Below are 72089 nucleotides of genomic sequence, written 5' to 3' on the forward strand. Positions count from 1 at the left end.
GCAACCTGTCTAAGTCTTCCTGCAAACTACGACACCCTTCCTCACTGTCTACCACACCACCGACTTTGGTGTCATCAGCAAATTTGCTAATCCACCCAACTATACCCTCATCCAGATCATTAATAAATATTACAAACAGCAGTGGCCCCAAAACAGATCCCTGAGGTACACCACTTGTAACCGCACTCCATGATGAATATTTACTATCAACCACCACCCTCTGTTTCCTATCCGCTAGCCAATTCCTGATCCAATTTCCTAGATCACCCCCAATCCCATACATCTGCATTTTCTGCAGAAGCCTACCATGGTGAACCTTATCAAACGCCTTACTAAAATCCATATATACCACGTCCACTGCCTTGCCCCCATCCACCTCCTTGGTCACTTTCTCAAAAAACTCAATAAGGTTAGTAAGGCACGACCTACCTGCCACAAAACCATGCTGACTATCACCTATCAATTCATTACTCTCCAAATAACTATAAATCCTATCCCTTATAATTTTTTCCAACATCTTGCCGACAACAGAAGTGAGACTCACCGGTCTATAATTCCCGGGGAAGTCTCTGTTCCCCTTCTTAAACAATGGGACAACATTCGCTAACCTCCAATCTTCTGGTACTATACCAGAGGCCAACGACGACCTGAAGATCAGAGCCAGAGGCTCTGCAATCACTTCTCTTGCCTCCCAGAGAATCCTTGGATAAATCCCATCCGGACCAGGGGATTTATCTATTTTCAGACCCTCCAGAATATCCTGCACATCCTCCTTATCAACTGTAATACTGTCTATTCTACTCCCTTGCAACCCAGTGTCCTCCTCAGCTATATTCATGTCCCCTTGCGTGAACACCGAAGAGAAATATTGGTTCAATGCTTCACCAATCTCCTCCGGTTCCACACATAACTTCCCTCTGCCATCTATAACTGGCCCTAAACTTGCCCTAACCAACCTTCTGTTCTTGACATACCTATAGAACGCCTTAGGATTCTCTTTAACCCTATCCGCCAAAGTCTTCTCATGTCCCCTTTTAGCCCTTCTAAGCTCGCTCTTCAACTCCCTCTTAGCCAATCTAAAGCTTTCTAGTGCACTACCCGAGTGCTCACGTCTCATCCGAACATAAGCCTCCTTTTTCTTTTTAACCAACAAAGAAACTTTTTTGGTGCACCACGGTTCCCTAGCCCTACCAATTCCTCCTTGCCTGACAGGGACATACCTATCACAGACTCGCAGTAGCTGCTCCTTGAAAAAACTCCACATGTCGGACGTTCCCAGTCCCTGTAATCTCCTAGTCCAACCTATGTTTCCTAATTCTCTCCTAATAGCCTCATAATTACCCTTCCCCCAGCTAAAACCACTGGCCCGAGGTTCATGCCTATCCCTTTCCATCACTAAGGTGAACGTAACCGAATTGTGGTCACTATCACCAAAATGCACACCAACTTCCAAGTCTAGCACCTGGTCTGGCTCATTTCCCAGCACCAGATCCAATATAGCCTCACCTCTAGTTGGCCTGTCTACATACTGAGTCAAAAAACCTTCCTGCACGCTTTGAACAAAAACTGACCCCTCTAACGAGCTAGAGTTATAACAATTCCAGTCAATATTAGTCAAGTTAAAATCCCCCATAACAATTGCCCTATTACTTTCACTCCTAAGCAGGATTGACTCCGCAATCCTTTCCTCAACCTCTCTAGAACTTTTAGGAGGTCTATAAAAGACTCCCAACAGGGTGACCTCTCCTCTCCTATTTCTAATCTCCGCCCATACTACCTCAACAGATAAGTCCTCATCAAACCTCCTCTCTGACACTGTGATACAATCTCTGACCAATAATGCTACCCCTCCCCCTCTTCTACCTCCTTCCCTACTTCGACTAAAACATTTGAACCCCGGGACCTGCAGCATCCATTCCTGCCCCTGCTCTATCCATGTCTCTGAAATAGCCACAACATCGAAGTCCCAGGTACTGATCCACGCTGCAAGTTCACCCACTTTATTGCGAATACTCCTGGCATTGAAGTATACACATTTCAAACCCTGCTCCACCCCACCTCTGCAATGCCGTGCATTGCAGTCCCCATCCATGCATCCCTCACTTTCAGCCCCACTACTCAGGATCCCTCCCCCCCCCCCGAATCAGTTTAAACCTCCCTGCATGGCCTTAGCAAATTTACCCCCCAGGATATTGGTCCCCTTCTGATTAAGGTGTAGACCATCCTTCTCATAGAGGTCACACCTTCCCCAGTACGAGCCCCAATTGCTTAAGTACCTGAACCCCTCCCTCCTGCACCATCCCCTCAGCCATGAATTCAAACCTTCCCTCTCCCTATTCCTCTCTAAACTATCCCGTGGTACAGGCAAGAGTCCAGAGATAACCACTCTGTCAGTCTTGGCCTTTAGTTTCCACCCCAACTCCATAAATCCCTGCCTAATATCCCCTTCCCCTATCCTCCCTATGTCGTGTGTCCCCACATGTACAATAACTTGTGGTTTATCTCCCTCCCCCCTAAGAGTCCTGAATACCCTGTCAGACACATCCCGGACCCCAGCCCCTGGTAGGCAACACACCAACCCTGAGTCCCTACCTTTAGTTCCGACCCTCCTATCTGTCCCCTTAATTGTGGAGTCCCCAATCACAAGGCCCAGTCTTTTACAGCCCCTAACCACCTGAGCTTTCTCACTCGGCTCACCCCCAGAGATCTGCTCTCTATGCTCAGTTGATTCCTCCTCAACTGTAGCCTCCAGCACCGAAAACCTATTATGGAGGGGAACCGCCCCAGGGGATTGTCTTCCCGATTGCTTCTTACCCCTCCTCCTGGCATTGACCCAAGCCTCATTTCTAGGAGTTACTATTTCTCTATAACTCCTATCAACTTCCACCTCCGCCTCCCGAATTATGCGGAGTTCCTCTACCTCCCCCTCCAGCTCCTTTACACGCTCCTCCAGAAGCTGCAATCTAATGCACTTCTTACAACTAAAATCTCCTGAAACACTACTGGATTTCCTCACCACATACATCCCACAGGAGATGCAGCATACTGCCTGAACTGCCATCCCTGAAGCCATTACCAGCAAGAAAAAAAGAAAACAAAAAACTTCCCCACACTTATAATTAGGTTAGAGGAGGATGGAAGGGTGGGATCCTCTACCAGTGTAGAGGATCGGGTATCTCCTCTGCACCAGTTTATAGGGCTAGGGGCCCGAGAGAGAAAAAAAAACTACTACTGAGGGGGAACCACCCAGGTAACTGACTTTTAAAGTTAAAATAAAAACCCTTCCCAGACTCCTTTGCTGCCCACTTCTAGTTTTCACTTTAAACTTGAAAAACTGCTGTTAAAGTAAAGGCCAAAAAAATACACACACTAGCTGACTAATTAAATAAATAAACAATTCAATTAATCCAATTAGTCTCTTACCAGCACTGCTGCTTTTCAATCACCCCTCTCAGCTTGCTCCAGTGGATCAATGAGGGGGAACCTCCCAGGTAACTGACTTTTAAAGTTAAAATAAAAACCCTTCCCAGGCTCCTTTGCTGCCCACTTCTAGTTTTCACTTTAAACTTGAAAAACTGCTGTTAAAGTAAAGGCCAAAAAAATACACACACTAGCTGACTAATTAAATAAATAAACAATTCAATTAATCCAATTAGTCTCTTACCAGCACTGCTGCTTTTCAATCATCCCTCTCAGCTTGCTCCAGTGGATCAAAGACTCCAGGATGGTATGTTGCCTCCCTGGTGCAAGGGTCAAGGGTGTCTCGGAGCAGCTGCAGGACATTCTGGAGGGGGGAGGGTGAACAACCAGCTGTCGTGGGGCATATAGGCACCAACACTATAGGTACAAAATGGGATGAAGTCCTACAAGCTGAATTTAAGGAGTTAGGAGTTAAACTAAAATGTTGGACCTCAAAGGAAGTAATCTCGGATTACTGCCAGTGCCACGTGTTAGTCAGAGTAGGAATGTCAGGATAGCCAAGGTGAATACGTGGCTTGAGAGATGGTGCAAGATGGAGGGATTCAAATTCCTGGGACATTGGAACCGGTTCTGAAGGAGATGGGACCAGTACAAAACAGACGGTCTGTACCTGGGCAGGACTGGAACCAATGTCCTGAGGGGAGTGTTTGCGAGTGCTGTTGGAGAGGGTTTAAATTAATGTGGCAGGGGGATTGGGACCGATGCAGGAAGTCAGAGGGAAGTAAAGTGGGGACAGAAACTAAAGGCAGCAAAAGGAAAAGTGGAAGACAGAAAAACCGAAGACAAAAATCAAAAAGGGCCAGAGTACAGAGTACAGAGACTGTGGAGAACTCAGTGAATGTGTCCAGTAAAGGGCCAGAGTACAGAGTACAGAGACTGTGGAGAACTCAGTGAATGGCGCCAGTAAAGGGCCAGAGTACAGAGACTGTGGAGAACTCAGTGAATGGGTCCAGTAAAGGGCCAGAGTACAGAGTACAGAGACTGTGGAGAACTCAGTGAATGGGTCCAGTAAAGGGCCAGAGTACAGAGTACAAACACTGTGGTGAACTCAGTGAATGCCTTCAGTAAAGGGCCAGAGTACAGAGTACTGTGGTAAACCACTGTTAGCTTATTGCCTGTGTGTGTGTGACATGCCTGGGCATGCCCCTGCCGACCCTGCCTGGGACTCCTCCCCCCCGGTCCAGGTTTCAAGGTGACTGCTCCCCACCCCCTGCCTCAGTCTCTGGACCAGTTCATCAGCATGGGTGCGCTCCAAGTCTTTTGCGAATAAAAGCCTATTTGTTCTTGAAAACAAACTAGTCTTTGCTCGATTGATAGTGCATCAATTTTATTAGCAAATTTTTGGGATGGAGCCGATACTAAAACCCGACAGACTCGAATTGGATCCTCAAGCTGTAGGAGCCTCTTACAGCTTCGATCAATGGCTGCACTGTTTCGAAACTTTCCTCACCACCTCTGCCTCCGTCGTCCGGACCGAAACCGACAAGCTCCACGTGCCCCACGCCCGGGTAAGCGATCAAGTATTCTCGATGATTAGAGACGCTGAAACATACAACGATGCGAACAAACTTTCAAAAGGCCAGTACAACAAACAGTCTAATGAAATCAACGCCAGACATATTCTGGCTACTCGCAGACAACAGCCGGGAGATTCAGGCGATCAATTCCTGTGTGCGTTGCGAGCACTTCGCAGGGACTGCAACTGCAAGGCCGTAACAGCCACCCAAAACACTGAGGACTGAATCAGAGATGCCGATCTCACGGGTATCAGGTCAAACTATATCCGTCAACGACTGCTGGAACAGGGTGGGCTGGACCTACAAAGGACTGTGGCGCTTGCCCACTCGTTAGAGGTGGCCTTCCGTAATCTCGAGGCCTACACCCCCGACCACGGGGGCACATCGTGGACCCCGCGGTCGCCGCCACCTCTGTGCTCGGGAGGGCCGCAGGCCTACGCCACGCCACGTCCCACCAATGACCCGACCGCTGCGGCAGTCTCCGGAGGCCCAAAGGGCAACTTCTGCGGCCTGGGGAAGCACCCCCGACAATGCTGCCCGACGAAGGATGCGATCTACACCGAGTGTGGAAAGAAGGGCCATTACGTGAAGGTGTGCAGGGCAAAATCGATCTCCAAGCCCAGTAGCGCTGCGTGCGACCCGCGGGGGCCGCCATCTTAGACGCCATCAACCGCGTGGGGGGCCATGCGGGCCGCCATCTTGGATGCCATCAGCCGCGTGTGAGCCGTGCGTGCCACCATCTTGGGCGCCGTCAGCCGCGTCGCAAAATCAACGGTGGCTTCAGTTACGCTGGATCAATCCAGGCCTCACCAACTCGCCAGGTCCATGACGGACATCGAGGTAAATGGTTGATGCGCGATTAATCCACTCGGTAGGCTCGATCGTCCCTGGGAAAAAAGGCTTTTATTCCCAACAAGAATAGAGCATACTGCTTAACAATAACATCCCAGGCTAAGGGTCACTAGGAAGTAGCAGTGACCTTTATTCTCCTATAAGAAGGCGGAGCCAACCGGAGTGTACCACAGAACAATGCTAGCAGGTGGAACACCCCAACCCTAACCCCAACAGTCACAAGAGTAACATATGTACAAGTACCCATAGTGGTAACCATCTATGGTTCACCACAGTGGTCGCATTACAAACTGTTTATTTGACTGTGGGAGTACGGAGAGCTTTATTCACCCCAACACAGTGAGTCGCTACGCCCTTTCAGTACTGCCAGTGAAGCAAAAGATCTCCATGGCTTCAAAGTCCCACTCGGTGGATGTCCTCGGGTACTGCGTGGCGGCCCTGACTGTACTGGGCACAGTGTACAAATGTAACCCCCTGCTGACCACGATATGGGGCTGCTATTTAAATATTCAATCAACAGGATCCCGAATTCCTAGCGGTTGATGATGATTTGGCTAATTCCCTGTTTACCCATAAATGTCAGTACTGTAATCGGGATATCAAAAATAAATTTAATAACACATATAATTAACAGACATAAAACAGTGAGCTCTGATCTATAACCATTGGGGCCCATCCGTTGGTGCACATATGGGGAAACACCCTCCGTAACACATTCGTAGATACTGATCCAGTTGGAATGTGTAGTCCCCACCAGTTACTCACGACAACCACACATAGTCCAGGAGAGACACACGTATGGAAGATGATGCCGCAGGAGGCAGAGGTGCCGCGAGCTATCCGTGCAGCAATGTAGGTCGAGTGCGCTGAAGGCTGTCCTCCTCGGCAGTAATGAAAAGAACAGGCAGGGGAACGCCTGGCTGCCTCTCCCTCCAAACCGAATTCTCCCTGCCTGGAAAAAGCTCTCTGCCTCTTCAGCTCTCGGCCTCTCCAGCTCTCTGCATCTTCACTTCCTGGCACCTTTTTTTTTTCCTCCCCCCGCCCCCAGAGCAATCCCATTGGCCCAGCCCACATCACTCAACCAATAGCATCCTGTTCACAGCACCCGCCCGGCAAACAGGACACTGAAGCCCACCAGTGACAAAGAACACTGGTAACTGTCTTCCCCACAAATTTTCCTCAGTCCCTTACATTCTCCCCCCACCAAAAATACAGCATGCCCCCATGCTGAAGTACATGACATAGGACCCAGTTAACCAATTACACCATGTACCTTATAGTGTGATGACTGGTATAATAGTGGGTGAAAAGAGCGGTACCTTATTTATACATGACGACCACTGAGCAAAGGAGTTACACCACCATGTATGACAACTATTGCAGTGTTCAGGAAAATGCATAGTGGGTGGCGTAGCTGAGTGAACACTTGTATGTCCTACTACTACAGACTTTGCACACGGCTCTCCCAGCTTTGTATAATGGAAACGGTCTGCTGGCTTTCTCTCTCTCTGTGATCTCCTTATCTCTGGTTCTGGATTGGCTCTGTTAGATGTGTCTGTATTGTAAGTGCCCTCAACAGAACTGTCTGATTCTACTTCCCTTTGCTCAGTTACTACCTCTTCTATCACAACAGGTAGCCCTTCTGAATATTCTGAGCTTGCTGCGACTTCTGTCACTTCTGTAGCATTTGTGGGGGGATGGGACTCTGTAGGCATGACATCCTGTTCCGGTTGTTCACAGATTCCCTCCGGATTGCCAATGATCAAGTCCTCTGGGTAATGTCCATACTCTGACTCTGAGCCTGAAGAGTTTTGATCTCCCAGGGGCACATCAGCTGCGGAGTCATCTTTGTGAACCTCAGGAGTTTGATTCCTTTCTTTTGCTTTTCTGCGCCTGAGGGCTCTTGGAGAGGGAGTAGGCTTTGAGTCAACCTCAGTGCTCAATTGGACCTCTTGTCCCAGGGGCAAAATATGATTTCGGTGCATGACCTTAATGGGTCCCGAACCATCTGCAGGCTTTAGACGATAAACAGGAAGATCAGACATTTGACTCCCAACCACATAAGGATTTGCTCTCCACCGATCAGCAAGCTTCTGTTTCCCTTTCAGGCCAAGGTTTCGAATGAGGACTCTATCCCCAGGCTTCAAGCAATGGTAGCGCACTCTCTGGTCATATCTCTCCTTGTTACTTTGGTTCATTTTAGCGGAAGTGGCTTGGGCCAACTGATAGGCTGCTTGCAGCTCTTTCTTCATCTTAGACACATACTGCAAGTGGAAAGTTGTTGAGGTCCCATCCGCTGACACGCCAAAGCAAACGTCCACAGGAAGTCTGGCTTCCCTCCCGAACATTAAAAAGTAGGGTGAATACCCGGTAGCTTCATTTGGGGTACAGTTGTACGTGTGGACCAGATGTGCAATGTGCTGACTCCATTTGGACTTTTGACTGGCCTCAAGAGTTCCTAGCATGTTCAACAGGGTTCTATTGAACCTCTCTGGTTGAGGGTCACCTTGTGGGTGGTATGGTGAAGTTCTTGATTTCCTCACACCCAACATGGTCAACATCTCTCTCACCAACTGGCTTTCAAAATCCCGACCCTGGTCTGAATGTATGCGAGTTGGTAGGCCGTAGTGAATGAAGTATTTCTCCCATCGAGTTCTGGCAACCGTTATGGCTCTCTGATCCTTGGTTGGGAATGCTTGTGCATACCGAGTGAAGTGGTCAGTGACTAATAACACATTGCACACATTGCGGGAATCAGGTTCTATGGAGAGAAAGTCAATGCATACAAGATCCATAGGGCCTGAACTTTGGATAGGGGAAAGTGGTGCTGCTCTCTGTGGCAGAGTCTTTCTCTTAATGCAGCGTTCACATGTCTTGCAGTATGTCTCTACGTCTAGCTTCATGCGGGGCCAGATGAATCTGTCACAGACGAGTGCATAGGTCTTGTCAAATCCCAGATGTCCATTGTTGTCATGCAGTGACTTCAGAATCATACGGTGGAACTGCTTGGGGAGCACAAGCTGTCGCCGTAAGCGTAGGTCAGACTGTTTGACTGTCCTGTAAAGCAGACCCTGCTCAATTGACCACTTCCCCCACTCTCGTTTCAGAAGTGTAAGATCAGGATGGTTTGTCTGTATTTGACTTGCCGGTGCCTTCTGATTGACAGCTAGCCATATTTCTCCTATACACGGGTCGCTTTTCTGAGCAGCTTGAAGGTCTGCTGGACTGAAAGTGGGCAGCTGATCAGCTACTACTGCAACGGTATGACAGAAAGCCTTGGGAAATGCAGACACATGAGCCCCTATTTGTTAGATCTCACATGGATCGGAGTGTCCTGCTCGTCTGCTACTCGACACCGTCTGACAGAGAGCCCGCACTCCTGGAACTGGGATTTCTTGCCATTCATCATCTGGTGTCATGCTGTCATGTGGACGTCGAGACAACGAGTCTGCATCAAGGTTATGCCGGCCTGGTCTATACCTAAGGCTAAAGTTGTAGGTGGACAGTGCTGAGAGCCAGCGATGACCAGTGGCATCCAGTTTAGCTGACGTTGTGACATATGTCAGGGGATTGTTGTCCGTTCTGACTTGTACAGTCGCTCCGTAAAGATAGTCATGTAGCTTATCCACAATAGCCCACTTGAGAGCTAAAAACTCCAGTTTGTGTGCTGGATAGTTTTTCTCAGATGGCGAGAGACTTCTGCTGATGAATGCAACTGGGCATAGACCATCATCATGCTCTTGGTATCAGACACCACCTTGTCCGTCCAGGCTAGCATCCACGTGCAGAATGTAAGGCTTCTGTGGATCTGCGAACACCAATACAGGGGCTTTGGTGAGCCGGGTCTTGAGTCCTTGGAAAGCATGTTCGCATTGCTCACTCCACCGAGAGCCAAAGGGTTCAGAAGGCTTGAAGTAAGTCTTGTCAGGTGAGTTTGCAGTCTGACTCCCCTTGGAGCGGGGACGGGGAGGATATCCTTGAAGGAGTCCGTTGAGGGGACGGCAGAGTTTGGAGAAGTCCTTGACAAAGCGGCCATATTAGCCACAAAATCCAAGGAAGGATCTGAGCTCTGTCACCGTTTGGAGTCTTGGCCAGGAGACAACAGCCTCTACCTTGGATGGGTCCGTCGCTATTCCGTCCTGCAACACTACATGTCAAACGTAGGTGACAGAAGTCCTGCCAAACTGGCACTTGTCAAGCGACAGCTTCAGACCTTCTTCTTGGAGCCGGTCAAGCACTTTGAGCAACCGCTCCTCGTGTTCTTCGAGGGTTCGTCCAAACACAATGAGATCATCCAGGGACACCAACACCTCCAGAAAGTTCATGTCACCGACAGTATGTTCCATGAATCTCTGAAAAGTGGCCGGTGCTCCGGAAATTCCCTGAGGCATGCGTTCGAACTGATAAAAACCCAACGGGCAGATAAAAGCGGTCTTCTCCTTGTCAGCCTCACTCATGGGTATTTGATAGTACCCGCTCCTCAGGTCGAGGACTGTGAACCATTTACTCCCAGACAAGCAGTAAAGAGCGTCTTCTATCCTTGGGACAGTGTACTGGTCCGGTATTGTTCGAAGGTTAAGGGTTCGGTAGTCCACGCACATTCGTACCTTCCCTGACTTCTTGCGTACGACTACTATTGGCGATGCGTAGGGACTACGCGATTCAGAGATGATGCCATGGCTTTGTAGTTCCTGTAGGTGCTGGCGCACATCCTCAAAGTCAGCAGGCGACAAGCGACGTGACGTCTCTCGGAAGGGCCTTGCATCCTTCAGTCTTATTTCATGTCTGGTGCTTTTAGAACAACCTACATCCCACTCGTGCTGAGAGAAAACCTCTTTCCTCTCCATCATTCTCTCACAGAGACGCCTCCTCGCCTCTTCTGGCATAGGAGAGGCTCCAAAATCAAAAGAGGAAGGGTTCAGTACGATTGCAGCTTTATCCGCACACTGTGCCCTCGGCAGAGGAACAGGGGCTACTGGAAAAATATGGGCTACTGGAGTCCCACGTTTCAAGGAGATTTCTCTGGATGACAGGTTCTTCACAGTCACAGTGATGCATCTGCTGGAAAGATGCAAGATGAACCTCAGGCCTCACCCACAACTCTTCAGGGGAAGAAGTGTCAATTGGCTGATCTATCAGTGCTAGCTGGTCTGTGAAATCACCAGGAAACTTTGGGAGGCCAGCGACTTTAAACACTTGTCCTGGTTGCAAGGTGATTGGCTTGTGCTGGGTAAACCACACAGTACCATGCTTGTCTACCCCTTCTGTTGTTTCAGACTGGGTGAGTGTCTCATAAGCTTCTCGGAGGACGGGGTGTATGGTCAAAGTACCCAAGAAGCGTTCTCCCGCCTGTTCTTTACAGGACTCCACCAACTCTCTCACCAGCCGGGTATTTGTCCCCACCAGCACGGCAATTTTGTCATCTTTCACAGGGTCAGGACATACTAAGGCCAAAGTGTCAACTGTCTGCGGCACTCCGGTTACAGCGGCAGTGAACTCGAGTTGTATGGACAGGTAGCCATCATATGGGTATTGGTGAGAGCTTAAACCCATATTTCCAGGTCTTCAAGTGGCTGGAGAGGTAAGTGTTTCAGGTAGGTGTCGTAGAAGTTGCGATAAAAAATGGTTACTTGGGAGCCACTGTCAAGCAAAGCTCTTGCATAAACTCCTTCTATTTGCACAGGTACACCAGAGATGGGCCCCACTAATCATGCAGGTAACTGTTTTGAGCCTTGCTTCGCTGGGGGTGGACAGTGGGTGGAACGCATTTCACACGGAACCAAGCACCGTTCCTTCACATGGCTCCTGAGAAGTTTCCCTGCTGTCTGCTTGCTTTGATCAGCTTCTGATTCACTCTCCTCAGATCCTCGAGTTCTTTGCACTCTCTCCTTGTATGCCCATCTTGCCCAAACGTGGAGCAAAAGATTCCTGCCGGCAGTGGGTTGGACATTTTCACTCGGGGCGACGCGTCCCCAACAGCAGCTTCTGGCGCTTGCTGTACAGACCCAGTCCTTGCTGTCGTACTTTCAGATGTAGGGGTAACTGGAACGGCGCTCAACAATCTGGCCACCTGAGAAGTCAGTTCCCTTACCTCATTTCGTCGGCTGTTCAACTCAGACGTAACTGAGGACTGCGGTACACTGGCGGTGGCTGCGGTGGCAGTAGCTTTCACCCCTTCTCTGGCGCTAATCCAATTTTCTTCCTCTCTTACCTCCCGCATCAGCTGGAAGAAGGAAGGGCGTTTGTCCAGGGTGTGGCTCATCCTTACACGCAGAGCAACCATGTCTCGAGTGAGTGCACCCTTGACTAGCTGTTCCATCCGAGCTCGATTCATGTCTGCAGCCATAATTCCTCCCTTAAGTAGAGCACGAGGGAGAAGTTTGTCAAGGCGATACAGAAAAGCAGAGAGTTTTTCTCCTTCATCCTGGTATGTGTGTCTGAGCTTGGCCAAGATGTCGGCTCCACTCTCTGTGGTGCCATAAGCTGTGTCCAGAGCGGATAAATTATCGGTGGCCGTAGCAGTGGAAGTGCTAACTTTCAAAAATCGAACGATGTCAGCAGCAGGCCCTTTTAAACTCTCCACTATACGCTGGCTCTTGCCGGCGTCCGTGCATTGCCACTCATTGATCATCTGGGTAGCCTGCTCCATCCAGGCATCGTATTCTTCCTCACCTGGGGGCACAGGTTTCAGTCCTGTAAACAGTCTCAGCTTTCTGTAGCTAGGCCCATCGGTTGACACTTGGTTGCACTTGTCCACCAGTTTATCAATAGCAGTCACTAAATCCATGTTCACATCCACTTTGGGAGCTTGATTTTCTGATATTATGGCCTGAAAATCCTCCATTGACTTGCCTTCCTGTTGTAGTAGTAACAACAGCTTTGTATGGAAAGCATCTTCTTCAGGAACAGCATCCTGTGTGTCCAAGCTTTCTAGCGTATGCACAGCCCATGGCCCAGCTTCTCCTTCAATACCTACATCTGGAGGCACAGTGTCAGGGGTTAAATCAATGCTAGTCTCCACTAGTATGAACAACTGTGTGCCAGTAGAATCCCCACGGCAACCACAAATTTGGTGCGACCAAAGACTTTCACTGTGTTTAAGACCCTCGCAATGGTCTCCTCACTAGTATCTATTGACACATTGTTCAGTAATATGCCACGAGAAAGACTGATATTCTTTTGGCGGCTCCAGTCAGCAGCCTGAGAAAAATCCATTGTCTTAAATGAGCTACTCACACTGTAAAAGTTTTCCTGTTGTAATTACAGGGTTAACTGTTACTGACTGACGAAAAGAGGAAAGAAATAAAAATATTTGACCTGTCTGGTAAACAGGAATGATCCCAGCGGTGCCTCCAAAAATGTAACCCCCTGCTGACCACGAAATGGGGCTGCTATTTAAATATTCAATCAACAGGATCCGAATTCCGAGCGGTTGATGTTGATTTGGCTAATTCCCTGTTTACCCATAAATGTCAGGACTGTAATCGGAATATCAAAAATAAATTTAATAACAAATAGAATTAACAGACATAAAACAGTGAGCTCTGATCTATAACCGTTGGGGCCCATCCGTTGGTGCACACATGGGGAAACTCATCCTCAGTAACACATTTGTAGATACTGTTCCAGTTGGATTGTATAGTCCCCACCAGTTACTCACGACACACACACACACACAGTCCAGAAGAGACACACGTGTGGAAGATGATGCCGCAGGAGGCAGAGGTGCCGCGAGCTATCCGTGCAGCAACGTAGGTCGAGTGTGCTGAAGGCTGTCCTCCTCGGCAGTAATGAAAAGAACAGGCAGGGGAACGCCTGGCTGCCTCTCACTGCAAACCGAATTCTCATTGCCTGGGAAAAGCTCTCTCTCTGCTTTTCTCCCTCTTCAGCTCTGCCTTACTCCACAGCTGCTTCACTTCCTGGCGCCTTTTTTTTCCTCCCGCCCCCAGAGCAATCCCATTGGCCCAGCCCATATCACTAAACCAACAGCATCCTGTTCACAGCACCCGCCCGGCAAACAGGACACTGAAACCCACAAGGGACAAAGAACACTGGTAAACGTCTTCCCCACAAATTTTCCTCAGTCCCTTACATATAAAAGTTGGGGTCTGATGTTGCAGATGTATAGAACGTTGGTTCTCCCGCATTTGGAAAACTGCGCCCAGTTCTGGTCGCCACACTACCAGAAGGACGTGGAGGCTTTAGAGAGAGTGCAGAGGAGGTTTACCAGGATGTAGCTTGGTATGGAGGGGATTGGTTATGAGGAGAGATTGGGTAAACTGGGGTTGTTCTCCCTGGAAAGACGGAGGATGAGGGGAGACTTAATAGAGGTGTATAAAATTATGAAAGGCATAGATAGGGTGAACTGTGGGAAGCTTTTCCCCAGGTCGGTGGTTACGTTCACGAGGGGTCATAAGTTCAAGGTGAGGGGGGAAGATTTAGCACAGATATCAGAAGGACATATTTTACACAGAGGGTGGTGGGGGCCTGGAATGCGCTGCCAGGCAAGGTGGTGGAGGCGGACACACTGGGAACGTTTAGGACTTATGTAGACAGCCAAATGAACGGAGTGGGAATGTAGGGATACAAAAGAATGGTCTAGTTTGGACCAGGGAGCGGCACGGGCTTGGAGGGCCGAAGGACCTGTTCCTGTGCTGTATTGTTCTTTGTTCTTGTTCTACCCTTCACAAAACAGTGTTGACTATCCCTAATCAAATTATTCCTTTCTTGATGATTATAAATCCTATCTCTGATAATCCTTTCCAAAACTTTGCCCACAACAGAAGTAATGCTCACCGGTCTATAATTACCAGGGTTGTCTCTACTCCCCTTCTTGAACAAGGGGCCAACATTTGCTATCCCACCCAGCCCAGAGAAGTTATCTATTTTCACACTTTCCAGAATTGCTAACACCTCCTCCTTATGAACCTCAATTCCGTGTCGTCCAATAGCCTGCATCTCAGTAGTCCCCTCGACAACATTGTCTTTTTCCTTTGTGAATACTGATGAAAAATATTCATTTAACACCTCTCCAATCTCTTCAGGCTCCACGCACAACTTCCCACGACTGTCCTTGACTGGCCCTAATCTTACCCTAGTCATTCTTTTATTTCTGACATACCTATAGAAAGCTTTAGGGTTTTCCTTGATCCTACCTATAGAATCACCATCCTATAGATTACCTATAGATACGTCGCCGGGTCCGGATGGGATGTAACCCAGGTTACTGTGGGAGGCGAGGGAAGAGATTGCAGAACCTCTGATGATGATCTTTGCGTCGTCAATGGAGACAGGAGAGGTGCCGGAGGATTGGAGGATTGCGGATGTGGTTCCTATTTTCAAGAGGGGAATAGGGATAGCCCAGGTAATTAACGACCGGTGAGTCTAACCTCAGTGGTTGGTAACCTGATGGAGAAGATCCTGAGGGACAGGATATATGAGCATTTAGAGAGGTTTAGTATGCTCAAGAATACTCAACATGGCTTTGTCAAGGGCAGATCGTGCCTTACGAGCCTGGTGGAGTTCTTCGAAAATGTGACTAAACACATTGATGAAGGGAAGGCAGTAGATGTGGTTTATATGGATTTTAGCAAGGCGTTCAATAAGGTCCCCCATGCAAGGCTTCTAGAAAAAGTGAGAGGGCATGGGATCCAAGGGGCTGCTGCCCGGTAGATCCAGAACTGGCTTGCCCAAAGGAAGTCATGATGTGGAGATGCCGGCGTTGGACTGGGGTAAACACAGTAAGAAGTTTAACAACACCAGGTTAAAGTCCAACCCGGCTTGGAGCTCCGAAAGCTTGTATGGCTTTTGCTACCAAATAAACCTGTTGGACTTTAACCTGGTGTTCGTAAACCTCTTACTGTGTTTGCCCAAAGGATGCAGAGAGTGGGTATAGATGGGTCTTTTTCTAAATGGAGTTCGGTCACCAGTGGAGTGCCCCAGGGATCTGTTCTGGGACCCTTGCTGTTTGTCATTTTCATAAATGATCTGGATGAGGAAGTGGAGGGATGGATTGGTAAGTTTGCCGACGACACGAAGGTTGGTGGGGTTGTGGATAGTCTGGAGGGATGTCAGAAGTTACAGAGGGACATAGATAGGATGCAAGACTGGGCGGAGAAGGGGCAGATGGACTTCAACCCAAACTGCGAATACATCTTCCCTCAGAACATCTACCTCTTCCAGCCGATCAGCCTGTATCACACTCTCATCCTCAAAAACATGGCCCTTCTCCTTGGTGAACACTGAAGATAAGTATTCATCCATCGCCTCTCCTATCTCTTCTGACTCCATGCACAAGTTCCCACTACTGTCCTTGACCGGCCCTAACCTCACCCTGGTCATTCTTTTATTCCTCACATAAGAGTAAAAAACCTTGGGGTTTTCCTTGATCCAACCCGCCAAGGACTTCTCATGCCCCCTCCAAGCTCTCCTAAGCACTTTTTTTAGCTCATTCCTTGCTACCTTGTAACCCTCAAGCGACCCAACTGAACCTTGTTTTCTCATCCTTACATACGCTTCCTTATTCCTCTTGACAAGACATTCAACCTCTTTTGTGAACCATGGTTCCCTCACTCGGCCATTTCCTCCCTGCCTGACAGGGACATACCTATCAAGGACACGCAGTATTTGTTCCTTGAACAAGCTCCACTTTTCATTTGTGCCTTTCCCTGACAGTTTCTGATCCCATCTTATGCTCCCTAATTCATGCCTCATCGCATCATAATTACCCCTCCCCCAATGATCAACCTTGCCCTGCTGTACGGCCCTATCCCTCTCCATTGCAATAATGAAAGACACCGAATTGTGGTCACTATCTTCAAAGTGCTCTCCCACAAACAAATCTTACACTTGTCTCGGTTCATTTCCCAGCACCAAATCCAATGTGGTACCACCTCTTGTCGGCCTATCCACATATTGTGTCAGGAAACCCTCCTGCACACACTGTACAAAAACTGCCCCATCCGAATCATTCGACCAATAAATGTTCCAATCAATATTTGGAAAGTTAAAGTCACGCATGACAACTACCCTGTGACCTCCACACCTATCCATAATCTGCTTTGCAATTTCTTCCTCCACATCTCTATTACTATTTGGGGGTCTATAGTAAACTCCTAACAACGTGACCGCTCCTTTCCTATTTCTAACTTCAGCCCATATTACCTCAGTGTGCAGATCCCCCTCGAAGTGCCTTTCTGCAACTGTTAAATTATCCTTGATTAACAATGCTTCTCCTCCACCTCTTTTACCACCTTCCCTACTTTTACTGAAACATCTATACCCTGGACCTTCCAACAACCGTTCCTGTCCCTGTTCTAACCTTATCGTTTGATAAGGTCCCCCATGGTCGGCTTATGATGAAAGTGAGGAGGTGTGGGATAGAGGGAAAGTTGGCCGATTGGATAGGTAACTGGCTGTCTGACCGAAGACAGAGGGTGGTGGTCGATGGAAAATTTTCGGATTGGAGGCAGGTTGCTAGCGGTGTGCCGCAGGGATCAGTGCTTGGTCCTCTGCTCTTTGTGATTTTTATTAATGACTTAGAGGAGGGGGCTGAAGGGTGGATCAGTAAATTTGCTGATGACACCAAGATTGGTGGAGTAGTGGATGAGGTGGAGGGCTGTTGTAGGCTGCAAAGAGACAGAGGTAGGATGCAAAGCTGGGCTGAAAAATGGCAAATGGATTTTAACCCTGATAAATGTGAGGTGATTCATTTTGGCAGGACAAATTTAAATGTGGATTACAGGGTCAAAGGTAGGGTTCTGAAGACTGTGGAGGAACAGAGAGATCTTGGGGTCCATATCCACAGATCTCTAAAGGTTGCCAGTCAAGTGGATAGAGCTGTGAAGAAGGCCTATAGTGTGTTAGCTTTTATTAAGAGGGTGTTGGGGTTTAAGAGCCGTGGGGTTATGCTGCAACTGTACAGGACCTTGGTGAGACCACATTTGGAATATTGTGTGCAGTTCTGGTCACCTCACTATAAGAAGGATGTGGAAGCGCTGGAAAGAGTGCAGAGGAGATTTACCAGGATGCTGCCTGGTTTGGAGGGTAGGTCATATGAGGAAAGGTTGAGGGAGCTAGGGCTGTTCTCTCTGGAGCGGAGGAGGCTGAGGGGAGACTTAATAGAGGTGTATAAAATGATGAAGGGGATAGATAGAGTGAACGTTCAAAGACTATTTCCTCGGGTGGATGGAGCTATTACAAGGGGGCATAACTATAGGGTTCCTGGTGGGAGATACAGGACGGATATCAGAGGTAGGTTCTTTACGCAGAGAGTGGTTGGGGTGTGGAATGGACTGCCTGCAGTGATAGTGGAGTCAGACACTTTAGAAACATTTAAGCGGTTATTGGATAGGCACATGGAGCACACCAGGATGATAGGGAGTGGGATAGCTTGATCTTGGTTTCAGATAAAGCTCGGCACAACATCGTGGGCCGAAGGGCCTGTTCTGTGCTGTACTGTTCTATGTTCTATGTCTATGTCTCCGTAATGGCCACAACATCGTCGTCCCAAGCACCAATCCACGCTCCAAGTTCACCTATCTTATTCCGAATGCTCCTGGCATTGAAGTAGACACACTTCAACCCACCTTCCTGTCTGCCGGTACACTCCTGCGACCTTGCTACCCTCCTCAGTACCTCACTACACTCAACACTGGCTTCTGGACAACAGCTCCTTTTCCCATTCCCCCTGACAAATTAGTTTAAAACCCCCGAAGAGCCGTAGCAAATTTCCCTCCCAGGATATTGGTGTCCCTCTGGTTCAGGTGCAAACCATCCTGTTTGTCCAGGTCCCACCTTCCCCAGAATATGCTCCAATTACCCACATAACTGAAACCCTCCCTCCTACACCATCCCTGCAGCCACGATTTGGAAGAACGAAATGAAGGCACTGTTGCTAAGTTTGCAAATGATACAAAGGTATGCAGACGGAAAGGTAGTATTGAGGGAGGGGGAGGGGGCGGGGGGGGGGAATGCTGCAGATGGACTTGGACAGGTTAGGAGAGTGGGCAAAGAGGTGGCAGATGGAATACAATGAGGAAAAGTGTGAGGTTATGCACTTTGGAAGGAGGAATGGAGGCATAGACTATTTTCTAAATGGGGAAATGCTCAGAAAATCAGATGCTCAAAGGAATTTGGGAGTCCTTGTTCAAGATTCTCTAAAGCTTAACGTGCAGGTTCAGTTGGCAGTTAGGAAGGCAAATGGAATGCTGGCATTCATGTCGAGAGGGCTATAATACAAGAGCAGGGATGTACTTCTGAGGCTGTATAAGACTCTGGTCAGACCCCATTTGGAGTATTGTGAGCAGTTTTGGGCCCTGTATCGAAAGGATAGATGTGCTGGCCTTGGAAAGGGTCCAGAGGAGATTTACAACAATGATCCCTGGAATGAAGAGCTTGCCATTGAGGACTCTGGGTCTGTACTCGTTGGAGTTTAGAAAGATGAGGGGGGATCTTATTGAAACTTACAGGATGCTGTGAGGCCTGGATAGAGTGAACGTGGAGAGGATGTTTCCACGAGTAGGAAAAGCTAGAACTCGAGGGCACAACCTCAGACTAAAGGGACGATCCTTTAAAACAGGAGCAGCGCTTCGAAAGCTTATGGTATTTGCTACCAAATAAACCTGTTGGACTTTAACCTGGTGTTGTGAGACTTCTTACTGTACTCCTTTGGGCAAGCCAGTTCTGGATCCACAGGGCAGCAGCACCTTGGATCCCATGCCCTCTCACTTTTCATGCACGCTTACTTTCAGTTACTGATGCACACGGACACCAAGGTCTCGCTGAGTATCCACCTCTCTCAATGTACACCCATTCAAATAATAATCTGCCTTCCTATTATTGCTGCTAAATTGGATTACCTCACATTTACCCACATTTTACTGCAACTGCTTTGCACATGCCCACACATTGAGCCTGTTCAAATCACACTGAAGCATGTCCACATGCTTCTCATAGCTCACCCTCACACACCTTTTATCATCTGTAAATTTGGAGATGATACATTTAGTTCCATTTTCAGAATAATTAATATATAATGTGAACAGTTGGGGTCCGTGCACAGATTCCTGCGGTACCCCACTAGACACTGACTGCAGATCAGGAAAAGGCCCATTTATTGCCAACTCTTTGCTTTCTATCTGTGAACCAGCTTTCTATCCATCTCAAAACATTGCCTGCATTCCCATGTGCTTTCACTTCACTTGGTAGTCTGTTACGTGAGACCTTGTCGAAAGCCTTCTGAAAGTCTCAATAAACCACATCCACTGGTTCTCCTCAGTGAACTCTACTGATTGCATCCTCAAAATATTCCAATAGATTCTTCAAACAAGATTTCCCTTCTGTAAATCCATGCTGACTTTGTCTGATTTTCCCACTGCCTTCCAAGTGCTGAGTTATGAAATCATTGATAAATCCTCCAGCTCCAACTTCCCCTGCGCTGACGATAGGTTCACTGGGATCAGTATATCTTATCACTGATCATGTGTCTGTCAAATGCTGACATGTAGATCAGTCACAGAGAAGCAGCATCGAGCAGCTCACACACGGATTTAGACAACTACAAGGGTAATAGTCACTTACCAGGAACACCAGTAGCTCCATGGATCAGGTGGGTCATTTTCTTCACCGTGTTTTTGAGGAAGAGAAGGTGTTACAGGCTAATAGGCAGGCGGAAGTAGATGTTCGGAGGGAGGATGTCCTGGCAGTTTTGAATAAACTGAAGGTTGATAAGTCCCCTGGGCCTGATGAAATATATCCGAGGATTCTTTGGGAGGCAAGGGTTGAGATTGCAGAGCCTTTGGCTTTGATCTTTGGGTCCTCACTGTCCACGGGGATGGTGCCAGAGGACTGGAGAGTGGCGAATGTTGTTCCTCTGTTTAAGAAAGGGAACAGAAATGACCCTGGTAATTATAGGCCGGTTTGTCTTACTTCAGTGGTTGGTAAATTGATGGGATTTACGAACATTTAGAAGGATGCGGATTAATACGGGATAGTCAGCACGGATTCGTGAAGGGCAAGTCGTGCCTCACAAATTTGATAGAATTTTTTGAGGAGGTAACTAAGTGTGTTGATGAAGGTAAGGCAGTTGATGTCATATACATGGATTTTAGTAAGGCGTTTGATAAGATCCCCCACGGTCGGCTTATGATGAAAGGAAGGAGGTGTGGAATAGAGGGAATGTTGGCCGATTGGATAGGTAACTGGCTATCTGATCGAAGACAGAGGATGGTGGTGGACGGAGAATCTTTGGACTGGAGGCAGGTTGCTAGCGGAGTGCCAAAGGGATCAATGCTTGGTCCTCTGCGATTTGTGATTTTTATCAATGACTTGGAGGAGGGGGCTGAAGGGTGGATCAGTAAATTTGCTGATGACACCAAGATTGGTGGAGCAGTGGATGAGGTGGAGGGCTGTTGTAGGCTGCAAAGAGACATAGGTAGGATGCAGAGCTGGGCTGAAAAATGGCAGATGGAGTTTAACCCTGATGAATGTGAGGTGATTCATTTTGGTAGGACAAATTTAAATGTGGATTACAGGGTCAAAGGTAGGATTCTGAAGACTGTGTAGGAACAGAGAGATCTTGGGGTCCATATCCACAGATCTCTGAAGGTTGCCACTCAAGTTGATAGAGCTGTGAAAAAGGCCTATAGTGTGTTAGCTTTTATTAACAGGGGGTTGGAGTTTAAGAGCCGTGGGGTTATGCTGCAACTGTACAGGACCTTGGTGAGACCACATTTGGAATATTGTGTGCAGTTCTGGTCACCTCACTATAAGAAGGATGTGGAAGCGCTGGAAAGAGTGCAGAGGAGATTTACCAGGATGCTGCCTGGTTTGGAGGGTAGGTCTTATGAGGAAAGGTTGAGGGAACTAGTGCTGTTCTCTCTGGAGGAGAGTAGGTTGAGGGGAGACTTAATAGAGGATTATAAAATGATGAAGGGGATAGATACAGTGAACGTTCAAAGACTATTTCCTCGGGTGGATGGAGCTATTACAAGGGGACATAACTATAGGGTTCATGGTGGGAGATATAGGAAGGATGTCCGAGGTAGGTTCTTTACGCAGAGAGTGGTTGGAGTGTGGAATGGACTGCCTGCAGTGATAGTGGAGTCAGACACTTTAGGAACATTTAAGCGGATATTGGATAGGCACATGGAGCACACCAGGATGATAGGGAGTGGGATAGCTTGATCTTGGTTTCAGATAAAGCTCGGCACAACATCGTGGGCCGAAGGGCCTGTTCTGTGCTGTACAGTTCCATGTTCTATTTGAAATTCCTGATACATTTTCAGCGTGAAGTAATGTGTCCCTTCGCTCTGCAGGTAATCTCTGTGTTAACGCCGTGATGATACATTCGCAAAGACATTCATATGTACCCTGTGCTTTCGCCTCTGGGATACTGACATTGCAAAATCGCTCATCTTTGAGTTTCTTCAAATTAACAAACACATGACGACATTGATTGAGGTTGTGGAATATATTTATTTCTGAGATTGAATTGCTGCCAATCAAAGAATGGACAATGCTGATCACATTAATTAATTTGTAACATTAGAGGCTATGCTACCCACCAAAGGTATTGTCATCTAAAACACAACTCTCAAGATCCCACGTTGCCTCAGTTTTATCTTTCACCTGTCTGTCACCTTTCAATGATTCAATTCCAAATGTTAGAGTGTCTCTCCGGGCTGTTCCACTCTCTCCTGGGATATAGTTACCCTCTTTATCTCTGGAAATACACTGAATCCATTCGGGTCCTATAATTGTGACTCCAATTTCAGATTTAATCTGCAGTAAGTTCAAAAACGTGGACCACAGCAACTGAATCTATCCCCTCCAGCTCCATGTTTCCCAGCAGCCCAGATGAGATGTCCCGAACCGGAGCACCGGTCAGGCAACACAGCCTTTGAGACGCTCAATCCTGGCCACAGAGAAAAGTGTCTATTCCCCTGACGAACTATCCCTATTTATAACTGTATTTCCTTTTTCTCCTCCCTCTTGAATGAGTCCCTGATACCCCGTGCTATTGTTCAGTTGCTCAGCCTCCTTGTGGCTCCCGCCCACGTCCGCACAGGGAGCCAGTGTCACAAACCTGTTTGTTTAATCATTCGAAGGACATGGGCGTCCCTGGCTGACCAGCATTTACTGCCTGTCCCGAGTTGACCTTGGAGAGCAGTTGAGAGTTAAACACATTGCTGTGGCTCTGGAGCCACATGTCGGCACGGTGGCACAGTGGTTAGCACTGCTGCTTCACAGCTCCAGGGTCCCGGGTTCGATTCCCGGCTCGGGAGACTGTCTGTGTGGAGTTTGCACATTCTCCTCGTGTCTGCGTGGGTTTCCTCCGGGTGCTCCGGTTTCCTCCCACAGTCCAAAGATGTGCAGGTTAGGTTGATTGGCCAGGTTAAAAATTGCCCCTTAGAGTCCTGGGATGCGTAGGTTAGAGGGATTAGCGGGTAAATTAGCGGGTTAAAAAAAAGGGATGAGCGGGCAGGGACTGGGTGGGGTTGTGGTCGGTGCAGACTCGATGGGCCGAATGGCCTCCTTCTGCACTGTAGGGTTTCTATGATAAGGACGGCAGGTTTCCTTCCCTAAACGACGTGAGTGAACCAGATGGGGTTTTCCGACAATGGAGAATGGTTTTATAGTCATCAGTAGATTTTTGACTCCAGATATTTTTCGTGAATTCAAATTCGACCAGCTGCTGTGACCGGATTCGAACGCGGGTCCCCAGAACACTAACAATATTGGGAGCCCTTCCTGAAGCTATCACGTCAGCAGGAGCTGCTCAGAAAATTCCCTGAGTGTTCCTTCCAAGGCCTGACTCACCTTACCGCTGCTTCCGTTGGTCCCACGTCACTTCTGAACTGTAATGTCTGGGGGACACCAACCCGCACTGGACCTGGTCGTAAGGGACCGGGCAGTAAGGGACACAAGACACAGCAATACCTCTCCACCCACTTCCCTAAACTCCCACACTTACCCCAACTCTCAGTGCTTCACTCTCTGCAGCTTGCACTCTGTGGAGCTCCCTGAGTGGGCACATTTCACAGGCCTCAGTTTGGTAGTTTATATTTGCCCGTGTCCAACTCATGAACTTGATTGAAGTCATTGCACCCCCTCCCCCTCTAGGTCTGAGTAACCGCCGAGGGCTGACCACCTTGGAGGCCTTTTTTGGAGTTTCAATGGTGGGTCTGGTTCCTGCTGCTCAGCCTCGGAAGTGAGTGGGGTTCAGCAGACCGGAGCTCGCCTCTTCCACCATGAGCGTGTGGCCCGAGCTCCCTTTATCGGGTGACAATGTGATCGAGAGGCTAAACCCACTGTGTCCATTTCAGACTCCGAGGTGCCCACTGGCGGAGATGGAGAACTGGAGCCGGAGTGCCTGGAATTCTTTCCAAAGTTCCCGGTGTGCTGGGAATTGATTTTTCCTGCACGGCTTGGGGCTTCATGGCTTGCAGATGATTGAAGCATTCCTACAGGATGGTATCTCCGAAGCGGACTCGGTAGGAAACTGGCCCTGTTCCAGACTCGACCGTGCCTCATAACCACGCGGATCCATTGCCCTGATTCTTTACCAATAACCTATCAGCTGCCTTTAGGTGCCTCTCCCGGCTGATGGGATCAACACTGGGTGTCTTGATGCCTTGCGAACCTCCCACCCTTGGGAATGTCAGACTCAACCCTGGGCGGAGTCATCTTCTCATGACCAACTCTGCTGGGGCTATTCTGGTAGGTGAATGGTTGGGGGGAGCAGGGGGGGGGTGGGGGGGGGGGTGGGGGGTGGGGTGGGGGGAGAGCGGGTGTGGGGGGGGGAGGGGGGTGGTTTGGGGGGTGTTGTCCTGTAATTGAAGATGAATCTGGATGGTTTGGTGTCCAAGGAGGCTGTGAGATGTTTTTTTGGACCTGCTTTTACTATTTGGGCCGCTCTTTCTGCCAGGCCGTTGGATGATGGGTAATATGACACTGTCCTAACCTGTTAATTTCTGTTCAACTTCATCTAATGCACAAATCCCTGGCTGATGAAGGGTGGTTCATTTTCAGGAACTAACATTTCCGGGATCCCGGGTGTCAAGAAAGAGGTGTGAAGTTTCTCCACTCTTGTCCTTGTGTTTGAGTAACTCACCCTGTGTACGGCCATCCATTTTGAATCAGCATCTACCATTTCCAGAAACATAGACCCCATGAACGGACCGGCACTGTCCATGTGCAGCCACGTCTATGGCCGTCCTGGCCATTCCCAAGTGTGAAGAGTAGTGACTGGTGATAGTTCTGCCCTTGTTGATATTGCCAACACTGACCCACGAGCAAATATCCGTCCCCATACCTGGCCACCAACAGGGCAACTTAGAGGATCTTCAGTTTGCCACTCCTGGGTGGCCATGGTAAAGTTCACCATGGGATGGTGACACTGGCTCAGGATGACACTCTTGAACCTCATAGACGTGTGCCATCTTCCACAGTCAGCTGCTCTCTGCCATTCCAATATGGGTGCAATTCAGGCTGTAATGGCCTTTTGGATTCCCCCATGAGCACTAGCTGCTTCAATTCATTCAGGAATAGGTAATTTTGCCTCCACAGCCGAATATTATTGGCAGCCACTGGGAGAGTTTTGAAAAAGTTCATGATTACCATCTCTTCCATTGTGGGTACGACAAGTGTCTGTTAATCGTAGCCAACTCAAGGCATCGGCGTCAGTGACTCAGCCTCCTGGATAATGGTAGGCGGACAGTAATAAAGCCCACAGCTGGATATGGGCCAATGTTATGGGCTGCACCGCCATGCAGGTACTTCTGGAATTTCTTTCCCCGAACTGTCACCATTGACGAGGTGTCACAGTGGTTAGCGCTGCTGCCTCATAACGCCAGAGACCTGGGTTCAGTTCCTGGCTTGGGTCAATGTCTGTGCGGAGTCTGCACATTCTCACCGTATCTGCATGGGTTTCATCTGGTTTCTCCGGTTTTCTCCCGCAGTCTGAAAGACGTGCTGGTTAGGGTGCGTTGGCCATCCTCAATTCTCCCTCAGTGTACCCGGACAGGCACCGGTGTGTGGCGACTAGGCAATTTTCACATTAACTTCATTGCAGTGTTAATGTAAGCCGACATTTGACACTTTATGAATGTTAAACTTCCTCTGAGTATGAATGGTTGAATATCGCTGGGAAACCTCATCTCGCTCTCAGTATAAGTGCACGTGAATAAGTTCATAATTGGAAACAAGAATCCTCCTGCCAGCTTTGAAGCTAAGTCCTCGATCAGAGGGATTGGGTATTTATCCAGCTGTGAGAAACAGTTTACCGTTTGTTTAAAATTTCCCAGTACAAAGTATTTGTATTCACTCTTGGGACTTGGGTGTCACTGGCCACCCAGCATTTATTGCCCATTCCTCGTTGCCCATGTTCAGAGGACAATTAGGTGTCAACCACTTTGAGTCGCATTTAGTCCTGACCACATAAGGACGACAGATTTCCTTCCCTGGGACATTGGTGAACCAGATGTGTTTTTCCGAAAATCGACAATGCTTTCATGGTCACCAGCTGATTCTGAATTCCAGATATATTTGTTCAAATTCCACCATCTGCTGTGACGGGATTATAACCCAGGTGCCAAGAACAGGAGCTGAGTTTCTATATTAATATTCTAATGATAAAACCACCAGTCCATCACATCCACACCCAGAGTGTACACACCCTGACTTCCGGTAACCTAGACACACCATATTATATACGTCTGCAGGGCTCCCGGATTGGACAGCATTAACTGTCTCAATCAGGGAGCTCATATTCCAATAACTCCACCTGATGGTTATCGTTAAAGTCATCAAGTATGTCTCTCTCTCTGTCTCTCTCTCTGTCTCTCAGTGCATCCCTCTCTCTGTATCCCCCTGTCTCTCTGTCTCTCTCTCTGTCTCTTTCTGTCTTTCTGTGCATCTCTCTCTGTATATCTCTCTCTCTCTATCTCTCTGCCTGTTTCTCTGTGTCTCTTATTGTCTCTCTGCATCACCCTCATTCACGTTCTCTCTCCACTCTTCCTCTGTGTCTCCTCCTCCCTCTCAGTCTCCCTCTTCTTCTCCCTCTCCTTCTCTGTCCCCCTTTTCTTATTTCTCTGTCTTTCTCTCTCTCTACCTCGCTCTGTATTTTGCTCTTGCTGTGTCCATTGTACTCATTCAGTCTCACTGTTTCAAATTCGCTGACGCTCTCTGTCTCTGTTTCTCTCTGCCTCCCTTTCTGTCTCACTTTCCATCTTAGTCTCCCTCTCTCATGGCATCCTCCCATCTGTCTCCCTCTGTCTCCCTTTCTCATTCCCTGTCCATCTCCCTCCCCATTTCCCCCAATCTCTATCCCTGTTTTTCTCGATCTGTGAGAGTCCCTATCTGTCTCTGTCCTTTCTCTCTGTCTCTCTCTCTGTCTCTCCCTTTCTCGTTCTCTCTGTTTCTTTCACTGTATCTGTTAGAAACTATTTCAAAATCTGTCACGCTCCATGTATTTATGCCCTTCCCTCTCTCTGTCAATCTCCGTCTCTCTATCACTCTCACTGTTGCTCTCACTGCCCTCTCTCTCTCTTTATCTGTCACTCTCTCTGTCTCTGTGAGGCTGTTTGTTATTTATAGTTTGAAAGTCCAATAGGAAGATTGAGGGGTCTTGTAGTTGTTGTTTCCTCTCAGGGTCGAAGGAGTTGAAGAATTGAAGTAAGGGGATATTTCAGCAGGTTTATTAGCTGCTGCCTGAAGTGAGTCTGTGTCACAGCATAAATGGCAGTGTTTGTACAACAACTTGTGAGTTGCAGCATGAAGCCCAATTCCAGGACAAAAATATCTAACCGTACCGACCCATAACCCAAAGAATACATCCGACGCCACATTGAATAAACCATTAATGTCGACCATAAGAGGATGAAATTGGCTGAGATAACAAACAGTAAAATGATGGATTTCCTGCGACTCTCCATCTCTGGGTCTCTGGGATTCTCCCCACTGCTGTGAGCCCGGAGTCTCCTGCTGCTCACGAAAATGTGTCTGACGGTGAAAATGTTGAGCAGCAGAATCAGGACGAACGGGACACGCGGGGTTAGAATGTTGTGGAGGAACTCGATTGTTACCCAGACCGGAGAGAACAGAACCTCTGCTGGGGCCTCACAAAACCAGGGGATGTTCCCCAGCCGATATCTATTTAATAATATAAAATACCAGGAAATGTTCTTTAAACAGCTCAGCACCGTCACTGTTCCCAGAACCACAGCCGCCGATTTCTCACTGCAATATTTACTCTTCGGCTTGGGACAGCAAATGGCCACAAATCGATCAAAGGTGAAAGTGACGGTGAACCAGACAGAACAGTCAGTGGCTGCATAAAGCAGGACGGCGTGGATGTTACACACGGGGACCCAGCGCAGGAAATCAAACTGTTCCCGATAAAGAATGGGAATGTGTCTGAATATCAGGTCGAGGATAACGACCAGCAGATCCCCCGCTGACATGGCCACCAGGTAATGAGTCACACATTTGGACAGACCACAGTTTCTGCTCATCAGTGTCACAATTGTGATTATGTTCACTGTCAGGAAGGGAAATAAAGAATAAAATTAGACAGGATTCAGGGAAATAAGTTACCATTTGGACTGAGGATGGGTTGAAATGAAAAAGAATGTACACACATAAAATCACTGAAATCTGTTTCTAAAAATCCAACACGCCTTTTGCAGTGTGAGAGGAAAGTGGAGCATCCGGAGGAAACCGACACAGACACGGGGAGAAGGTCCAAACTCCACACAGACAGTGACCCAAGCCTGGAATTGAACCCAGGTCCCTGACGCTGTGAGACAGCAGTGCTAACCACTGTGTCACCGTGCTGCTCCATGGTAGCAACACAGTGGTATACATTTGGGAGAGAGCTTTCCGGAGAGTCCACAACATTGACCCTCACTCAGCTACAAGGATGAGGGAGTAAACCCAGACAGAAAATCCAGACTGGAATCCTGTCGATGGTAATCTGTCGTCTCTCAGACAGTTTACTGACAACCCCTGCAACACAGCTGGTACCAAAGAGGGCTGGTTTGCCCCTTGCCTCTGGACAATACTAACAATTGGCAGAGGGAGATCCTGATGCCTTGACAGCACAGAATCTCTATTATATTTACACAGAACTGTACCCTGGAGAGGAGATCACAGCATTGTGGCCACTGTAAGCACAACACAGGAAAAAATAGTAATCTCACACTCGATTGGCACAGATCACAACTTCCAGTGTTTGCTTTCAAGAGTGGGAGAAAGCTTCAGGGTTCAGCGAATCGCTATCGTCCATAATACTCAGTGCGATTACTGCTGTCCCACTATGGTCTACTGGACCAGTGCAGCTGCTTGAGTCCTCTTTCGGCAGGAAGCTTGCCAATCAATGCACCAGGTAAAACTCAAACAAAGGCCAGTACCAAAGGAAAAGCCAAGCAGGCTGCCTTAATGCCTATCGTCCGGTGACTCTGATATCCAATATTATGAAATGCATCAAAACGTTCGTCATGACATGAATCAGTTCCGGCTTCCCTGATTCCCTGGATCCACGACAGTTCATCGACATCCACAACAGGTCCACAATGCCATCTCCCTGGCCCGACAGTGAACCCTGGAACACAGACTCGTGTTTATCGACTACAGCTCAGCCTGCAACACCATTAGTCCTACGAAACCCATGTCCAAAGTCCGTGGCCCTGGGCTGGGCTCCTGCCTCTGCAATTGGATCCTCAACTTCCCAATCCATAGACAGCAAAATTAAGGACAATCAACAACATCTCCTTCACAATCATCCTGAACAGCAGTGCCCCGTAAGGCTGCGTCCTCAGCCCCTTACTATACTCCTTATACACTGGTGACTGTGTGGCCAAATTCCCGTCCAACTCCATTTCCACGTTTGCTGATGACACCTGCAGTGGGTCGTAGGAAGAGACAGTGAATCTGGTGAACTGGGGCGACAACAATAATCTCTTCCTCAATGTCAACAAAGCAAATCGACTTTTGGAAGCATAGTGGAGTACATGCCCCTATCTACATCAATGGGGTGAAGTTGAAATAGTCGAGAGCTTCACGTTTTAGGGTCCACATCACGAAAAATATTTCCTGGTTCCTCCATGACGTCCCTATAATTATAAAAGTCTCCGAACGCCTCTATTTTCTCAGAGGTTTACAGACATTTGGCATGTCAGCTGTGACTCTCACCAACCTTTACAGATGCACCATAAATAACATTCTAGCTTGGTATGGCTCCTGCTCTGTCCAAGACTGCGAGAAACTTCAAAGCTTGGTGAATGCAGACCAGTCCATCACTCAAACCAACCTCCCACTCATTAACTCTGTCTAAACTTCCCGTTGCCTCACAAAAGCAACCAGTCTAATTCAGGAATAGCGCACCACGGACTTCAACTCTTCCCACTTGTTCCATCAGAGAAAAAGATGAAGAATGTGTGAGGACATGGACCAACCGACTCAGAGAATCATAGAATCACTACAGTGCAGAAGGGGGCCATTTGACCCATCGAGTCTACACCGACAACAATCCCACCCAGGCCCTAACCCCAAAGTCCCACATATGTACCCTGCTAATCCCCCAAACATACATATCCCAGGACGCTAATGGGCAGTTAACATGGCCAATCAACCTAACCTGCACATTTTGGGCTGTGGGTGAAAACTGGAGCATCCAGAGCAAACCCATGCAGACACGGGTAGAATGTGCAAATTCCACACAGGCAGTGATTCAAGCCAGGAATCGAACTCTGGTTCCTAGCAGCGCTAACCATTGTGCCACCATGCTGCCGACTCAGGAACAGCTTCTCTGCTGCCATCAGACGTTTGAATGGACCCACATTGCATCAAGATGATCGTTTACTACATCCTCGCTATGACTGCAACATTTCATTCTGCACTCTCTCCTTCTCTATGTACAGTATGCTTTGTCTGTATGGCACTCAAGCAACAACACTTTTCACTGTATATCCAATGTTACGAAATGCATCAAAAGGTTAGTCATGACATGAATCAATTCCGGCCTCCCAGATTGCCTGGATACACTACAGTTCACCTACCTCCCCAACAGGTCCACAGACACCATCTCCCTGGCCCAACACTGAACTCTGTAACACTGTAACCCTGAACATAGAGAAGGAGAGAGTGCAGAATGTAATTTTGGACTCAGAGCGAGGGTGTAGAATAAGATCATCTGAATGCGATGTGGGTCCATTCAAACGTCAGATGGCAGCAGAGAAGAAGCTGGTCTTGAGTCGGCAGCATGGTGGCACAATGGTTAGCACTGCTGTCTCACAGGGACCTGAGTTCGATTCCCGGCTTGGATCACATTTATTATATGTGAAAATAATAAACCAAATCAATTCAAATCAAATCAGTCTTTTGCATCTCAAGCTGAAACATCAGCACGATGTGCCCTGACCTTACCAATGAACTTTGCAGGTTGATGATGTACACGGGACGGCTGTGACCGAGGCTGAATTTACAAGGCTGAATGTGGACATTGGGGAGCTGCGAGAAACTGGACTTGCTCACAATGGATTCTTTCCAGAGGAACACCACACGTTCTTGTAACAGGAGAAATCCCAACAGGCGAGATGTGAGAATGAAACAAAGTAGAAAAAAAGCTTCACTGGTGCTGATGGAATCCCAGGAATTGAAATGGGATCCCTGATACTGTGAGGCAGCAGTGCGAACCACTGTGCCATACTGCCATCCTGCAAGGTGCCCTGGAGATATCCAAGATCACACCCAGGATACCATCATCACCATATCCGTAGTAGGGAAATGATTGGAAAACAATGTGAAGGACAGAATTAATCTCCACTTCGAGAGGTAAGGATTTATGAACAATAGTCAGCATTCCTTTGACAGGGGGAGATCATGTCTAACAATTCGCTGGAATATATTGAGGAGGTGACTGGATGAGGAGATGAGGGAAGTGCAGTCGATGTAGTCTACGTGTTCTGTCCATGCAGAGAGGCAGCGAGTCTCCCACCCTACCCCACTGTCCATGCAGAGAGGCAGCGAGACCCCCCTCCCAGGCCCACTGTGCATGCAGAGAGGCAACGAGACCCCCTCCCTATCCCACTGTGCATGCATAGAGGGAGCGAGACCCCCTCCCTTCCCCTCCCTACCCCACTGTGCATGCAGAGAGGCAACGAGACCCCCTCCCTACCCCACTGTGCACGCAGAGAGGCAGCGAGACCCCCTCCCTACCCCACTGTGCATGCAGAGAGGCAGCGGGACCCCCTCCCTCCCCCACTGTCCATGCAGAGAGGCAGTGATGCCCCCCTTCCTACCAACACCAATCACGTGTAGAGTGGCAGCGGGGATCACCCCACCCCACAGACAGCGGGCAGAGTGGTAACGGGACCCTCTCCCACCCAGCAACTATGTTCAGTGTCGGCCCCGCTCCCTTCAGGCTCCGCCCCTGTAGACCCCGCCACCTCATGCCACACTCCCTGGTACTGCACGGTGGGCATTGCCCAAGGGGCACCTACCTTTGCCCTCGACCTTGCCCAGTGTCCTCAATGGCCTTCAGTTCTCCCGGCGAGGTCATCATGACTCGTCCTCATACATGTGGCCAGCTATTTTCCTCACTGGACCCAACCTCTCCCGGTGGGGCTGCAAAGGCAAGTGTGGCGCACATTTCCATTCCAGGCTCACTAATTTCATTTAAATTTGTTTTAAAATAAATTGAAATAATTTATTCAGCCTCTTGCCGGAAATGGACAGGAAACTGAATCTGCTGTTTATGCATTGCTGGTGAACCATAGAACCATAGAAAATTACAGCTCAGAAACAGGCCTTTTGGCCCTTCTTGTCTGTGCCGAACCATTTTTTGCCGAGTCCCACTGACCTGCACTTGGACCATATCCCTCCACACCCCTCTCATCCATGAACCCGTCCAAGTTTTTCTTGAATGTTAAAAGCATTTACCACTTTATCCGGCAGCTCATTCCACACTCCCACCACTCTCTGCGTGAAGAAGCCCCCCCCTAATATTTTCTTTAAACTTTTCTCCTTTCACCCTTAACCCATGCCCTCTGGTTGTTTTCTCCCCGAGCATCAGCGGAAAAAGCCTGCTTGCATTCATTCTATCTATACCCATCAAAATCTTATACACCTCTATCAAATCTCCCCTCAATCTTCTACGCTCCAGGGAATAAAGTCCCAACCTATTCAATCTCTCTCTGTAACTCAGCTTCTCAAGTCTCGGCAACATCCTTGTGAACCTTCTCTGCACTCTTTCAACCTTATTCACATCCTTCCTGTAACTAGGTGACCAAAACTGTACACAATACTCCAAATTCGGCCTCACCAATGCCTTATATAACCTTACCATAACACTCCAACTTTAATACTCGATACTCCGATTTATAAAGGACAATGTACCAAAGGCACTCTTTACGACCCTGTCCACCTATGATGTCACTTTTAGGGAATTCTGTACCTGTATTCCCAGATCCCTCTGTTCAACTGCACTCTTCAGAGTCCTACCATTTACCCTGTACGTTCTACTTTGGTTTGTCCTTCCAAAGTGCAATATCTCACACTTGTCTGCGTTAAATTTCATTTGCCATTTTTCAGCCCATTTTTCTAGTTGGTCCAAAACCCTCTGCAAGCTTTGAAAACCTTCCTCACTGTCCACTACACCTCCAATCTTTGTATCAGCAGCAAACGTGCTGATCCAATTTACCACATTATCATCCAGATCATTGATATAGATGACAAACAACAATGGACCCAGCACCGATCCCTGCGGCACACCACTAGTCACAGGCCTCCACTCAGAGAAGCAATCCTCCACAACCACTCTCTGGCTTCTTCCATTGAGCCAGTGTCTAATACAATTTACTACCTCCCCATGTATACCTAGCGACTGAACCTTCCTAACTAACCTCCCATGAGGGACCTTGTCAAAGGCCTTGCTGAAATCCAGGTGGACAACATCGACCGCCTTCCCTTCATCCACTTTCCTGGTAACCTCCTCGAAAAACTCTAATAGATTGGTCAAACATGACCTACCACGCACAAAGCCATGTTCTCTCTCCCTAATAAGTCCCTGTCTATCCAAATATTTGTAGATCCTATCCCTTATCACACCTTCCAATAACTTGCCCACCACCGACGTCAAACTTACTGGCCTATAATTTCCCGGATTTCTTTTGGAACCTTTTTGAAACAACGGAACAACATGAGCCACCCTCCAATCATCCGGCACCTCCCTCGTGAATACTGACATTTTAAATATGTCTGCCAGGGCCCCTGCAAGTTCAACACCAGCTTCCCTCATGGTCCGTGGGAATACCCAGTCCGGTCCTGGGGATTTATCCACTCTGATTTGCAAGAGGTGAGAAATGGGACGTGGACCTGAGTTCTAGGCTGTCACGCGGTTTTACTTGATCACCCAACCATCAATGGACAGGGAGTAGCTGTTATCCTGCCCCCCCCCCCCCCCACCGTGTGTGTGTTGCGTGTGTCTATATTGTCTGTACCAGTATGCATGTGTGCGTGTACGTGTTTGTGTGTGAGCAACAGAGTACCTGACGAGTGTTCCTAAGTGTGCGTTATTCTGGAGGGTTACAGTAATTTTGGTTCTTGAATTTGTGTGTGAGTGGGAGTGTCTAAAATCTGATTGCTTCTATCAACAAATGTGTGTATTAATGTATGTGCGTTTGGGTGTGTCTGAGTGTTTGTGTTCCTGTTGCTCTCGGAGTGCTTGTGGTGGTACAGGGGATAGCGTTGTTGCCTCACAGCACCAGAGGTCCTGGTTCAATTGCAGGCTTGGCCACTGTCTGTGCAGATTCAGCATGTTTTCCCCATGTCTGCGTGGGTTTCCTCCAGGTGCTCCAGTTTCCTCCCACGATCTGAAAGTTGTGCTGGTTGGGTGCATTGGCCGTGCTAAATTCTCCCTCAGTCTACCTGAACAGGCGCTGGAGTGTGGTGACTTGGGGATTTTTTTAGTAACTTCATTGCAATGTTCATGTTCGCATACTTGTGACACTGATGAATAAATTTCAAATTTAATGAAATATGTTCTTTCTCTGTGAGATCCTGCTGTGCAGATATGACCAATAAAATGGATTCTGCGGCCTGGTGATTGGGTGGGTGAACTGGTGTTATATGCAGAGGGTGAAAAGGATGCTGTCTCAATCTTTTACGCACGAAGGAAAGTCACAGCACTCAGAAGACATCCCAGCCCATAGACCCTGAGACAATTGTCAGTGGCAGAAAGAATTAATAACCGGATACAGAGATTCAACAAGAGCAGCAAACCCAGTACAGTAACTGACAAGAAAATCAATACAGTTAAACAGCCTTTCTAGAATTAGGAACTGGACACAGGGGACGGGACTTTCCAGCCTCACTCTTCCTGAAGCTGCAAAATCCCACCCGTGTTCAACAGACCTTCCCATTCTCCGCCCCTCGCCTGCTCCAATGCCTGTGGCGGTTGGGCCTGTTCAATTCCAGCCAGAGACTTACCCGGAACACCAACAATCGCCAGTAGGGGATAGTAAATACATTGAATCACGTGCAGTAGATATTGAATCCGATCAGCTGATGTCCACCAATAATCAGTAAACTGAGAAATCCAATAGAATAAACTCCTGTCCTTGGTTGGAACATTCCAGTTCATTGTTCCCAGATTCTGATCCATTGTTGGAAGATTCCAATCCATTGTTCCCAGATTCTGATCCATTGTTGGAACATTCCGGTTCATTGTTCCCAGATTCTGATCCATTGTTGGAAGATTCCAATCCAATGTTCCCAGATTCTGATCCATTGTTGGAACATTCCGGTTCATTGTTCCCAGATTCTGATCCATTGTTGGAAGATTCCAATGCATTGTTCCCAGATTCTGAACCATTGTTGGAACATTCCGGTTCATTGTTCCCAGATTCTGATCCATTGTTGGAAGATTCCAATCCATTGTTCCCAGATTCTGATCCATTGTTGGAAAATTCCGCTTCATTGTTCTCAGATTCTAGAGGGCACAGGTTTAAGGTGAGAGGGGAGCGATACAAAAGTGTCCAGAGGGGCAATATTTTTCACACAGAGGGTGGTGAGGAACAAGCTGCCAGATGTAGGAGTAGAGGCGGGTCCAGTTTTGTCTTTTAAAAAGCATTTAGATAGTTACGTGGCTATCGAAGGATATGGGCCAAATGCGGGCAATTGGGGTTAGTTTATGACTTTAAAAAAAAGGGTGGCATGGACAAGTTGGGCCGAATGGCCTGTTTCCATGCTGTAAACCTCTATGACACTATGACGCTGTTCTGATCCATTGTTGGAAGACTCCAATCCATTGCTCCCAGATTCTGATCGCTCCTCTCCCTCCCTCTCGCTCCACAGCCGCTGATCTCTGTTGGTGTCGGAGTTGCCGCTCCCGCTGACTCAATGGGACAACACATTGAACGGAATCCCTTATTAATAGAAGAGGGGAATCCCTCCAGGCACACTAATCGGATCCATGGAGACTCACATCAATTCCAGTCACTAAACAAACAGCTTCACTTCACCCCCTTCAATCCAACACTTTTTATGCCCAACGGAGAACAGTTACAGCCTCGATGGGGTGTTGAGGGTCAGGGAGGTATGGAAAGTTGGAAATAATGTAGGGTCAATATTAATTCGATATAGTAGAGATCACTCTGCTAGCGATAATTTTGAGACGATGAGAATACAAAAGCAGGGGTGTACTGCTGAGGGTTCATAAGACCCTGGTCTGACCGCATTCACAATATTGTCAGCAATTTTGGTCCTCGTATCTAAGGAAGGATGTGCTGGCCTTGGAGAGGGTCCAGAGCAGGTTCACAAGAATGATCCGGGGAATGAAAGACTTGACGCATGAGGAGCGTCTGAGGACTGGGGGTCCATACTCGATGCAGTTTTGAAGTATGAGGAAGGGGATAACATTGAAACTTACAGAATAATGAAAGGCCTGGATAGAGTGCACTTGGGGAAGATAGAATTAGTCAGGGAGATTTGGACCCGAGGGCACAGACTCAGAGGAAAGGGAAGGCCCTTTAGAAATGTGATGTGGAGATGGCGGTGTTGGACTGGGGTGTGCGCAGTAAGAAGTCTCACAACACCAGTTGCCCACTCACCTGATGAAGGAGCAGCGTTCCGAAAGTTCGTGATTCGAAATATACTTGTGGGACTTTAACCTGCTGTTGTGAGACTTCTTACTTCAGACCTGAGACGAGGAAGAATTTCTACAGCCAGAGGGTGGTGAATCTGTGGAATTCATTGCCACACAAGGCTGTGGAGGCCAGATCATTGAATGTATTTAATAAAGAGATAAATAGGTCCTTGACTGGTACAGCGATCAAGGGTTACGGGGAGTAAGCAAGAAAATGGGTTTGAGAAACTTATCAGCCAGAATTGAATGGTGGAACCGACTCGATGGGCCTAATGGTCGTGGTTTTGAGATGAAGTTAACGTCAATCAGGGTTGATACAGTCTGCTTAATCCAGGTTGTAGCAGATCTTATGTACAGCTCATGGACAGAACAATCTTAGTATAGGACTTCACACGGATCAATCTCTCAGCATTACGTACAGTACAGTCTTAGTCGAGTCATCAGATAGAACTATCGCTCAGTGCGATGGACAGTACAATCTGAGGCTTCAGACAGAACTATCTCTCAGTGTTATGTACAGTGCAATCTTTGGCTTCAGATAGAACTATCCCTCAGTGTTATGTACTGTACAATCTGAGGCTCCAAATAGAACTATCCCTCAGTGTTATGTACTGTACAATCTGAGGCTTCAAATAGAACTATCCCTCAGTGTTATGTGCAGTACAATCTGAGGCTTCAGATAGAACTATCTCTGTGTTATGTACAGTACAATCTGAGGCTTCAGATAGAACTATCCCTCAGTGTTATGTACAGTACAATCTGAGGCTTCAGATAGAACTATCTCTCAGTGTTATGTACAGAAGAACCTGATCAAGAAGATTCACATCAATCTTTCTCAGCATTTTCTGTTGTGAGGTTGTAAGGAGGCAATGTTGAGTTGAGGAGTGTGTGGGAGAAGGACACCGGGACACCTGAACAGAGTCAGCAGCACCTTGAGGAGAGTGTGAGAGCGGTACAGTGAGACACCAGGACAGACAGTCAGTACCTGGAGGAGAATGTGAGAGAGGGACACCGGGACAGACAGTCAGCTCCATGAGGAGAGTGTGAGAGGGTCACTGGGACACCGGGACAGACAGTCAGCACCTTGAGGAGAGTGTGAGACGGTCACTGGGACACCGGGACAGACAGTCAGCACCTTGAGGAGAGTGTGAGAGGGTCACTGGGACAGACCGTCAGCTTGTTGCACACATTGAAATTGGCCGGTACGATGTTGTGGGCATCACAGAGACGTGGCTGCAAGGGGATCAGGGCTGGCATCGAAATATCCAAGGATAGGTGTCTTATTGGAAGGACAGGCAGATGGGCAAAGGGGGCGGGATTGCATTGTTCGTAAGGAATGGCGTTAAATCAATAGCAAGAAGCGATACAGGATCAGAAGGCATAGAAACTCTGTGGGTAGAGTTGAGGAGAAACAATGGTAAAAAGACCCTGATGGGAGTTATGTACAGGCGTCCAAGCAGGAGTCAGGATGAGGGGCAGAAAATAAATCTGGATGTAGAGAAGGCACATAAAAAGGCAATATTACAATAATTATGGGGACTTCAATATACAGGTGGCCTGGGAAAATCCGGTAGGTAGTGGGTCCCAAGAAAAGGATTTTGTTGAATGTCAAAGAGATGCTTTTTTGGAGCAGCTTGTGACAGAGCCAACTAGGGAAACGGGAATTCCGGAGTTGGTGATGTGTAATGAGGCAGATTTGATTAGGGAACTTAAGGTGAAGTGACCCTGAGAGAGCAGTGACCACAATATGATAGAATTTACCCTGCAGTTTGAGAGGGAGAAACTGGAATCAGATGCACGAATATGACAATTAAATAAAGGTAACTGCAAAGACTTGAGGGAGGAGCTGGTCAGAGTTGATTGGAAAGGGAGCCGAGCAGGGGAGACGGTGGAACGGCACGTACAGGAGTTTTTTTTTGGGGGGGGACAAAGGCATGCACGCACCCCCATTCCTCTCCCTTAAAACATTGTGGGTAGTTCCTATGTGTCTCCTCCCGTTGGGGTCCCATCCCCCCTAGAATTCCCGGCTCAGTGAGCTCTACACACTTTCGTTGTATCCCTTGTTTAAAGTACCCAACATGTTCTTGCAGGGTACCCCCGATGTGTCAATAGTGAATAACTCTTGTGGGAGCCACCCTGGTGTTGCGATGAATAGGGAGTTTACTGATCGCGCTGAAGGGTAACAAGCGGTCCTATTCCCATAGATCTGGATGTGTGTTTTCAGGAATAGGTTTTCTTCCATGATTGGTGGTTCTGTTCCCCTAACCCCCATGTGTTGGAGCGTATTTACAATGGTCATGGTTATTATCAAATATGTCCCTATTCCCATATTGTTTTTTTTTTACAACATTGGTTCTGCTCCCCTAACCCCCATGTGTTGGAGCGTATTTACAATGGTCATGGTTATTATCAAATATGTCCCTATTCCCATATTGTTTTTTTTTTACAACAGTATTTTTACAGTTATAGTATATATACAGAAAATAAACAGGCAATCAAATTAAAAGTAGTTTGTTCCGACGTCTTGATAGTAGATCTGGTCCTGGTTCCTGGGGAATTTGAACGACCGAAAACGGTATCTTTAGTTTATTTGTCTTCATACAGCTTTAATTGGGTCCAATGTTTTCAGACCCCCTGTCCCCTTATATCTATGCAGGCACAGGTATCTCCGCTAATAATGACCTCGTAAGGTCCGTGCCATCTTGGGGCAAATCCTGGTTTTTCAGGAAGCACTTTTGTTAATACCCGGCTCCCGGCCTTTGGGACCTCTGGTAATATTTCTGAGTCCTCCTCTGTATCGACCTGTGCCTGATTAAAAATTACCGACGGGCGCATCCCCTTCAATTGGGTGCTAAGGTCTCGGATGTATTGACGGATCTTATCCTTTATCGGACCCACATCTGTCCAGCCTGTAATAATGTTTTCGGGTAAGTGCATTGCTCGCCCGGTCATCAGCTCGTATGGAGTCAAGCCGGTAGTTCGATTTGTGGTCGCCCTAAGCCTCATCAGAACTGCAGGTAGGACTTCTGTCCAATTTCTACCTGAGGATTGCATTGCTTTTGCCATGGTTACTTTTAGAGTCCGATTCATCCTCTCCACCATCCCGGAACTTTGTGGGTGATAGGGGATGTGAAATTTCTGTTTTATTCCTAATAGTTGGCAAATGTTTTTCATAACCTTTCCTGTGAAATGTGTTCCCTGGTCCGAATCAACTTGAATTGGCATCCCCCATCGGGGAATGACTTCTGCTGCCAATATCCTGGCTACCGTTAGGGCTGTACAATTGGTTGTGGGGAATGCTTCTACCCACCTGGTGAATTGATCTACTATTACCAGGCAGTATGTTTTCCCGTGAGAGGGGGGCAATGGTCCTATGAAGTCCATTTGTATCTGTTCCCAGGGTCCCTTTGGTCTGGGTTGGTGTCCCATCTTTACCTTTATGGGCTTCCCGGGGTTGTGCTGTGCACATATAGTGCATCTGCGGCAGTTTGCGGCCACATCCCGTCCCAATCCTTTCCACCACCACTCTCTCCCCAGGCTCTGTATCATTGCATCCCTGCCTGTATGGGGAAGTCCGTGGTGTAGTTCCAGTAATGTGTTCTGGATACATCCTGGTGCCAATACCCGGTCATCTTTTCTCCACACCCCGTCAGTCCCTTTAACTGCGCCCAGCTCCTCCCATCTATCTCGTTCTTGTTGGGGAATGTCCCCATGTAATTTCTGTATGTCAATTTCTTCCGGTTCTCCCACTATCGCTGCAAGGGGCAGGCTTTTAACGTCGCTGTTTTCTAGTGCTTGCTGTGCCGCTGTGTCTGCGGCTTGATTCCCTTTGAAATGAATCCACCCCAGGGTGTCCCTTGCGGGTTCCCGCTGGTGGGCTTTTATTTTAATTACTGCAGCCTCTGTAGGCTGTTCACTAGCTGCTAGCAGCGCCCTAATCTGCTGTTGGTGTTTAATGGGGGTACCTCCTGTAGTAATGAACCCCCTTCTCCCCCATGCGGGCATGTAATCATGGATAACACCAAACGCGTATTGGCTGTCTGTATACACATTTACTGTTTTCCCTGCTGCTAATCTTAAGGCTTGGGTGAGGGCAACTAATTCTGCTACCTGAGCGGACTGACCCCCGTCGATCCGTCCTGATTCTAGGGTTTCCAGGTTCTGCCCACCCTGTCCTTGGTGATCCGGATACATATTTGCGGGACCCATCCACATAGAAGGTCTTATTTGCTGTTGGAAGGGGTTCGTCTCTAATCTTTCCTTCCTTGTTATCTTCGTCAATTTCTCCACAGCTGTGCGCTTCCCCAATGTCTAAAATCCCTTCCGCGGGGTTTTCTCCCGTGTCCCTAATGATGGTGACTGACTTGTTAGGTGGTAGGAGTGTGGCCTCCCACCTTGCCCTCCTTATATTTGAGACTGTTTTGAGTTTGCCCGTGTTTAGCGTTTCTACCAATGTATGTTTTGTGTGTAGCACAATATCTCCTGTCATGACAATGGGCTCACTTATCCTCACAGCCCATGCTGCACAATCTAGGGCGGCTATGCACCTGGGCATCCCGGTGACTACTGGTCCCTCAGCCGTTGAATAATACCCTACGGGTCTCTTTCTATCTCCATGAGTCTGTGCCACGACGGCAGAATAGAAGCCGTCCTGGTTGTCACAGAAGATGTGGAACTTCTTGCTTCCACCTGGCAGTCCCAGCCCTGGGGCTGAAGCTAACCTAGCTTTCAACTCTGCATATGCTGTCTCTTGCTCTTGTCCCCACTCTATACTTTCCAAGGCTGGCTTTCCTCCCTTCACTAGTCTCTGAATTGGCTCCGCGATTCTTGCGAAGTCAGGGATAAAACTCCTACTGTAATTGAATAGTCCTAAAACTGTTCGGACCCCTCTTACTGTAACTGGTCGCGGCATTTCTTTAATGGCGGTTTTGCGATCTGCGGGCATTTCTTTAATTCCCTGGGAAATTAGGTGTCCTAAGTACAGGACCTTGAGTTTTGCAATTTGTGCCTTCTGTGGGCTGACTTTCAGCCCGGCTTTTGCCAATCCTTCTAGTACTGCATACAGGGCTGCCTTGTGCCCTTCTTCTGTTTTGGACGCTATTAACACATCGTCCACATACTGGAGGACCGTATTGTCCTCATGCAATTTCACCCTACTCAGGATATCGCTCATTGTTCTGTGAAATATGGCAGGACTGTTATGAAATCCCTGTGGGAGGCGAGTCCATATACTGTTTCTCTCCCACAGTGAAGGCGAATTTGTTTTGGGATTCTGTGTCCAGTGGAAGGGACCAGAACCCATTTGCTATATCTAGCACCGTGAAAATTTTGTGGTCTTGTGCCAATCCGTTTAAAATAGCCGAGGGGTTTGCCTCAATGGGGTGTAATTTAGGTGTTACCTTGTCCAAACCTGTGTAATCGATGGTGAGCCTGTAGCTCCCGTCAGGTTTTCTAACTGGCCATGTGGGGGAATTGGTGGTACTGGTGGTTTCCCTGAGGATTCCCTTTTCTATTAAACCCTTGACTATTTCTACCACTGCCCCTTGCGCTTCTCTCTTGATAGGGTATTGTCGGTGGGGCTTGTGTTCCGGTCCTGGGACTTTTATCGGTTCTGTGTCGGTTCGTCCGGTATCTAATTTCGTCCTCGCCCAGGCTTCGGGAATGGAAGCGCAGATGGCTCCGAACCCTTCTTTTTCCTGATCCCAATCTCGGGCCACGATGGTGGCTCCCCCAACCGTCCCCAGGTGGCGAGCTAATGTCCCTATTCCGGTCTTCCTACCGTCAGGTTGTGGCCAAATTAGTTTCCCTTTCCCACAATCTATCAGCACCTGGTATTCCCTCATTAAATCGTTCCCCATGATTGTGCCCTCATTATTCTGACAAACGTTGGAATATACTTGTGGTTGATTTCTACTAGTGTGGTTTCGCTAAGGTAGGCGGGTATTCTCTCTCCCCCTACCCCGGTTATGTGTATTCTTTTGTTGGTCAGTGGCAGGGGTAGGTTTGTAATTGATATGGCTGCCCCCGTATCTACTAACATGTGGCATTCCCTACCCCCTACCAGGGCTTCTACATATATTCTCTCCCCCTCTTTCCTGTTTTGGATGGGAGCTACGGGTTGTGAGATTTCGACCAGTGTTGGTCGATAAGTGGGGTGGACGGACACCGGCTTCTGTCAGGATTCACTATCTTCTGTGGGCGTGGCTACACTAATCCTCTCTTGTCTCCCATCTCCCTGGTTTGGGGTCTCTTCTAGTCACCCGAGTGGATTCCGGGAATGTGGTGCCCCCGGGGTTGGTCTATAGTTGTCTTGGGGTCTCCCATGTTTCCCCCAACATGTTGCCTCGGTGTGCCCTGCCCTGTGGCAGTGGTCACAGCGGGGCCCGCCATTCTCGGGTTTCCTTTTGAATGGTGCTTCCCTGCAGAATCGAGCCGTATGCCCTGGCTGGCCACATGTGTAGCAGCTGAGCCCGGTTCTCCCCTTATCTTCGTTATGGGGGGTTCCAGTTCTCTCTCGTCTGGGCTTTGCCTGGGCAACCTTCCCTTCGTTTATCCCGCTAGCCCACTCAACTAGCTCGTCATAGTCTTGCGATGCTATCACCCCCATCTTAAGGATTTCTTGGTGTACCTCTGATAGCCCGTCCTTGAATGCCTGGTTAAAAGCCCTGTCTCTCCTATCCACATTGTCCTGTCCTGAACATTCCCCATATACCTGGAATAATCTCTCTCCAAATTCCCATGCACTTTCCCCCTGTCCTTGTATAGTATTTGTGATCCTGCTCCAATTAGTGGGGGAGTTCCCTAAGACCCGTTGGATTTCGGTCTTTAATAATGTAAAGGGTGCCCGCTGGTCATCTATCTCAGCCGTTGTAGCAATGGCATGTGTCCACCTTCCTCCATGATAGTCCTGTGCTGCTTGGGCCACTGGCCCTCCTGCCACCAACCTCCATTTATCCGCAGGACAGGCTGCCCTGACCAGCTGGTGTATGTCCCTTAAATGTAACTGGTGTCCTACCCAGAGTGAATCTAATTCGCCCCAAAATCCCAGGTTTGCGCTTCTGGGTTTTAACTTCCCCAGGGATGCCATAATCTGCTGCCTTTCCCCTGGGGTAAAAGGCTTATAGGTTGCTTTCGGTTGTGCTAACGTCCCTCCTCTGGGTACTGGCGCTAAATTATAATTTTTTGTGTCTCCTTCTGATACTGGAGCGGTTGTATGTTTCTGCACTGACTCGTATGAACGCCGAGGGTCCGTTTCCTCTGATCTCTGCGTTTTCTCCGCAGTGTGGCTTCTGTGTTCTAATTCCCTCAGTCTCTCCTGCAATACCTTAATTTGTTCTGTCTCTTTGTGTCTCTCCTCCATGGAAGCATTTACCTTCTCAATTAGTCCAGCTAACTGGGTCACTAACATGACTCCCATTACTTTTGTTTTGTCCCGTTTAACTCCGTCTACCCACTTTCTCTGATCTTCTAAAGTTTGTGATGCGTTCCACCCGTTCCGTTTCATCTTTCCAACAATCGCTTCTCTGGCTAACAGATACTTAAAAATGAGAGCTACTGCAGTTTCTCCCTCAATAACGTGGTCTGCCATTTTTCTGTCTAGCAGTTCTGCAACCCCCGTATGCTGGTTCCAACAGTAAAAGTGCCCCAACTCTCTCTCTCTCTTATCTCCTGTCACTGATACTGCTCCAGCACCGTCTGTATTGCTGTAGGGTCTCGTAGTGGGGTCCCAGTGGGTCACTTCTCCTGTGCTCCCCCAACTATTCCTGACACCTCACGCTTGGTCTATTTTGTGTTGTCTTATTGGGATGTGTGCTGGTCTTTTAGTGGGTTTGTCGGCCCCTGTCCCCAGCCCCTTTAAGTACAACGCCTCCCGCTTGGCCACCACCTCCACTAGCAAGGTTGATCCGTTACCCCAAAAAGGGAGTCTCAGCTCCCTGGTACCCTGCTATGGACTGTGGTGTTCCCTACAGACGAACAAGGTTATCAAACTCCGCCCGGGTCCCTAATGGATTCTCCGTCGCCGTGTCTCTTGGTCAGGATGGATCGGGTCCCCTCTTCCTCAACACTTACACATATGTATCTGTTATCAAAGCCCCTGTTATAATTAGTAACTGTATCGACTCTGAGGTTGTTCGTCCCTTCAGAGTCTGTGTTGTTACCCGATTTACACTGTCCGTGCCTTGCACCCTGAGTGCCTGTGCCTCTTAGCGCCCACCCTCATAACCCAACCTTAGCGTGGGAGATTTCTCCTCTTAACGTCCAGTTTAGGGTGGGGCACCTTGAATCAAGCACTCCCTTGTCCTATTGCCTTGGCACAGACAGCGGTTTCGTTTACAATCCTGGGTTACTTACACCAATTAGTTCTGCATGCGGTTCTTATCTTTATATTAGTCTTAATTCCTTATTCCCGTTATCAAATACCCAAAACCTGTTACCCTTACCACTGGTAAAGTTACTTACCTTCTTCCACACGGTCGTTCTGACCTATACCTCTTTAGTGCAGAATTCTGTTTCAATTTTAAAAACTGAGGCAAGATTATACAGTTCAACAAGACAACAATATTTAAAACAGACAAACCCTAACCCTTAAAGGTACCTCACTTCGAACGGAGACTTGTACTCGCCCTTGACTGCTCTGGATTTTTACCAAATTCGTTTAAATTTGATCCCGGCTTCCAGACCGTGGCCACCCGTCAGAAGTCAGATATCAAATCCTGCCGACTACGCCATTTGTTGTCGGGAAAAATCCCTTGCACCAGTGCATTCAAGGAAGTCGAGTCGCAAGGCAATGTTCAAAGCGTTTTTCTTTATTGTACAATTACTGGGAACCCAGGGAGACCCCCTTAGCCAGCTTAGAAACAGTGCTTGGCCACGTTGATTTCAATAGTTATACATTTGCTCTGGATATTTATAGGAATCCAAATTCGAGGGGGAACATTTGCTCATACATTTTTACAATACTTATAAAGTGGCCTGTCTGGTCAGGAAGTTCCCTGAGAGACTTGTCAATTTGCATCTGTATGGTGTGTGTCCGTGTTAATGGGACTGCCTTTTCTTGCCCCGGTGTTTTAATGTGTTTCCCATTATCCTCTCGACGTGTCCCCTTATCTCAATCGATCTCGACTGTTTTGTGTCTGTATTCTATGCTTGTGAGATTAGGTGTTAATGTCATTTTGTCCTGCTGTTTGTAGGGGGATTTAATTTAATCTTTTATTCTTTTTATCCTAGTTTATTAAGTTTCTCTGCCTGCCTTGGCCATTTTATTCCTGTAATATTTTATTGACAGTCGGGTTATGCCATATAACCCACTCCAGGCCTTGACTCGCAGATATCCCGATCTTCTGGCCAAAGGCCGGTTTAAAATGCAGCTTCGTGCTGTTGCTGGGCAGAATAAGGAGCTTTTGTCGGCTTTGAAATTAAAGGTCTCCCAGCTGTGCAGATGGGGATTTAAACGAATGTCCATTCGGGTGTTCCCCTCTGCATTGTGGGCACGTTATGAATGGTGCAAATCAGTCCAATAAATGAATATGTTTAATGAGGTGAATATTGATGAGACAATAAAAATATGGCTTTTGGAAAATGGCTACTTCAGATCAGAAGCCTCAGATTTTACTGCACATAGCACTGAGAGAAAGTTCTCCTGAAGCCTCAGATTGTACTGTACATAACACTGAGAGTTAGTTCTGTCTGAAGACTCAGATTGAACTGTACATAACACTGAGAGATAATTCTATCTGAAGCCTCAGATTGTACTGTACATAACACTGAGAGATAGTTCTTCTGAAGCCGCAGATTGTACTGTACATAACACTGAGAGTTAGTTCTGTCTGAAGCCTCAGATTGTACTGTACATAACACTGAGAGAAAGCTCTTCTGAAGCCTCAGATTGTACTGTACATAACACTGAGAGATAGTTCTATCTGATGACTCGAGCTAAGACTGTACTGTACGTCATGCTGAGAGTTTGATCCGTGTGAAGTCCTATACTAAGATTGTTCTGTCCATGAGCTGTACATAAGATCTGCTACAACCTGGATTAAGCAGACTGTATCAACCCTGATTGACGTTAACTTCATCTAAAAACCACGACCATGATACCCAGAAGACAATAAGATATAAGAGCAGAATGAGGCCATTGGGCCCGTCAAGCCGGCTCCACCATTCAATTCTGGCTGATAAGTTTCTCAAACCCATTCTCCTGCTTTCTCCCCGTAACCCTTGATCGCTGTACCAGTCAAGAACCTATTTATCACTTTATTAAATACAGTCCATGATCTGGCCTCCACAGCCTTGTGTGGCAATGAATTCCACAGATTCACCACCCTCTGGCTGAAGAAATTCCTCCTCGTCTCAGTTCTGAAGTAAGAAGTCTCACAACAGCAGGTTAAAGTCCCACAGGTTTATTTGGAATCACGAGCTTCCGGAATGCTGCTCCTTCATCAGGTGAGTGGGAAACTGGTGTTGTGAGACTTCTTACTGCGCACACCCCAGTCCAACACCGCCATCTCCACATCACATTTCTATAGGGCCGTCCCTTTCCTCTGAGTCTGTGCCCTCGGGTCCAAGTCTCCCCGACTCATGGAAACATCTTCCCCAAGTGCACTCTATCCAGGCCTTTCATTATTCTGTAAGTTTCAATGTTATCCCCTTCCTCATACTTCCAAACTGCATCGAATATGGACCCCCAGTCCTCAGACGCTCCTCATGCGTCAAGTCTTTCATTCCCCGGATCATTCTTGTGAACCTGCTCTGGACCCTCTCCAAGGCCAGCACATCCTTCCTTAGATACGGGGACCAAAATTGCGAACAATATTCTGAATGCGGTCAGACCAGTGTCTTATAAACCCTCAGCAGTTCACCCCTGCTTTTGTATTCTCGTCGTCTTGAAATTAACACTAGCAGAGTGATCTCTGCTAAATCGAATTAATATTGACCCTACATTATTTCCAACTTTCCATACCTCCCTGAACCTCAACACCCCTTCGAGGCTGTAACTGTTCTACTTTGGATATCAAAACTGTTGGATTGAAGGGGGTTAAGTGAAGCTGTTTGTTTAGTGACTGGAATTGATGTGAGTCTCCATGGATCCGATTAGTGTGCCTGGAGGGATTCCCCTCTTCTATTAATGAAGGATTCCGTTCAATATGTTGTCCCATTGAGTCAGCGGGAGCGGCAACTCCGACACCAACAGAGATCAGCGGCTGTGGAGAGAGAGGGAGGGAGAGGAGAGATCAGAATCTGGGAGCAATGGATTGGAATCTTCCAACAATGGATCAGAATCTGGGAACAATGGATTGGAATCTTCCAACAATGGATCAGAATCAGGGAACAATGAACCGGAATGTTCCAACCAAGGAGAGGAGTTTTTTCTATTGGATTTCTCAGTTTACTGATGATGGGTGGACATCAGCTGAGCGGATTCAATATCTACTGTATGTGATTGAATGTATTTACTATCCCCTCCTGGCGATTGTTGGTGTTCCGGGTAAGTCCCTGGCTGGAATTGTACCGGCCCGACCGCCACGGGAATCGGAGCAGGCGAGGGGCGGAGAATGGGAAGGTCTGTTGAACACGGGTGGGATTTTGCAGCTTCAGGAAGAGTGAGGCTGGAAAGTCCCGTCCCCTGTGTCCAGTTCCTAATTCTAGAAAGGCTGTTTAACTGTATTGATTTTCTTGTCATTTCCTGTACTGGATTTGCTGCTCTTGTTGAATCTCTGTGTCCGGTTATTAATTCTTTCAGCCACTGACAATTGTCTCAGGGTCTATGGGCTGGGATGTCTTCTGAGTGCTGTGACTTTCCATAGACATGGGACCTCAAACACTATTCCTTCGTGTGTAAAAGATTGAGACAGAATCCTTTTCACCCTCTGCATATAACACCAGTTCACCCACCCAATCACCAGGCCGCAGAATCAATTTTATTGGTCATATCTGCACAGCAGGATCTCACAGAGAGAGAACATGTTTCATTAAATTTGAAATTGATTCATCAGTGTCACAAGTATGCGAACATTAACATTGCAATGAAGTTACTGTAAAAATCGCCCAGTCACCACACTCCAGCGCCTGTTCAGGTACACTGAGGGAGAATTTAGCACGGCCAAGGCACCCAACCAGCACAACTAGTGGGAGGAAACTGGAGCACCCGGAGGAAACCCACGCAGACATGGGGAGAACATGCAGAATCTGCACAGACAGTGGCCAAGCCTGCAATTGAACCAGGACCTCTGGTGCTGTGAGGCAGCAACGTTACCCCCTGTGCCACCACAAGCTCTCTGAGAGCAACAGGAACACAAACACACAGACACACCCAAACACACATACATTAATACACACATTTGTTGATAGAAGCAATCAGATTGAGACACTCCCACTCACACACAAATTCAAGAACCAAAATTGGTGTAACATTCCAGAATAACACACACTTAGGAACACTCGTCAGGTACTCTTGCTCACACACAAACACGCACACACACACATGCATACTGGTGCAGACAATATAGACACACGCAACACACACACGGTAGCGGGAGCGGCAGGATAACAGCTACTCCCTGTCCATTGATGGTGGGGTGATCAAGTAAAACCGCGTGACAGCCTGGAACTCAGGCCCACGTCCCATTTCTCACCTCTTGCAACCTTCACCGGCAATGGATAAACAGCGGATTCAGTCTCCTGCCCATTTCCGGCAAGAGGCTGAATAAATTATTTCAATTTATTTTAAAACAAATTTAAATGCAATTAGCGAGCCTGGGATGGAATGGTGCGCCACACTTGCCTTTGCAGCCTCACCGGGAGAGGTTGGGTCCGGTGAGGGAAACAGCTGGCCACATGTATGAGGACGAGTCATGATGACCTCGCCAGGAGAACTGAAGGCCATTGAGGACACCGGGCAAGGTCGAGGGCAAAGGTAGGTGCCCCTTGGGCAATGCACACCGGGCAGTACCAGGGAGTGGCGCATGAGGTGGCGGGGTCTACAGGGGTGGAGCCTGAAGGTAACGGGGCCTACACTGAATGTAGTTGCTGGGTCGGAGAGGGTCCCGTTACCACTCTGCCCGCTGTCTGTGGGGTGGGGTGGTCCCCGCTGCCACTCTACACGTGATTGGTGTTGGTAGGAAGGGGGGGCATCACTGCCTCTCTGCATGTACAGTGGGGTAGGGAGGGGGTCTCGCTGCCTCTCTGCATGCACAGTGGGGTAGGGAGGGGGTCTCGCTGCCTGTCTGCATGCACAGTGGTGTAGGGAGGGGGTCTCGCTGCCTCTCTGCATGCACAGTGGGGTAGGGTGGGGGGATCCCGCTGCCTCTCTGCATGCACGGTGGGGTAGGGTGGAGGTCTCGCTGCCTCTCTGCATGCACAGTGGGGTAGGGAGGGGGTCTCGCTGCCTGTCTGCATGCACAGTGGGGTAGGGAGGGGGTCTTGCTGCCTCTCTGCATGCACAGTGGGGTAGAGTGGGGGTTCTCGCTGCCTCTCTGCATGCACAGTGGGGTAGGTTGGGGGGTCTCGCTGCCTCTCTGCATGCACAGTGGGGTACGGAGGGGTCTCGCTGCCTCTCTGCATGCACAGTGGGGTAGAGAGGGGGTCTCGCTCCGTAACATTGGATATACAGTGAAAAGTGTTGTTGCTTGAGTGCCATACAGACAAATCATACTGTACATAGAGAAGGAGAGAGTGCAGAATGTAATGTTGCAGTCATAGCTGGGATGTAGTAAAAGATCATCTGAATGAAATGTGGGTCCATTCAAAGGTCTGATGGCAGCAGAGAAGGTGTTCCAAAGTCGGCAGCATGGTGGCACAATGGTTAGCGCTGCTGTCTCACAGGAACCTGAGTTCGATTCCCGGCTTGGATCACTGTCTGTGTGGAATTTGCACATTCTACCCGTGTCGGCATGGGTTTGCTCTGGATGCTCCAGTTTTCACCCACAGTCCAAAATGTGCAGGTTAGGTTGATTGGCCATGTTAACTGCCCATTAGCGTCCTGGGATATGTATGTTTGGGGGATTAGCAGGGTACATATGTGGGACTTTGGGGATAGGGCCTGGGTGGGATTGTTGTAGGTGGAGACTCGATGGGTCACATGGCCCCCTTCTGCACTGTAGTGATTCTATTATTCTATGAGTCGGTTGGTCCATGTCCTCACACGTTCTTTATCTTTTTCTCTGATGGAACAAGTGGTAAGAGTTGATGTCCGTGGTGCGCTATTCCTGAATTAGGCTGGTTGCTTTTATGAGGCAACGGGAAGTTTAGACAGAGTTCGTGAGTGGGAGGTTGGTGTGAGTGATGGACTGGTCTGCATTCACCAAGCTTTGAAGTTTCTCGCAGTCTTGGACAGAGCTGGAGCCATACCAAGCTCGAATGTTATTTATGGTGCATCTGTAAAGGTTGGTGAGAGTCGCAGCTGACATGCCAAATGTCCGTAAACCTCTGAGAAAATAGAGGCGTTCGGAGACTTTTTAATTATAGGGACGTCATGGAGGAACCAGGAAAGGTTTTTCGTGACGTGGACCCGAAAACGTGAAGCTCTCGACTATTTCAACTTCACCCCATTGATGTAGATCGGGGCATGTACTCCACTAGGCTTCCAAAAGTCGATTTGCTTTGTTGACATTGAGGAAGAGATTATTGTTGTCGCCCCAGTTCACCAGATTCTCTGTCTCTTCCTTCGACCCACTGCAGGTGTCATCAGCAAACTTGGAAATGGAGTTGGAGGGGAATTTGGCCACACAGTCACCAGTGTATAAGGAGTACAGTAAGGGGCTGAGGACGCAGCCTTACGGGGCACCGCTGTTCAGGATGATTGTGAAGGAGATGTTGTTGATTGTCCTTAATTTTGCTGTCTGCGGATTAGGAAGTTGAGGATCCAATTGCAGAGGCAGGAGCCAAGCTCAGGGCCACGGACGTTGGACATGAGTTTCGTAGGACTTATGGTGTTGCAGGCTGAGCTGTAGTTGATAAACACGAGTCTGTGTTCCAGGGTTCACTGTGGGGCCAGTGAGATGGCATTGTGGACCTGTTGTGGGATGTCGGTGAACTGTCGTGGATCCAGGCAATCTGGGAAGCCGGAACTGATTCATACCACGACTAACCTTTTGATGTATTTCATAATATTGGATATCAGAGTCACCGGACGATAGGCATTATGGCAGCCTGCTTGGCTTTTCCTTTGGCACTGGCCTTTGTTTGAGTTTTACCTGGTGCAGAGATTGGCAACCTTCCTTCCGAGAGAGGACTGATGCAGCTGCACTGGTCCAGTAAACCATAGTGGGACAGCAGTAATCGCACTGAGTATTATGGACGATAGCGATTCGCTGAACCTTGAAGCTTTCTCCCACTCTTGAAAGCAAACACTGGAAGTTGTGATGTGTGCCAATCGTGTGTGAGATTACTATTTTTTGCTGTGTTGTGCTAACAGTGGCCACAATGCTGTGATCTCCTCTTCAGGGTACAGTTCTGTGTAAATATAATCGAGATTCTGTGCTGTCAAGGCATCAGGATCTCCCTCTGCCAATTGTTAGTATTGTCCAGAGGCAAGGGTCAAACCAGCCCTCTTTGGTACCAGCTGTGTTGCAGGGGTTGTCAGTAAACTGTCTGAGAGACGACAGATTACCATCTACAGGACTCCAGTCTGGATTTTCTGTCAGGGTTTACTCCCTCATCCTTGTAGCTGAGTGAGGGTCAATGTTGTGGACTTTCTGGAAAGCTCTCTCCCAAATGTATACCACTGTGTTGCTACCATGGAGCAGCACGGTGACACAGTGGTTAGCACTGCTGATTCACAGCGTCAGGGACCTGGGTTCAATTCCAGGCTTGGGTCACTGTCTGTGTGGAGTTTGGACCTTCTCCCCGTGTCTGTGTGGGTTTCCTCCGGATGCTCCACTTTCCTCTTACCCTGCAAAAGACGTGCTGGATTTGAAAAAAACAGATTTCAGTGATTTTATGTGTGTACATTCCTTTTCATTTCAACCCATCCTCAGTCCAAATGGTAACTTCTTTCCCTGAATCCTGTCTAATTTTATTCTTTATTTCCCTTCCTGACAGTGAACATAATCACAATTGTGACACTGATGAGCAGAAACTGTGGTCTGTCCAAATGTGTGACTCGTTACCTGGTGGCCATGTCAGCGGGGGATCTGCTGGTCGTTATCCTCGACCTGATATTCAGACACATTCCCATTCTTTATCGGGAACAGTTTGTTTTCCTGTACTGGGTCCCCGTGTGTAACATCCACGCCGTTCTGCTTTATGCAGCCACTGACTGTTCTGTCTGGTTCACCGTCACTTTCACCTTTGATCGATTTGTGGCCATTTGCTGCCCCAAGCTGAAGAGTAAATATTGCAGTGAGAAATCGGCGGCTGTGGTTCTGGGAACAGTGACGGTGCTGAGCTGTTTAAAGAACATTTTCTGGTATTTTATGTTATTAAATAAATATTGGCTGGTGAACACCCCCTGGTTTTGTAATTACACAATGGATGTTGTGGAATCTCCGGTCTGGGGAGCAATCGAGTTCCTCCACAACATTCTAACCCCGACTGTCCCGTTCGTCCTGATTCTGCTGCTCAACGTTTTCACCGTCAGACACATTTTAATGAGCAGCAGAGCCCGCAGGAGACTCCGGACTCACAGCAGTGGGGAGAATCCCAGAGACCCAGAGATGGAGAGTCGCAGGAAATCCATAATTTTACTGTTTGTTATCTCAGCCAATTTCATCTTCTTATGGTCGACATTAATGGTTTATTCTATATGGACTCGGATGCATGATTTGGGCTATCGGTCGGTATGGTTAGATAATTTTGTTCTGGAATTGGGCTTCATGCTGCAACTCACAAGTTGTTGTACAAACACTGCCATTTATGCTGTGACACAGACTCACTTCAGGCAGCAGCTAATAAATCTGCTGAAATATCCCCTTACTTCAATTCTTCAACTCATTAGATCCTGAGAGGAAACTACAACCACAAGACCCCTCAATCTTCCTATTGGACTTTCAAACTATAAATAACAAACGGCCTCACAGAGACAGAGAGTGCCAGATAAAGAGAGAGAGAGGGCAGCGAGAGCAAAAGTGAGAATGATACAGAGACGGGGATTGACAGAGAGAGGGAAGGGCATAAATACATGGAGCGTGACAGATTTTGAAGGAGTTTCTAACAGATACAGTGAAAGACAAAGAGAGAGGGAGAGACAGAGAGAGATAGACAGAAAGGACAGAGACAGATAGGGACTCTCACAGAGCGAGAAAAACAGGGACAGAGATTGGGGGAAATGGGGAGGGAGATGGACAGGGAATGAGAAAGGGAGACAGAGGGAGATAGATAGGAAGATGTAATGAGAGAGGGAGACTAAGACGGAAAGGGAGACAGAAAGGGAGGCAGAGAGAAACAGAGACGGAGACAGAGAGCGTCAGTGAATTTGAAAGAGTGAGACTGAATGAGTACAATGGACACAGCAAGAGCAAAAGACAGAGCGAGGTAGAGAGAGAGAAAGACAGAAATAAGAAAAGGGGGACAGAGAAGGAGAAGGAGGAGGAGAGTGAGACTGAGAGGGGGGAGGAGACACAGAAGAAGAGTGGAGCGAGAAGGTGAGTGAGGGAGATGCAGAGAGACAGTAAGAGACACAGAGAAACAGGCAGAGGGAGAGAGACAGAGAGACAGGGGGATACAGAGAAAGACAGAGAGAGAGACATACTTAATGACTTTAACGATAACCATCAGGTGGAGTTATTGGAATATGAGCTCCCTGTTTGAGACAGTTAATGCTGTCCAATCCGGGAGCACTGCAGACGTATATAATATGGTGTGTCTCGGTTACCGGAAGTCAGGGTGTGTACACTCTGGGTGTGGATGTGATGGCCTGGTGTTTTTATCACGACACTATTAATATAGAAACTCAGCTAAAGTTCTGTGCACCCGGGTTCGAACCCGTCACAGCAGATGGTGGAATTTGAATAAATATATCTGGAATTCAGTATCAGCTGGTGACCATAAAACCAGTGTCGATTTTCGGAAAAACATATCTGGTTCACCAATGTCCCAGGGAAGAAAATCTGTCGTCCTTATGTGGTCAGGACGAAATGTGACTCCAAGTGGTTGACACTTAATTGCCCTCTGAACATGGGCAACTGGGGATGGGGAATAAATGCTGGCCGGCCAGCGACACCCAAGTCCCAAGAGTGAATACAAATACTTTGTACTGGGAAATTTTAAACAAACGGTAAACTGTTTCTCACAGCTGGATAAATACCCAATCCCTCTGATCGAGGACTTAGCTTCAAAGCTGGCAGGAGGATTCTTGTTTCCAATTATGAACTGATTCACGTGCATTTATACTGACAGCGAGATGAGGTTTCCCAGCGAAATTCAACCATTCATACTCAGAGGAAGTTTAACATTTATAATGTGTCAAATGTAGGCTTACATTAACACTGCAATGAAGTTAACGTGAAAATCCCCTAGTCGCCACACACAGGTGCCTGCCCGGGTACACTGAGGGAGAATTGAGCATGGCCAACGCATCTAACCAGCTCGTCTTTCAGACTGCGGGAGAAAACCGGAGTAACCAGAGTAAACCCATGCAGATACGGTGAGAATGTGCAGACTCCGCACAGTGACCCAAACCAGGAACTGAACCCAGGTCTCTGGTGTTATGAGGCAGCAGCGCTAACCACTGTGACACCTCGTCAATGGTGACAGTTCGGGGAAAGAAATTCCAGATGTGACTCAGCCTCCTGGATAATGGAAGGCGGACAGTAATAAAGCCCACAGCTGGATATGGGCGGTGCAGCCCATAACGTTGGCCCATATCCAGCTGTGGGCTTTATTACTGTCCGCCTACCATTATCCAGGAGGCTGAGTCACTGACGCCAATGCCTTGAATTGGCTACGATTAACAGACACTTGTCGTACCCACAATGGAAGAGATGGTAATCATGAACTTTTTCACAACTCTCCCAGTGGCTGCCAATAATATTCGGCTGTGGAGGCAAAATTACCCATTCCTGAATGAATTGAAGCAGCGAGTGCTGATGGGGGAATCCAAAAGGCCATTACAGCCTGAATTGCACCCATATTGGATTGGCAGAGAGCAGCTGACTGTGGAAGATGGCACACGCCTATGGGGTTCAAGAGTGTCATCCTGAGCCAGGGTCACCATCCCATGGTGAACCTTACCATGGCCACCCAGGAGTGGCAAACTGAAGATCCTCTAAGTTGCCCTGTTGGTGGCCAGGTATGGGGACGGATATTTGCGCGTGGGTCAGTGTTGGCAAGATCAACAAGGGCAGAACTATCACCAGTCACTACTCTTCACACTTGGGAATGGCCAGGACGGCCATAGACGTGGCTGCACATGGACAGTGCCGGTCCGTTCATGGGGTCTATGTTTCTGGTAATGGTAGATGCTGATTCAAAATGTATGGCCGTACACAGGGTGAGTTACTCAAACACAAGGACAAGAGTGGAGAAACTTCACACCTCTTTCTTGACATCCGGGATCCCGGAAATGTTAGTTTCTGAAAATGGACCACCGTTCATCAGCCAGGAATTTGTGCATTAGAGGAAGTTGAACAGAAATTAACATGTTAGGACAGTGTCATATTACCCATCATCCAACGGCCTGGCAGAAAGAGCGGCCCAAACAGTAAAAGCAGGTTCAAAAAATCATCCCACAGCCTCCTTGGACACCAAACCATCCAGATTCATCTTCAATTACAGGACGTCACCTCCCCAACACCCCCCCCCCACCCTCCCACACCCCACCCACGCCCCCCCACCCCCGCCCCCCATCCCCGCCCCAACCCCCCCACCCCCCCACCCCCACCCCCCCTCTCCCCCCACCTCCCAACCCCCACGCCCCCACCCCCACCCCTCCCCCTACCCCCAACCCCCCCACCAACCCCCCACCCCCTTCCAGAGGGAACAGATTCTCCCTGTCCAATCTATCATCTTGAAAAAAACATTTTACACACGAGACAAATGACAATGACTTCCCAGTGCTGCAGCGCAAGAACTGCTGTCCATGTGGTCACGTCCCAGAGAACAGGGAGTGCGGACAATGGACAGCAATGGGATTCCTCACCTCCGACTATTGACCTTAAGAAGTTTTTATGCTTGAAGCATATTTCACCATTGTTGGTCGTTTCAAAATCAGTTGTTTTAGTGTGACTATCTTTATGTAGTTTGAATTAATGGCATTACATATTGTAGCTGAATTAACAAAAGCCATTTTCAGAAAAAAAACGACGCCTGCCATATTGGGAAGCAGACAGATTAGTTCAACAGACAGCCTTAATTGTGGAACAGTTAAAGGATAACTAATTCATTAAAAGATGTGTTAGGTTGGTATGGTGATCATATCCTCCGCTCCAGAAACATCCCTTCCTCTTTTGAGTTTAAAGCCCTCTCTCCTTCCCTAGTTATGTAGTTTGCAAGAACGTTGCTGGCAGCAGGTTCAGATGTAGATCATCCCAACGGTACAGCCCCCACTTTCTCCAGAACTGATTTTAATGTCCCACAAGCTGAAACTTACCTCTTCCACCAGTCTTTCAAACCATGTATTCATTCCTCGAATGTGATGTGCGCTATGCCAATTTGCACGTGGCTGAGGTAATCATCTCCTGATTATAACCTTGTGTGTTCTGTTGTTTAATTCAGTGTCTATTTCTTGATAATGTCTGTGCAGAAGCTGCTACTTCATTCTACCTATGTCATTGGTACCGACATGGTCCACAACAATGGGATCCTCCTCACAACCACGGTCATCTCCAGCCAGATGTCCTGAACTCTGGCATGGGGCAGGCAACACAGTCAACTGCACTCTGACTCCTTGTTACAGAGAAAATTGTCAATCCCTCTGATGAAGGAGCAGCACTCCGAAAGCTCGTGCTACCAAATAAATCTGTTGGACTTTAACCTGGTGTTGTGAGACTTCTTACGTTGCCGAGCCCAGTCCAACGCCGGCATCTTCACATCATCAATCCCTCTCACTGTACTGTCACTTACTCCCACTAATTTACTCTGTGTCTCTCCCATCCCAACCCCTCACCTCCCCCCACGGCCCACTGAACAGCTTCCTATACCACAGTGCCACGGTCAGTCAGATCATGTGTGTCCAACTGACGCACATGTTAGACCGCTTATCGGCTCTGGAGCGGCGGATGAATTCACTTTGGAGCATCCACGATGCTGAGGAAGCCGTGGATATCATGCTCAGTGAGTTGGTCACAACGCAGGTAACAGTTCCTGTGGGAGATAGAGAATGGGTGACCACCAGACAGAGGAAGAGTCGGAAGGCAGTGTAGGGGTCCCCTGCAATCATCTCCCTCCAAAACAGATATACCATTTTGGATACTGTTGGGGGAGATGACTCACCGGGGGAAGGTGGCAGCAGCCAGGTTCATGGCACCATGGCTGGCTCTGTTGGACAGGAAAGCAGGAAAAAGAGTGGCAGAGCTATAGTGATAGGGGACTCAATTGTAAGGGGAATAGACAGGTGTTTCTGTGGATGCAAACAAGACTCCAGGATGGTATGTTGCCTCCCTGGTGCAAGGGTCAAGGGTGTCTCGGAGCAGCTGCAGGACATTCTGGAGGGGGGAGGGTGAACAACCAGCTGTCGTGGGGCATATAGGCACCAACACTATAGGTAAAAAATGGGATGAAGTCCTACAAGCTGAATTTAAGGAGTTAGGAGTTAAACTAAAATGTTGGACCTCAAAGGTAGTAATCTCAGGATTACTGCCAGTGCCACGTGTTAGTCAGAGTAGGAATGTCAGGATAGCCAAGGTGAATACGTGGCTTGAGAGATGGTGCAAGATGGAGGGATTCAAATTCCTGGGACATTGGAACCGGTTCTGAAGGAGATGGGACCAGTAAAAAACAGACGGTCTGTACCTTGAACCAATGTTTTGAGGGGAGTGGTTGCGAGTGCTGTTGGAGAGGGTTTAAATTAATGTGGCGCGGGGATGGGGACCGATGCAGGAAGTCAGAGGGAAGTAAAGTGGGGACAGAAACTAAAGGCAGCAAAAGGAAAAGTGGAAGGCAGAAAAACCGAAGACAAAAATCAAAAAGGGCCAGAGTACAGAGACTGTGGAGAACTCAGTGAATGGGTCCAGTAAAGGGCCAGCGTACAGAGTACAGAGACTGTGGAGAACTCAGTGAATGGGTCCAGTAAAGGGCCAGAGTACAGTGTACAGAGACTGTGGAGAACTCAGTGAATGTGTCCAGTAAAGGGCCAGAGTACAGAGTACAGAGACTGTGGAGAACACAGTGAATGGGTCCAGTAAAGGGCCAGAGTACAGAGTACAGAGACTGTGGAGAACTCAGTGAATGGGTCCAGTAAAGGGCCAGAGTACAGAGTACAAAGACTGTGGTGAACTCAGTGAGTGCCTTCAGTAAAGGGCCAGAGTACAGAGTACTGTGGTAAACCACTGTTAGCTTATTGCCTGTGTGTGTGTGACATGCCTGGGCATGCCCCTGCCGACCCTGCCTGGGACTCCTCCCACCCGGTCCAGGTTTCAAGGTGACTGCTCCCCACCCCCTGCCTCAGCCTCTGGACCAGTTCATCAGCATGGGTGCGCTCCAAGTCTTTTGCGAATAAAAGCCTATTTGTTCTTGAATACAAACTAGTCTTTGCTCGATTGATAGTGCATCAATTTTATCAGCAAATGTTTTGGGATGGAGCAGACACTAAAACCCGACAGACTCGAATTGGATCCTCAGGCTGTCGGAGCCTCTAACAGCTTCGATCACTGGCTGAACTGTTTCGAAACCGACAAGCTCCACGTGCCCCACGCCCGGGTAAGCGATCAAGTATTCTCGATGATTAGAGACGCTGAAACATACAACAATGCGAACAAACTTTCAAAAGGCCAGTACAACAAACAGTCTAATGAAATCAACGCCAGACATATTCTGGCTACTCGCAGACAACAGCCGGGAGATTCAGGCGATCAATTCCTGTGTGCGTTGCGAGCACTTGGCAGGGCCTGCAACTGCAAGGCTGTAACAGCCACCCAAAACACTGAGGAGTGAATCAGAGATGCCGATGTCACGGGTATCAGGTCAAACTATATCCGACAACGACTGCTGGAACAGGGTGGGCTGGACCTACAAAGGACTGTGGCGCTTGCCGACTCGTTAGAGGTGGCCTTCCGTAATCTCGAGGCCTACACCCCCGACCACGGGGGCACATCGTGGACCCCGCGGTCGCCGCCACCTCTGTGCTCGGGAGGGCCGCAGGCCTACGGCACGCCACGTCCCACCAATGACCCGACCGCTGCGGCAGTCTCCTGAGGCCCAAAGGGCTACTTCTGCGGCCTGGGGAAGCACCCCCGACAATGCTGCCCGACGAAGGATGCGATCTACTCCGAGTGTGGAAAGAAGGGCCATTACGTGAAGGTATGCAGGGCAAAATCGATCTCCAAGCCCAGTAGCGCCGCGTGCGACCCGCGGGGGCCGCCATCTTGGACGCCATCAGCCGCGTGGGGGGCCATGCGGGCCGCCATCTTGGATGCCATCAGCCGCGTGTGAGCCGTGTGCGCCACCATCTTGGGCGCCGTCAACCGCGTCGTAAAATCAACGGTGGCTTCGGTTACGCTGCACCAATCCAGGCCTCACCAACTCGACAGGTCCATGACGGACATCGAGGTAAATGGTTTTTGCGCGATTAATCCACTCGGGAGGCTAGATCGTACCCAGGAAAAAAGGCTTTTATTCGCAACAAGAATAGAGCATACTGCTTAACAATACTATCCCAGGCTGAGGGTCACTAGGAAGTAGCAGTGACCTTTATTCTCCTATAAGAAGGCGGAGCCAACCGGAGTGTACCACAGAACAATGCTAACAGGTGGAACACCCCAACCCTAACCCCAACAGTAACAAGAGTAACATATGTACAAGTACCCATAGTGGTAACCATCTATGGTTCAGCACAATGGTCGCATTACAAACTGTTTATTTGACTGTGGGAGTACGGAGAGCTTTATTCACCCGAACACAGTGAGTCGCTACGCCCTTTCAGTACTGCCAGTGAAGCAAAAGATCTCCATGGCTTCAAAGTCCCACTCGGTGGATGTCCTCGGGTACTGCGTGGCGGCCCTGACTGTACGGGACACAGTGTACAAATGTAATCCCCTGCTGACCACTATATGGGGCTGCTATTTAAATATTCAATCAACAGGATCCCGAATTCCTCGCGGTTGATGTTGATTTGGCTAATTCCCTGTTTACCCATAAATGTCAGTGAGGACTGTACAGTGAGGACTGTTACCCACTGTAATCGGGATATCAAAAATAAATTTAATAACACGTATAATTAACAGACATAAAACAGTGAGCTCTGATCTATAACCGTTGGTGCACAGATGGGGAAACTCAGTTGGATTGTATAGTCCCCACCAGTTACTCACGACACCCACACACAGTCCAGAAGAGACACATGTATGGAAGATGATGCCGCAGGAGGCAGAGGTGCCACGAGCTATCCGTGCAGCAACGTAGGTCGAATGCGCTGAAGGCTGTCCTCCTCGGCAGTAATGAAAAGAACAGGCAGGGGAACGCCTGGCTGCCTCTCACTCCAAACCGAATTCTCATTGCCTGGGAAAAGCTCTCTCTCTGCTTTTCTCCCTCTTCAGCTCTGCCTTACACCACAGCTGCTTCACTTCCTGGCGCCTTTTTTTTCCTCCCGCCCCCAGAGCAATCCCATTGGCCCAGCCCATATCACTAAACCAACAGCATCCTGTTCACAGCACCCGCCCGGCAAACAGGACACTGAAACCCACAAGGGACAAAGAACACTGGTAAACGTCTTCCCCACAAATCTTCCTCAGTCCCTTACATATAAAAGTTGGGGTCTGATGTTGCAGATGTATAGAACGTTGGTTCGCCTGCATTTGGAATGCTGTGCCCAGTTCTGGTCGCTACACTACCAGAAGGACGTGGAGGCTTCAGAGAGAGTGCAGAGGAGGTTTACCAGGATGTTGCCTGGTATGGAGGGGCTTAGTTATGAGGAGCGATTGGGTAAACTGGGGTTGTTCTCCCTGGAAAGACAGAGGATGAGGGGAGACTTAATAGAGGTGTATAAAATTATGAAAGGCATAGATAGGGTGAACTGTGGGAAGCTTTTCCCCAGGTCGGTGGTTACGTTCACGAGGGGTCATAGGTTCAACGTGAGGGGGGGGGGGGGAGGTTTAACACAGATATCAGAAGGACATATTTTACACAGAGGGTGGTGGGGGCCTGGAATGCGCTGCCAGACAAGGTGGTGGAGGCGGACACACTGGGAACGTTTAAGACTTATCTAGACAGCCATATGAACAGAGTGGGAATGGAGGGATACAAAAGAATGGTCTAGTTTGGACCAGGGAGTGGCACGGGCTTGGAGGGCCGAAGGACCTGTTCCTGTGCTGTATTGTTCTTTGTTCTTGTTCTACCCTTCACAAAACAGTGTTGACTATCCCTAATAAAATTATTCCTTTCTAGATGATTATAAGTCCTTTCTCTGATAATCCTTTCCAAAACTTTGCCCACAACAGAAGTAATGCTCACCGGTCGATAATTACCAGGGTTGTCTCTACTCCCCTTCTTGAACAAGGGGCCAACATTTGCTATCCCACCCGGCCCAGGGAAGTTATCTATTTTCACACTTTCCAGAATTGCTAACACCTCCTCTTTATGAACCTCAATGCCGTCTCATCCAATAGCCTGTACCTCAGTAGTCCCCTCGACAACATTGTCTTTTTCCTTTGTGAATACTGATGAAAAATATTCATTTAACACCTCTCCTATCTCTTCAGGCTCCACGCACAAATTCCCACGACTGTCCTTGACTGGCCCTAATCTTACCCTCGTCATTCTTTTATTTCTGACATACCTATAGAAAGCTTTAGGATTTTCCTTGATCCTACCTATAGAATCACCATCCTATAGATTACCTATAGATACGTCGCCGGGTCCGGATGGGATGTAACGCAGGTTACTGTGGGAGGCGAGGGAAGAGATTGTCGAACCTCTGGTGATGATCTTTGCGTCATCAATGGAGGCAGGAGAGGTGCCGGAGGATTGGAGGATTGCGGATGTGGTTCCTATTTTCAAGAAGGGGAATAGGGATAGCCCAGGTATTTACCGACCGGTGAGTCGAACCTCAGTGGTTGGTAACCTGATGGAGAAGATCCTGAGGGACAGGATATATGGGCATTTAGAGAGGTTTAGTATGCTCAAGAATACTCAGCATGGCTTTCTCAAGGGCAGATCGTGCCTTACGAGCCTGGTGGACTCCTTCGAAAATGTGACTAAACACATTGACGAAGGGAAGGCAGTAGATGTGGTTTATATGGATTTTAGCAAGGCGTTCAATAAGGTCCCCCATGCAAGGCTTCTAGAAAAAGTGAGAGGGCATGGGATCCAAGGGGCTGCTGCCCGGTAGATCCAGAACTGGCTTGCCCAAAGGAAGTCATGATGTGGAGATGCCGGCGTTGGACTGGGGTGAACGCAGTAAGAAGTTTACAACACCAGGTTAAAGTCCAACCCGGCTTGGAGCTCCGAAAGCTTGTGTGGCTTTTGCTACCAAATAAACCTGTTGGACTTTAACCTGGTGTTCTTAAACTTCTTACAGTGTTTGCCCAAAGGAGGCAGAGAGTGGGTATAGATGGGTCTTTTTCTAAATGGAGGTCGGTCACCAGTGGAGTGCCCCAGGGATCTGTTCTGGGACCCTTGCTGTTTGTCATTTTCATAAATGATCTGGATGAGGAAGTGGAGGGATGGTTTGTTACGTTTGCCGACGACACGAAGGTTGGTGGGGTTGTGGATAGTCTGGAGGGATGTCAGAAGTTACAGAGGGACATAGATAGGATGCAAGACTGGGCGGAGAAGTGGCAGATGGACTTCAACCCAAACTGCGAATACATCTTCCCTCAGAACATCTACCTCTTCCAGCCGATCAGCCTGTATCACACTCTCATCCTCAAAAACATGGCCCTTCTCCTTGGTGAACACTGAAGATAAGTATTCATTCATCGCCTCTCCTATCTCTTCTGACTCCATGCACAAGTTCCCACTACTGTCCTTGACCGGCCCTAACCTCACCCTGGTCATTCTTTTATTCCTCACATAAGAGTAAAAAGCCTTGGGGTTTTCCTTGATCCAACCCGCCAAGGACTTCTCATGCCCCCTCCTAGCTCTCCTAAGCACTTTTTTTTAGCTCATTCCTTGCTACCTTGTAACCCTCAAGCGACCCAACTGAACCTTGTTTTCTCATCCTTACATACACTTTCTTTTTCCTCTTGACAAGACATTCAACCTCTTTTGTGAACCATGGTTCCCTCACTCGGCCATTTCCTCCCTGCCTGACAGGGACATACCTATCAAGGACACGCAGTATTTGTTCCTTGAACAAGCTCCACTTTTCATTTGTGCCTTTCCCTGACAGTTTCTGATCCCATCTTATGCTCCCTAATTCTTGCCTCATCGCATCATAATTACCCCTCCCCCAATGATCACCTTGCCCTGCTGTACGACCGTATCCCTCTCCATTGCAATAATGAAAGGCACCGAATTGTGGTCACTATCTTCAAAGTGCTCTCCCACAAACAAATCTAACACTTGTCCCGGTTCATTTCCGAGTACCATTTCGAATGTGGTACCACCTCTTGTCGGCCTATCCACATATTGTGTCAGGAAACCCTCCTGTACAAAAACTGCCCCATCCGAATCATTCGACCTATAAATGTTCCAATCAATATTTGGAAAGTTAAAGTCACCCATGTCAACTACCCTGTGACCTCCACACCTATCCATAATCTGCTTTGCAATTTCTTCCTCCACATCTCTATTACTATTTGGGGGTCTCTAGTAAACTCCTAACAACGTGACCGCTCCTTTCCTATTTCTAACTCCAGCCCATATTACCTCAGTGTGCAGATCCCCCTCGAAGTGCCTTTCTGCAACTGTTAAATTATCCTTGATTAACAATGCTTCTCCTCCACCTCTTTTACCACCTTCCCGACTCTTACTGAAACATCTATACCCTGGACCTTCCAACAACCATTCCTGTCCCTGTTCTAACCATGTCTCCGTATTGACCACAACATCGTCGTCCCAAGCACCAATCCACGCTCCAAGTTCACCTACCTTATTCCGAATGCTCCTTGCATTGAAGTAGACACACTTCAACCCACCTTCCTGTCTGCCGGTACACTGCTGCAACCTTGATACCCTCCTCAGTACCTCACTGCACTCAACACTGGCCTCTGGACTACAGCTCCTTTTCCCATCCCCCTCACAAATTAGTTTAAAACCCCCGAAGAGCCGTAGCAAATTTCCCTCCCAGGATATTGGTGTCCCTCTGGTTCAGGTGCAAACCATCCTGTTTGTACAGGTCCCACCTTCCCCAGAATATGCTCCAATTACCCACATAACTGAAACCCTCCCTCCTACACCATCCCTGCAGCCACGATTTGGAAGAACGAAATGAAGGCACTGTTGCTAAGTTTGCAAATGATACAAAGATATGCAGACGGAAAGGTAGTATTGAGGGAGGGGGAGGGGGCGGGGGGAAATGCTGCAGATGGACTTGGACAGGTTAGGCGAGTGGGCAAAGAGGTGGCAGATGGAATACAATGAGGAAAAGTGTGAGGTTGTGCACTTTGGAAGGAGGAATGGAGGCATAGACTATTTTCTAAATGGGGAAATGCTCAGAAAATCAGATGCTCAAAGGAATTTGGGAGTCCTTGTTCAAGATTCTCTAAAGCTTAACGTGCAGGTTCAGTTGGCAGTTAGGAAGGCAAATGGAATGCTGGCATTCATGTCGAGAGGGCTATAATACAAGAGCAGGGATGTACTTCTGAGGCTGTAGAAGATTCTGGTCAGACCCCATTTGGAGTATTGTGAGCAGTTTTGGGCCCTGTATCTAAGGGATAGATGTGCTGGCCTTGGAAAGGGTCCAGTGGAGATTTACAACAATGATCCCTGGAATGAAGAGCTTGCCATTGAGGACTCTGGGTCTGTACTCGTTGGAGTTTAGAAAGATGAGGGGGGATCTTATTGAAACTTACAGAATGCTGTGAGGCCTGGATAGAGTGAACGTGGAGAGGATGTTTCCACGAGTAGGAAAGGCTAGAACTAGAGGGCACAACCTCAGACTAAAGGGACGATCCTTTAAAACAGAGATGAGGAGGAATTTCTTCAGCCAGAGAGTGGTGTATTCATGGACCTCCTTGCCTGCAGAAGGCTGTGGACGCCTGGTCATTGAGTGTCTTTAAGACAGAGATAGATAGGTTCTTGATTAATAAGGGGATCAGGGGTTATGGGGAAAAGGCAGGAGAATGGGGATGAGAAAAATATCAGCCATGATTGAATGGCGGAGCAGACTCGATGGGCAGAGTGGCCTCATTCTGCTCCTATGTCTTATGGTACGGGGAGTAAAGGATACAGGCGGTCAGAAGGAGCATTTGGAATATGTTCACAGTTTTTGGGGATTTTGGGGTAGTGTTTTGGGGGCAGTTTTGGGTGGTGAGGACAGGTTAGGCTGTTTGTGTGAGGGATGTGGGAGTGATCTCCCCGGCTTCAAATCCTCCCCGGGTTTCCACCCCACCTGTCTTCAAATTATCATCAGTTGTGCAGCCTTATCTGGTTCAGAACATCTCCAGGTTCATATCCCACACCAAAATCACTCAATCAACCTGTCCAACCAATCACAAGGTTCAGGCCCGCACTAGGTTCAGACACACTCCAGGTTCAGACACACTCCAGGTTCAGACACACTGCAGGTTCAGGCCCGCACCAGGTTCAGACACACTCCAGGTTCAGACACACTCCAGGTTCAGGCCCGCACCAGGTTCAGACACACTCCAGGTTCAGACACACTCCAGGTTCAGGCTCGCGCCAGGTTCAGATACACTCCAGGTTCAGGCCCGCACCAGGTTCAGACACACTCCAGGTTCAGACACACTCCAGGTTCAGGCTCGCGCCAGGTTCAGATACACTCCAGGTTCAGACACACTCCAGGTTCTGGCTCACGCCAGGTTCAGACACACTCCAGGTTCAGGCCCGCGCCAGGTTCAGACACACTCCAGGTTCAGACACACTCCAGGTTCAGGCTCGCGCCAGGTTTAGACACACTCCAGGTTCAGGCCCGCACCAGGTTCAGACACACTCCAGGTTCAGGCACACTCCAGGTTCAGACACACTCCAGGTTCAGACACACACCAGGTTCAGACACACTCCAGGTTCAGGTCCATGCCAGGTTCAGACACACTCCAGGTTCAGACACACTCCAGGTTCAGACACACTCCAGGTTCAGGTCCATGCCAGGTTCAGACACACTCCATGTTCAGACACATTCCAGGTTCAGGTCCATGCCAGGTTCAGACACACTCCAGGTTCAGACACACTCCAGGTTCAGACACACTCCAGGTCCAGACACACTCCAGGTTCAGACACACTCCAGGTTCAGGCTCGCGCCAGGCTCAGATACACTCCAGGTTCAAATACACTCCAGGTTCAGACACACTCCAGGTTCAGGCCCGCGCCAGGTTCAGACACACTCCAGGTTGAGACGCACTCCAGGTTCAGACACACTCCAGGTTCAGACACACTCCAGGTTCAGACACACTCCAGGTTCAGACACACTCCAGGTTCAGACACACTGCAGGTTCAGACACACTCCAGGTTCAGACACACTCCAGGTTCAGACACACGCCAGGTTCACAATCAGAGAAACATTGAAATATAGGAACAGCAGGAGCAGGCCATTCGGCCCTTGAAGCCAGCTCCGACATTCAGTTTGATCATGGATCATCATCAACTTCAGTATCCTGATCATCCCTTGCTCCCATATCCCGTGATCACTTTAGCCCCAAGAGCTATATATAATTTCTTCCTGAAATCACGAAAGGTTTTGGCCTCAGCTACTTTCTGTGGTAGCGAAGTCCATAGATCACCTGAGTGGAGAAATTTCTCCTCACCTCTGTTCTAAAAGGTTGATGCTTATCCTCAAACCATGAACCCTAGTCCTCAACTCCCTGTGCATCAGGAAAATTCTTTCTGAATCTACCCTATCTAAACCTGTTCCAATTTTATATCTTTCACTCTAATGAACTGTAATGAATAAAGCCCTAACCGACTCAGTCTCTCTTCATATCACAGACTTGCCATCCCAGGAATCAGCCTGGTAAACATTTGCTGTACTCCCTCTATTGCAAGGACATCCTTCCTCAGATAAGGACACCAAAACTGCACACAATACTCGAAGTGTGGCCTCAGCAATGCCCTGTACAACTGCAGTAACACATCTCTATTCCTGGACTCAAATCTTATCCCTATGAAGGCCAGCATTACAGTTGTCTTCTTTACTGCCTGTTGTACATAGAAACATAGAAACATAGAAAACTACATCACAAAACAGGCCCTTCGGCCCCACAAGTTGTGCCGAACATATCCCTACCTTCTAGGCCTACCTATACCCCTCCATCCTATTAAGTGCCATGTGCTCATCCAACAGTCTCTTAAAAGACCCTATTGAGTTTGCCTCCACCACCAGTGACGGCAGCCGATTCCCCTCGCCCACCATCCTCTGTGTGAAAAGCTTACCCCGAACATTTCCCCTGTACCTACCCCCCAGCAACTTAAACCTGTGTCCTCTCGTAGCAGCCATTTCCACCCTGGGAAAAAGCCTCTGAGAGTCCACCCGATCTATGCCTCTCAACATCTTATATACCTCTATTAGGTCTCCTCTCATCCTACGTCTCTCCAAGGAGAAAAGACCGAGCTCCCTCAGCCTATCCTCATAAGGCATGCCACTCAATCCAGGCAACATCCTTGTAAATCGCCTCTGCACCCTTTCAATGTTTTCCACATTCTTCTTGTAATGAGGCGACCAGAACTGAGCACAGTACTCCAAGTGGGGTCTGACGAGGGTCTTATATAGCTGCATCATTATCCCCGGACTCCTATACTCAATCCCTCGATTGATAAAGGCCAGCACACCATACGCCTTCTTCACCACCTCCTCCCCATGCGGGGCCGATTTTAGAGTCCTATGGACACGGACCCCAAGTTCCTCCTGATCCTCTACAGTACTAAAAGTCTTTCCCTTTATATTGTACTCCTTCATCCCATTCGACCTGGCAAAATGGACGACTATGCATTTATCTGGGTTGAAGTCCATCTGCCACTTCTCCGCCAAGTCTTGCATCCTATCTATGTCCCTCTGTAACTTCTGACATCCCTCCAGACTATCCACAACACTACCAACCTTCGTGTCGTCGACAAACTTACCAACCCATCCCTCCACTTCCTCATCCAAGTCATTAATGAAAATGACAAACAGCAAGGGTCCCAGAACAGATCCCTGGGGCGCACCACTGGTGAGCGACCTCCATTTAGAAAAAGACCCATCTGTACCCACACTCTGCCTCCTTTGGGCAATCATGATGTGGAGATGCCGGCGATGGACTGGGGTGAACACAGTAAGAAGTCTCACAACACCAGGTTAAAGTCCAACAGGTTTATTTGCTAGCAAATACCAGAAGCTTTCGGAGCGCTGCTCCTTCATCCCAGGAGCAGCGCTCCGAAAGCGTATGTCCCTCCGCTTACGAGGACTGGAGAGTGGCGAATGTTGTTCCTCTGTTTCAGAAAGGGAACAGAAATGACCCTTGTAATTATAGGCCGGTTAGTCTTACTTCAGTGGTTGGTAAATTGATGGCATTTACGAACATTTAGAAAGATGCGGATTAATCCGGGATAGTCAGCACGGATTCGTGAAGGGCAAGTCGTGCCTCACAAATTTGATAGAATTTTTTGAGGAGGTAACTAAGTGTGTTGATGAAGGTAGGGCAGTTGATGTCATATACATGGATTTTAGTAAGGCGTTTGATAAGATCCCCCACGGTCGGCTTATGTTGAAAGGAAGGAGGTGTGGAATAGAGGGAAAGTTGGCCGATTGGATAGGTAACTGGCTGTCTGATCGAAGACAGAGGATGGTGGTGGACGGAGAATCTTTGGACTGGAGGCAGGTTGCTAGCGGAGTGCCACAGGTCGATAAGTCCCCTGGGCCTGATGAAATATATCCTAGGATTCTTTGGGAGGCAAGGGTTGAGATTGCAGAGCCTTTGGCTTTGATCTTTGGGTCCTCACTGTCCACGGGGATGGTTCCAGATGACTGGAGAGTGGCGAATGTTGTTCCTCTGTTTGAGAAAGGGAACAGAAATGACCCTGGTAATTATAGGCCGGTTAGTCTTACTTCGGTGGTTGGTAAGTTGATGGAAAAGGTCCTTAGGGATGGGATTTACGACCATTTAGAAAGATGCAGAATAATCCGGGATAGTCAGCACGGATTCGTGAACGGGAAGTCGTACCTCACAAATTTGATAGAATTTTTTGAGGAGGTAACTCAGTGTGTTGATGAAGGTAGGGCAGTTGATGTCATATACATGGATTTTAGTAAGGCGTTTGATAAGATCTCCCATGGTCGGCTTATGATGAAAGTAAGGAGGTGTGGGATAGAGGGAAAGTTGGCCGATTGGATAGGTAACTGGCCATCTGATCGAAGACAGAGGGTGGTGGTGGTTTGAAAATTTTGGACTGGAGGCAGGTTGCTAGCGGAGTGCCACAGGGATCAGTGCTTGGTCCTCTGCAATTTGTGATTGTTATCAATGACTTGGAGGAGGGGGCTGAAGGGTGGATCAGTAAATTTGCTGATGACACCAAGATTGGTGGAGTAGTGGATGAGGTGGCGGGCTGTTGTAGACTGCAAAGAGACATAGATAGGATGGAGAGCTGGGCTGAAAAATGGCAGATGGAGTTTAACCCTGATAAATGTGAGGTGATTCATTTTGGTAGAACTAATTTTCATGTGGATTACAGGGTCAAAGGTAGGATTCTGAAGACTATGGAGGAACAGAGAGATCTTGGGGTCCATATCCACAGATCGCTCAAGGTTGCCACTCCAGTGGATAGAGCTGTGAAGAAGGCCTATCGTGTGTTAGCTTTTATTAACAGGGGGTTGGAGTTTAAGAGCCGGGGGGTTATGCGGCAACTGTACAGGACCTTGGTGAGACTACATTTGGAATATTGTGTGCAGTTCTGCTCACCTCACTGTAAGAAGGATGTGGAAGTGCTGGAAAGAGTGCAGAGGAGATTTACCAGGATGCTGCCTGGTTTGGAGGGTAGGTCTTATGAGGAAAGGTTAAGGGAGCGAGGGCTGTTCTATCTGGAGCAGAGGAGGTTGAGGGGAGACTTAATAGAGGTTTATAAAATGATGAAGGGGATAGACAGAGTGAAGGTTCAAAGACTATTTCCTCGGGTGGATGGAGCTATTACAAGGGGGCATAACTATAGGGTTCATGGTGGGCGATATAGGAAGGATATCCGAGGTCGGTTCTTTACGCAGAGAGTGGCTGGGGTGTGGAATGAACTGCCTGCAGTGATAGAGGAGTCAGACACTTTCGGAACATTTAAGCGGTTATTGGATAGGCACATGGAGCACACCAGGATGATAGGGAGTGGGATAGCTTGATCTTGGTTTCAGATAAACCTCGGCACAACATCGTGGGCCGAAGGCCCTGTTCTGTGCTGGACTGTTCTATGTTCTATTTGAAATTCCTGATACATTTTCAGCGTGAAGTAATGTGTCCCTTCGCTCTGCAGGTCATCTCTGTGTTAACGCCGTGATGATACATTCGCAAAGACATTCATATGTATCCTGTGGTATCCCCTCTGGGATACTGACATTGCAAAATCGCTCATCTTTGAGTTTCTTCAAATTAACAAACACATGACGACATTGATTGAGGTTGTGGAATATATTTATTTCTGAGATTGAATTGCTGCCAATCAAAGAATGGACAATGCTGATCACATTATTTAATTTGTAACATTAGAGGCTGTGCTATCCACCAAAGGTATTGTCATCTAAAACACAACTCTCAAGATCCCACGTTGCCTCAGTTTTATCTTTCACCTGTCTGTGACCTTTCAATGATTCAATTCCAAATGTTAGAGTGTCTCTCCGGGCTGTTCCACTCTCTCCTGGGATATAGTTACCCTCTTTATCTCTGGAAATACACTGAATCCATTCGGGTACTATAATTGTGACTCCAATTTCAGAT

This window comes from Mustelus asterias, unplaced genomic scaffold (assembly GCF_964213995.1).
Source record: "Mustelus asterias unplaced genomic scaffold, sMusAst1.hap1.1 HAP1_SCAFFOLD_138, whole genome shotgun sequence".
In the NCBI taxonomy this organism is placed as follows: Eukaryota; Metazoa; Chordata; class Chondrichthyes; order Carcharhiniformes; family Triakidae; genus Mustelus; species Mustelus asterias.